The sequence below is a fragment of the Mytilus galloprovincialis genome, chromosome 6 (assembly GCF_965363235.1).
Source record: "Mytilus galloprovincialis chromosome 6, xbMytGall1.hap1.1, whole genome shotgun sequence".
NCBI lineage: Eukaryota > Metazoa > Mollusca > Bivalvia > Mytilida > Mytilidae > Mytilus > Mytilus galloprovincialis.
The window spans coordinates 70,794,001-70,866,089 of NC_134843.1; the positions used below are offsets into that span (position 1 = coordinate 70,794,001).

The window sequence follows — 72,089 nt, forward strand, 5'->3', positions numbered from 1 at the left end:
CTTTTGCAGATACACATTTATCGTTATTGGAACGCATTATAATAATAAATGTGAATAGAAAGCTGATTAGGATTCGGAATAATTGCAGTTATTTTTTTTTAATCATTTCAACGTGAAATGTCATACAGATAGAGAAATATATATTTTTTATATATATAGAAGAGACCTCTACTGTAAACCCACATATAGACATCAGTACCTTTCTCCCCAAAGCTGTCACCCCAAACACTGTACAAAAAGTATCCCGTACAGTCAAGCTCTCAGAGTAAAGCGGATTTGCTTCTCTGAGGAGGCTGTCACGAAACGGTTACAGGAACTTCGCGGATTTTTGATAAAACGGGTCTATAAGAAATTGGACATCGATATGAGGTTTTCGCGCTAACAATAACAGCCGTAATGACCTCTTACAGTACAAACGGAAGAGGCGCAGCAAAATAGTCCCGTTTGTCCTAACATACAATCCAGCCTTTACTAACCTTTCACGTTTGATCCGTGCCAATGGGCAAAATATAGGCAACAGTAGTATACCGCTGTTCAAAACTCATAAATCCAGGGACAAAAAACAAAATCGGGGTAACAAACTAAAACCGAGGGAAACGCATTAAATATAAGAGGAGAACAACGACATAACACCGAAACGTAACACACACAGAAACGGACCAAGCATCAGACAAAACACCACGAGAATAACAAATATAACAAGAAAACCAAATACATGAATTTGGGATAGACAAGTACCGTGCCACGTCTGATCTCAATATCTCAAAAAAAGAGAAAACACAAACGACTCAACGTTAAAATGCAACACACACAGAAACGAACAATAATATAACAATGGCCATCTTCCTGACTTGGTACAGGACACTTTTAAAGGGGAATAAAAGTGGTGGATTGAACCTGGTTTTGTGGCATGCCAAACCTCGCACTTTAATGGCAAAGTTAAATATAACATTGAAATGACAACATAATATTACAGGACTACAATACAAATAAATAGGAGAACATATTAGACAAAGAAAAACATGATTAATAGATAACAAAAAGCATCAGGTTTAAAATTCAATACGCCAAAAACGCGCCTTGTCCACACAGGACTTACAAGTGACGCCCAGATATAAAAGATCGAAAGTGAAAAAAGTACAAAGTTGTACAGCACTGGAGATAAAAAGTTGAAAAGGTTTCGCCAAATACGGCATTGTTTTTATGCCCGGGATAAGAACATTCTTATTATATAGAACAATTCATGCTATTGCAAACAGTAAATTTTATCAAATGAATATGAAAGAGATATACATAAAGAAACTGAATTTTTACAGAACTAAACCCGAATACAAACTATTGCCAAGCACCCTAAATTATCCAAGATCTTTCCCAATCCTCCTGTCTTAGCTTTTCGGCGACCAGCAAGTCTAAAAGACGTATTTGTTAGAGCTGACGTCTCCTCAAATAAAAGCTGTTCAATTGCAGGATGGTCCAAGTCATGTGGTAACAGACGTTGTCTGACTTGTCAACAAATACTAAATACTCAAAAATGTATTTGCCACTCGACTGGGTCTGTGTACACTATATTTTGCAATGTAACTTGCAAAACCCAGCATGTTGTATACCTCCTTTAGTGTCGATGTAGCATGCAGTATGTTGGCGAGACCATGGAAGTATTATATTGACAGGAACTCCAACGAAAAATTAGCACATTCGCACCCCACTGATTTCTTTAGGAAAATAAAAGGTTCCGACTCAGTATGTCAAGTATGTGATAACTCCTTTGTGGGGTATCTGCGATGCCGCCCTCGCGTGTGTAGTTTACAGAAACTGATCTTATCACGTGATCTGTTATCGAGGGTCTAATCTACCTACCAATGTAAATAAACACGGAAACTCCCGTGGCTAATTGCGAATCGCTACATGAATAACGACACCTGTTTCTATTCAATAATTAAAGACTACAGCTGAAACAATCTTAAAAATCGGTCCATATTTAACAGAATGACAAAAGAAAAATAACTGTATTTGGAAAGAAGTTAGATTATTTTTAGTTTTGTCTAATATGTTTTTATCACTAGAACTAGGAAATCGGGAAATATCGGATTATGCAGATTACATGACTCTGAAGTAGAGTGTTTGCAGAAAATAATTTGATGTCCGTGTAGTGTGCCTGATGGCGCCTGATAACTCAAATTTTAAGTTAAAGATTGTAAATTTTAATCGAGTGTAACACAAATATTAATAGTTTTCTCGATCGTAAAATGTAACTTAACATATTTATAGAAATTGTTTTAAGCACTAAGAGGTGGATAATTATACGCCCGTGATTGTCTCTCCATATAGTATGTATCAAGTTAAAACACAGATTACATGTACACCTTCTTTTTTTTTAAAATTCAACCTGGTCCGAGATTGCTCTGGCGTCTGACGGATTTGTTTTGGGAAATTTATAAAAAAAAAAATTTGTTGAAATGAATGAAACATTTGACACCGCACTTTCAGTAAACAATTCAACAAGTGATTTGTTAGCAGCAAACCTCAATTATACATGCAGATTACAACTATTTGTTTCCTTACACAAGACATTTATTATAATTCAATATAAAAATAAGAAGATATGATTGCCAATAAGACTACTCTCCACCAGAGATCAAATGAAACAGAAGTTTTCAACTATAGGTCACCTTACAGCCTTAAACATATTTTAGCAAATCCATTTCATATATGAAAAAAATTCTATTGGCCTGATTATGCACAAAACAAATAACAGAGAAACAAATAAGCGAATATAAAGAATAAATAGATATTTGCGATTGAAAATGATGTCCATGCAAACAATTATGTTTTTTTTCAGTTTTTTTTTTTTTTGGGGGGGGGGGGGGGGGGTCATATGGCATCTGTTTGAAATTAATCAGTTAGTTGTCAGTAATGATTTTGTTTCACATTGGTAGCGCAAAAGGGGGATGGTTAATTTTTTACTACAACTGAATCAAATGAAGAATAGCATTACTTTTTTTTTCAGTAAACTGATATGGCGGAACTTTGCCGTTTATGTAGTTCTACTATTCCACACACTAAGAATCATTTGCCATATGATAAATCAAGATTTTCAAGGGATATAAAACTTGCCTTAAAAGTTGATATAGAACAAGACACAACTAGTCATCCACAGTATATTTGTGAGTCATGCAGAATGAAATTAAGGCGCTGGAGAAAGAACTTAAATAATCGGAAAGTAAATTTAAAGCCGATTAATATCAATGTAAACTATCAAATATCTAACACTGCTGAAATTAATTGGAAACAAATTCAGCAACACGCAGTCAACCTTGGATTCCCTCTTTGTAATGAAAGCAGTCGTAGATATTTTATGAAAATTAATAATGGGGAGGTGCAGTTTTCACTTCAGTTTGAAAACAACGGAGAACACACGTTGAAGGTTTTGGGTCATGTTGTGAATGTTTCAGATTTACAAATTTTCTTTTTTAAAAATGACGTTTTTTCCTCTATTCATGAACATTTGATAAATATAGAGTTATTTCGGAATAAAAATTGCAGAAATTACCGATTATTTAACAAAAACCATTTTGTGTTTATCTTTTAAAACAAAAAAGTTATGTCTTTCTTTCGAAAAAGAAAATACGGACACAAATCTGAATTTTGAGCAAATATACAAAATTTTGACCTTATTTTACTCAAAAAGTAGCACATGAAGTATATTTTTTTATTACATATTTGATTTAATCAGGTAAAAAATAGCCTATATGCAAATTTTCATCAACTTCTAAATACAGGTTCAAAACTGTATCGTATGCCCTTAAATGTCATATCCTTGACATGTATGTATACATCCGGTTACTTCGGTAAATTCCGTAATTACGAGTATCCCGAAAACGTCGTTGAACCCATGCATCGATACAACTAATTGAAAGATGTCAAATTAATTAACAGATACTTAACGATTTTGCGGCATCGCACTATAAACGTTTGAAGTCGGTTTGTTGGAGTTCCTGTCAATATAATACTTCCATGGCGAGACAGAGCAGCCATTCAACAAACACATGAATGGTCATCGAAGTGACCACACTTGCAAGCCCGACCTACCCGTAAGTCGTCATTTGAGATCACCTGGGCACGCACAAGCTGATCTCATAAACCTTACCATCACAATCATAGACCACAACGAGGGTTGGTTGAAGGTCGAAAGAGTCTCTTGGGAAAGATTTTGGATAAGAAAGTTAAGGACAGTTTCCCCAGAGGGCATAAATGAAAAAAATATAGAATGAGTCACTCATTTTCCTGTCATCACTCGTTTCCAGTTACTCCGGCTTCCGTACTGGCTTTACAGTTCGAAGATTTTTTTAAAATACCAGTTTAAATTACAGGGCTCCATCCATTTGGGATGGATGTATAAGTACGGAGCCACGTTCATTTATTTGGATAAAACTTATTTTTCTAATCATTATTAAACTACTATTCGTTTGGGAGGCTTAAATATGTAGTTTCTGTTGCAATTGCCCTACCGTTGTCAAATTTGAATATTATACCAACTTGGATCGGTTAGGGCATTTTTGATTTTTTTTTGTTTGAGGACTGCCCTCCATGCAGTTATAACATCTAAACTGTCACAACCTTTGGAAATTTAGAGTTATGCCTGTTCACATCGCAAATAACTACTAGTATTTTTATTTGGCATATCTTGGTAATCTGGAAATTTTAAAATTGTACCTGTGGTGTTCGCCTAAATTGTATAAACTTCAAGATTTTGATAGTTTCTCAGTTTGAATATATTGACATGATTCATTTGACATCGTGCTTTTATTGAAGAAGGATATCTGTTATCCGAAATATATAATATTTGTTCATTTTATAGTTTTTAATGGTGATGTTGTACCCTTTTTGACTTGGTATATATATATATATGTTCCAGACCGTATGAGTATTTGGACCGTACGCGTACGGTCTGGACCGTATGCGTACTTTTTCAAAATACGCATACGGTCGGACCGTACGCGTACGGTCTGATTAACATTAAGAAGTTAGTCACGTTTATTAGATACAAATGTATATAACAGATCAACAGAACTTATGTCTCAAATTAATATAAAAAGTTCAATAGTTATGGAAATAAAAACTTAATATTTTAACTATTTAAAATAATCACGCTTATTTAATCTGTTAATCTCCTGCATTTAGCATGTCAGTAATTCGTTAACTGCATGCAGCCCATTGTGCTCATTGAAATTGAAGTTCTCGGAAGTAAACATAATGTGGGGAGACAATTGTTATAGAATATTTAGAAATTTTACAAAAAAAGACAAAGGAACATGCATGAACAAATCATATTAATGTAAAAGAAAATATGACGTTCCTTGTGTTGTGGTACATTTGTAGCAAGTGTCACCTTGGTCCAGAGTAACAAAATAGAATTCAGATATACAATTAAACAAATATTTAATGTCAATTGTTCGCTTATTCACTCTATTCATCTATTTGTAATAATAACAATTTGTATAACTAACAATAAAGATTTTGATAAATGTTTGTTTAAATTTAACCCATATGATCCCATGCAAAACATGCTCAGCTGGACCGTACGCGTATACTCATACGGTCCGACCGTACGCGTATGGTCGGACCGTACGAGTATACGTATACGGTCCGGACCGTACGCGTACGGTCCAAATACTCATATGGTCTGGAACATATATATATATCTATCTTTGGTAGCTATATACATGTATAATCGCCAAATCGAATTTGTATACGTTTTAATAGTCAGACGTTTGTCTTTGAGACGACGACCCCTCCATTCTACCTGTAAAGTGTAGGTGTCATTAGTCGGTGTCGAGAGTTTTTGAAAAGGTATAATAAGACAACTACCACTGGAGATGTTAACAACTATTAATGAGTAGCGCCTTCAACAATGAGTGAAACCCATACCGTACAGTAAGTTATACAATTTCCTGCTATGATGAATATCAAATAAATAACAAAAAAAAATAACCAACGAACTAGCTTATACTTAAACAAATCAATAATTATTTGTTTTTATTGCAGTAAACAACCAACAACAATCACTGGAATACAGGCTCCTAAGGTTCATTTTCAACGCATTTAGTGTTAAGACATCAGATGCTTTTGGTTCGGATATACATTTGTAATCTGTTTTTTTTTTTAAATTTCGTCAATTGTTGCGGTTTGTCTCCTAACTATGCAATTACCAACAATCGAGTGATTACTTATTGTAATTTTGCAGTTTTCCATACAAACCGCGCTAATCTAAGGTAACAACTATCAAATAAAGTGTTAAAGTCTCCTTCATGTAATGCATCACCAGATTAACCCTAGCTCCAACCGGAATAATATATTTTACACAATTAAACCAACCCCCTCAACATATGTTGGACTAATTATATATCTGATGAAACACTTCTGTGTTAAATCAAGAAACTAAAATAATAATTGATTTCTTGAATGTGCTTCAGACTGGACCACCAAAAACCAAAATCGAAGAGGAAAATGAAAACTTAACTTTATAAAGAAAACATACGCGTGCGGATACGTTTGATAACAGATGTTCCAGACCGTATGAGTATTTGGACCGTACGCGTACGGTCTGACTGATATTAAGAAGTTGGTCAAGCTTATTAAATACAAATGTATATAACAGATCAACATGACTTATATCTCCAATCAATATAAAAAGTTCAACAGCATTTGACATAAAAACTTAATATTTTAACTATTTCAAAAGATCACGCTTATTTAATCTGTTAATCTCCTGTATTTTGCAGGCCGGTAATTCATTAATTGCAGCTCAGTATTCTCATTGAATTGAAGTTATTGGAAGTAAACATAATGTGGGAGGACAATTGTTTTAGAATATTTATGAACTTTACAAAAGAAATGCATACGCCAAGGAACATGCATTAACAAAACATGTAAATGTAAAAAATACAACGTTCTTATTAGAAGCAAGTGTCACCTTCGGCCAGAGTAACAAAATAGAATTAACGGATATACAATTAAGCAAATATTTAATTTCAATTGTTCGCTTATTCACTTTATCATCGGCCATCTATTTTGTAATAATAACAATTTGTATAACTAAAAATAAAGATTTTGATAAATGTTTGTTTAAATTTAACCCATATGATCCCAAAACGTATGATCAGCTGGACCGTACGCGTATACTCATACGGTCTGACCGTACGTGTATGGTCGGACCGTACGAGTATACGTATACGGTCCGGACCGTACGCGTACGGTCCAAATACTCATATGGTCTTGAACAACAGATATTAGTGTGCATAAAAAATGAAATTGTAGTAAGACGAGATATAGTAAAACAAAATCTCATTTTTTTTTTTAACTTTAATTCATATTTTTTAAAACGACTGCTTATTGTTACTTTCCACTGGCAGCACTCTTTAACAGTCTTGAGTATGGGAGACAGCTAGATCCCTACAATAAGATGCAAAATGAAAATAATGATATCAAACAAAAAGAAGCAATTTATTTAATTCCGTTCAGGAAAAAAACATGCTTTTCATTCAGACATTTGCATAATTCATATTTTCACTATAAATTAGTGTATTAACGTAAAGATTGAGTATCACAAGGTATTAAATAAATGGTTTAAATAAAGAAGAAAGTTTAAATAAAATTTATATAACGTCATTAAGAATTGGTAGGCTATTATAGATAAGCATTGCCAAAGACAAGAGACATGTTCCACATGTGGAGCAGGATCTGCTTACCATTCCGGAGCACCTGAGATCACAATAGTTTTGGTGGGGTTCGTGTTGCTTATGTTTTAGTTTTCTATATGTTGTGTCGTGTGTACTATTGTTTGTATGTTTGTAATTTTGATTTTTAGCCATGGCGTTGTCAGTTTATTTTCGATTTATGAGTTTGACTGTCACTCTGGTCCCTCTTCCATTTGTCCTAGTCGTTCTCTTTTCCTGTCTTTTCCTGATGCGACTGTCATGCAAGTTGGAGGTTTAGCTAGCTACAAACTAGATTCAATCCACAATTTAATACATAAGGAAATGTCTGTACCAAGTAATGAATATGACAGTTGTTATTTATTCGTTTGATGTGTTTAAGATTTTGATTTCGCCATTTGATTATGGCCTTTTTTGTGAATTTTCCTCGGAGTTCTGTATTTTTGTGATTTGACTTTTTCCTCGTTTAAAAAAAACAACTAATGCGACATATATCCAAACTTACACTTGTGAGATCCTCAAACTTTGCCACAAGAAGAGCATTACCTGCTGATTATTTCGTATTTTGGTTCAAACCGTCAAATCGATTTTGTTTTTTTGTGTAAAAGAGTGGTATGATTGCTCATGAGACAACTCTTCACAGGAGACCAAATGACACAGAAATTAACAACTATATGTCATCGTACGACCTTCAGTCATGATCAAAACCCATACCGCATATTCAGCTATAAAAGGTCTCGAAATAACAAAATTAAAGTAAAACAATTCAAAGGAAAATACTAACGGTCTAGTTAATGTACAAAAAATGAACGAAAAACAAATCTGTAACACATCAACCAACGACAACCACTGAATACAGGCTCCTGACTTGGGACAGGCACATACATATCGAATTTGGCGGGTAAAACATGTGAGCGGGATCCCAATTATCTCCCTGTCCAGGGACAGTGGTGTAACAGTACAATATAAGAACGAACTATCTCACAAACAAAAAAGCCTAACTGGAAAAACATAAGGGCATATATATACTACAGACAAGGGGACACATTCTACTGCATCCACACAGCAGAAATAAAAAAAACCTGCAGTTAATATAAAAAAGATTGGTTTAGTAAATAAATACCTGCGGACTTTCACAAATATACCCTAGTGAATTTGAGCACACTGCGTCATTCCATGTATAGCTTTTATTATGCCAGATGTGAGCACAGTCCTCAATGCCACTTCCATTATCAGGTTGACGCGAGCTCCAACTTGTAAAATGTACTTTAGACAGGTCATTTACCCATCTCCATTCACCCTCTTTAAAATCCGTTGCACCAATCCAGTAGAACTGCTGAATCACTTCTGTTGAATTAGATATAATAAAATGGTTTCAGTTAAAGGGCGAATCCCTGCGATTTTGACAAAAACATTTATAAAAGTAGAATATTGAAATAATATTTTGCATTTGGCAGTTAATTCGGTCTAATTTATTTAAATTTGCAAAAAACATCAAGAATGAATTATTGGTTTGTAATCCATAATCCAAAGCAATAAAAATGGTATGCATTCAAAATAAAATTTCAACCGTTTGGCTAGAGATGGGTTGTGAAAGCTTATTTATTGAAAAAAAAAAATGTTAATGCCCGAAATAGAGCTACCAGACAGAACCACTTCATTGAATAATTCAATCAATAAAAAGTCATACTGGGCTGACAAAACGCTACTTTATACTAATTTTTAACAATCTAGAACACAGTTTAATGAAACAGAAATAAAACCATCGTAATTATATGATGTTATTGAACGTGCATGTTTGTTTGTTCATTAATATATTTATGTTTACATTAGGTTATATGACGGTCGGCAATCTTTGTGGGTCATTTATAAGATTAACATACAGTACTGATACATAATAACGAGACTAAGCATTTTGAATTGTTTCATTTGGTCTTTTTGTAATTTTGATATTCGTTTATTATCTTAATATTGGCATTTGACAGCTAATGCCATTTCAGTTCTCTGCCAAAATTTATGAAACATATTTTGTACAAAATTAATGCATTAAAAGTATACGGTAATGTTATTACATTCGTTCAGTGAATGCTAAGTAATTTGTTAACACTTTATTATTAATTTTGATAAATACAAAGATAGTGCTTTAATGTATAACTTGTAATGCTGTTTGCATGTGCTATTGTTTAATTGTGAGATCAATATTTGACTCATTTTAGAGAAGAAATTCGATAAAGCTGGGTTTTATAGTTGAATACTTTCGGAATCAAAATTAAACATAACTTTCTGAAGATTATATTTAATTTTAAATGTTATTTCGAAGGAGTTGATATAACCTCATTTACAAATTGAATGAGGTTGTTCGACAGGGCGAATTTCCAGAACAATTTATTAAAACAAAACTGTATTACTTGTAATTCCAATAACATCGACTACCATTATTTACAAAACAAAAGTGTCCTCAACAGTTACATAACTATATCGCCTGTGTATTAATTTGTTCTCGTCACATCTTGAAAGGTGTCCATTCACGTACTTAATACTTATTGGTTGCTATGGCTTTTGTCAGTAAAAAAAGACATCGAATGTTTGACGCTGTATTAATTTATTAACAATTCTGTATTGTAACTACTCTTGATGAATAAATGATTACAGCAGGCTGATTATTATAAATACCACATTAACTATAACTTTATCGGGTATAAATTAAATATGAATACTATTGCTTCTGCACCGACTGTACAAGACCCTCATGTGGAGTCAATGTTTTAAACAACCCCGAAGTAGTAAATATTCTCTCCGCACTTATAACATATAAGTCATAATCTGTTCTTCTTTTGCCGCTAGGCAAGGCTTGCACCATACAAATATGAGAAAATGTTTTATCTATTGTTGACAATGTAATTAATTAAATTTAATTGTATTACAAATATCGCTAAACATCTATACGTCACTATAGAAACAAATAATAAAATGCAAATCTTACTTTTATTTTTAATCATGTCATATAGCCAGGTATTTTCTGAGGAATCGGTGATTTGTGCAAGGTAACCTCCTGTACTCCTACACTCTCTCTTCAAACACAAAATACAAATGCAAAAAGATATTCAACAGATGCAAATTGGGATAACAAAAAGTTCTGTTTAAAAATTGTTCTATATATTGTCAATAAGGTATTTTTTTGGTGTAAGGATGTCCTTCGGCAGACACTTCTTAAACAACAATAAAGACAAAAAGTTATAGACTTTGTTTTATTGTATAAAATTTTCCTCTAACAGCATTGTGTAGTTGTGGAACATTTTGATTCAATGGGAATATGTAAATTTCATAAACATGTTTTGAATTGATTATGCAGACACTTTCAAATTGTAGCAAGTTTCGACAACTTTCCCATTTCGAACACGATAACAAATGAACAAATTAAACAGGGGAATCTTGCTCTCTCCCGTTCATTATATTAGTAAAATCCAGTTAACTTATGGAAAAGAAAACATGTATTCCATCAAAAGTCCTTTTCAAAGTCCTATGTAATTTTATGATTTTTTTAGCCATTGTTTGCCGTTATTGTGTGCCTTGTCTGATTTGTTGGGTTGCTGACTAACTTGACTTTTCGAGAGTCTAACACCCGTTTCTAAAAAAAAGAATGAACAACATGGATACCAGTATTTTGTCTTAGGGAGGGATAAATCCTATTTTGTAAAGGATCACTTTATTTCAAACAAATATACTCTGAAATTAACATTACAAATTGATGGTATATGTCCATTGGTCAATGTAATGAGCCTAACTTATCTTATACCATCCACGTATTCAAACTTAAATAAGCAGATCAAAATAATGTTGTGATTTAAATTAAGCATGCAACACGTATTCAGACTACAGACGAAATTGTATAGACTAAATTACAAGAGATATGCTAGAACAACAGAGTCACACGTTTTTATTTTGTGCCGTTTAAAAGCACACAGTTTTTTTTTAACCTAAAACAATAGAACAGATTAGACAAAACTCCTGCCAGACTAGCTGCTTGAAATAAAGACAAGACTGTGGACCTATATAGACTACAGAATTTGTTGTTTTGGTATTTTGATTTGGTATAAATAAAGGCCTTTATTTTATATCAACAAGTGACTGCTTTCTGGTCAATTGCAGAATAGCTTTTATAAACCTCCAATATTGATTTCAGTGGGCACACTTTCTGAAACTTTAATCGTTTGATCAGTGAGCAATTATTGAAGAAACAAATTTAAAAAAATTGAAACCTAGCAACTATCCACATTTACAAAACAATAATTATATAAAAATAATTCAATCTTAATTTTTCAGTATTTAACTGACAGATGTACTTAGTATTTTACAGATGCCATTTTACATACAGTATGAAAAATAAAATTTGTAAGACTACACGACTAAACGTTCAAGGAATGATATTAAAGTGAACAAACGCTATTTTAAAAGTAAGTTCAAAATTTGCATGTTTAGCGTTTTTCACTGACAATGAACACTTTTATTCTGATAAAAGCCATCGCAGGTGAGACACTCGGTTCCGAGTGACTCTTTCAGATACAATATGTAAGACATTCCTTATAAGAAATTCCGGTAAAACAACAGAATAAAACTTAAATTAAAGAAACATTTGTATTCTAAATTTGCTAGACTCCATAAATGTTGGTGACTTAGTATTCTTTCCTTAGTATCTTTGACTGTTAAGTCCTTAAGTCTTTGCGATTTTCATTCACATAAAATTCCATTATATTAACAACAATGTGTGAAAAAAAATTAGGTAAAAAGTCAAACATAGGGGTACAGCAGTCACCTTTGTGTATATTTTCAATCACTTTAAAAAAAAGAATTGTGTAAAGAAAAAGAACACAAAAGGCATATAGACAAAGCAAAATCGAAAGTCAAATTTACCATAGCACAAAAACACGATGCCAGGATGATATCATACAGAGTCACGCCCAATGGATAATACAAAAAATAAACTAACATTAAAAGTAATAATTGCAACATTCCAGCAGCACCTGCATACGGGGTATATATCTCCCAATTGATACGATATTCCCGTGCTTGCATTTCCTATCATGATTTTCTTGATAGAGGTTTGCTGCTCACAAGGAAGCTATTAAACCAAGAGTTCCAAATGGTGAAGTTGAAATCATCCCTTCGTAAATTTTACGGACGCCATCACGAGTTGGTTGACCGTTATGGAATAACCGTTTCACAAATGATATCGAATATGTTCCTTACGTCGTAACTACAATCCCCTTCCCTTTCATGAATATGACCTACCGAATTAGACTATTTACCGGATTTGTAATCACTTAAGCAACACGACGGGTGCCACATGTGGAGCAGGATCTGCCTACCCTTCCGGAGCACCTGAGATCACCCCTAGTTTTTGGTGGGGTTCGTGTTGTTTATTCTTTAGTTTTCTATGTTGTGTCGTGTGTACTATTGTTTTTCTGTTTGTCTTTTTTATTTTTAGCCATGGCGTTGTCAGTTTGTTTTAGATTTATGAGTTTGACTGTCCCTTTGGTATCTTTCGTCCCTCTTTTACAAAGACTAATGAAAGAACACTATAACAAGCAATTCAGATGATAATCAACGCCAGTACCTAGAATCAATATGTTAAGACCATCGTATATTAATTGTGAAATTGAAACGGAATATTTACCAACAAGGTATTGGTAGCTTAAGATGAACTTTTTTTTTTTAGAAAAAAGGACCAGACGTTATTTGACAAAACCTTGCTTCATTAATTTACTGCTCAGACACTTGGGACGTTTTACAAAGTATAAGTAGGAGCTGCAATCTCTTGAATACCGAATGAGTTGGCAAATGTATATCCCATAAGCAGGTGATGTTAATATATAACAACTCAGGTGGGAGAAATAATTTTTTTTAATTCTAATCATCTCGTTTTGTCATAGATTCTGGTACGGAGATAACCGCTTATGTATATTTGTTGTAAAAGTCGATATATGAGTCAGAGGAATCCATATCTGTTGCTCCTTTTATTACGGGTGATATACTTATGGAACCTAATCAGAAAAGTTTGAATTGTTGTCCATATCTATTATCATTATCTTTTTGTAAGTAGCTATAAGCTGTCACATTATTAAAAGTATAATCAGTGTAGGCACGTTGGGGGAGTCTATGGGGTAAAATACAACTTGATCAACCTAATTCCATGAACAGGACACTTAAGTGAAATATTGATATGACTGAAAGAGGGTACAGCAATCCTACGATCATATATATATATATATATATATATATATATATATATATATATATATATATACAACTCGTCTAAACATCAACCCAACAATTTCTGTAAATTTGCTTTCGCAAATTTTTGGTTCTTCCCTCGCCGGGATTCGAACCCATGCTACTGTGATATCGTGACACCAAATCGCCTGCACTGCAGCCGTCCCGCTAGACCACACGACCACCTGGGCTCTCAAAAAAATTAGCTTTCGCTGGCCGTGTGTTACCTTTCCACGTCAGTTTTAATCTAGCGGCGTACTACAGTACATGATATATAAGGCATGAAGATGTTATTGTTACAGATCAGCTAAATTATCTATAGTAAAGGATCCTACAAATTAATGTAATATACAGTCACAGAAAATAATTATATTTATAAGTACGTCTGAGTCAGTGACAACTCTACAACAGATGTATCCATCGGATCGCCATCAATGATGGTGATACATGGCTGTGTACATAATGTATATACAACTCGTCTAAACATCAACCCAACAATGTTAGTTCTGTAAATTTGCTTTCGCAAATTTTTGGTTCTTCCCTCGCCGGGATTCGAACCCATGCTACTGTGATATCGTGACACTAAATCGCCTGCACTTCAGCCGTCCCGCTAGACACGTGGTTTACAGAACTAGAAAATACTATAATCCTCCCTTTGTAAAGATATGCCAGAGTATGCATGCATTTGTAGAATAAAGGATTATGCATATATAGTCCCTGAAATTATGAGGAATTGTGTATTGTCACTGGTAACTTTAGCGATTATATTTAAACACAAAACATAGCCTTCACATATTGAATCTTATTTTACTGCACATTGAAGAGAAATAAAGTGATCATAAGAAACATATGTAAGTGCTATAAAGGTCAAATAGAGATTTCATATTGTGTTCAATCTGGCAAACGTGAGTTTTGTTTCTTTTTCTGTAATTAAGGTGGTACCCAACACTTTTTAATTTGGCTCGTTTAATTTTCTTAAAATTTTGACAAAGTATTTACTTTGACCCTTTTACAAAAATATAAAAATTTCAAAAATTTTGAACCAACCGTTTTGTCAGAAATATTACACTGGTTATATAGCAATTTGACAACCACCAATTTTGATCATTGAGAAGCTTAATATTCCTTTTACAACACAACGTAATTAAAGCGTTTAGCTGACTTTACAGAGTTATCTCCCTGTAGTGTTAGGTACCACCTTAAGTTGTATTGCTTTGTTAGTTTTAAATCCTTGTTCGTTGGAACGTAAAAAAACATAAAACAGATTTTCCATAATTGTAGTTCCATTTATTTTAAAGCAAATTACATGATTCATGTGAACATTTATTTTCGTATTAACAATTTCCATTTTTGAATTATGTTTTGTTTGTTTAGAGTCAATGCGGTTCTGCATAGTTGAGTAGAATATCACTCAAAAACTGTTCACGTAAGATTTGACAAATGAACAGGAAATAAATCGTCTACTTAAACCATAAAGTAGTGATACAGATGACTTATTTGTCTACATTTCACTTTGTTCTCGATCTTTGTTATATTGATAATAAGGGAATTTGTAAAATAATTTTAAAACATTTCCGTGATTTTTTAAATCACTGTTTTTCTCAGTGAGTATAGATCATCCTTAATGGTTCCTGTAGTCAAAAAATTTAAAAGAAACATATATACAAGCAGTGCTATCGTGGGCCCTTAAAAATGAACCAGATACAAAAAAAAGCAATGATTAAAAGAAAACACGGTCTCATTAGGTTATATAGATCAATTATGTTGACAAGTTGGAAATACATACTTCCTATCTTCTTTTGTTGATATGACTTTGTCCTAATTTAGATTTATATTGAATTAAATTAACAGATTAATACAAATTACATGACTCATCTGAGCATTTATTCGTACGAATAATTATAACTATTTGTTTTACGTGTTAATGTGGTTCGACACAGTTGAGTATAATATTACTGTAAAAACTGTTCACTTAAGATTTGATAAATGAACAGGGAATAAATCGTATACTTAAATCATAAAGTATTGAAACAGATTATATATTTGTCATAATAGAGGTATATTGAACAATGCCATAAAGCGCGGAGGTAAGGCTAGCCGAAACAAGGTTCAACCCACCATTTTTTCTTAAAGTCATGTCCCGTACCAAGTCAGGATTATGACAGTAGTAATCTAGTAGTACGTTTCTATGAATCTTGCAATGATGTTTGTAGTTTGTTGCCTTTCTGTGTTCTGTTATTTCGTTGTTTTCCTCTTAAAGTTGATGTGTCTCCCTCGGTTTTAGTTTGTAACCCAGATTTGTTCCTCTCAATCGATTTAAAACTTTTGAGCAGCGTTATACTACTGTTGCCTTTATTTATCTACATTTGACTTTTGTTCTCAAACAAAGGATCTATATATTATTGATAATGTTTAAACAATTCTGAATATTTTCAGTGATTATGTTTAATCCTTATAGTACGGTGACCAGACCTAATATTTTTTAGATTTAATCGTCAAATATACTATATGGCTAAATTATTTATCATTGGATTCGGAAAAATGAGTACTATTGAAATATCGATGTCGTCAAAAAGAAATATGGTAACATTTTTGCATAAAATGAGGTCAAAGATCAAATTCTGTTTTTATTTTTTCTTCTTCTATACTTTCAAAATTTGAAGAAATATACAACAATTTAGGTTAAATTCTAGATAAATACATTTTCTTATATCAATTTTCAATGAATCATCTCGAAAATGCTTTTTAAAAAAATTAAAAAGAAATCGATTTATTCTGAAAATTGGCGTTTTTCAAATATTTGTTCAATTACACAAGATGAACACATATTCTGTTAAGTTTACTGTAGTTACCTTGCCGGCTAACATCCAACCTCATTAATAAATGATGAATATTATTTTTACCTGCATCCTTCTGTCATGAAGGCATATTTTGCATAAGACCATTCATGAAATTCATTAAAACTAAAATGCACTCAATTATTCGAAAATAGCTACAATTCAACATTCCAATCAAAGAGATCCACACAACAGAATTATATCTTCTGATTAATTGTCAAGGAACATGATTTGAAATTTCTACATAATTCTGACCCTTTACAGGACCAAAGCCCCGGACATGTAAGGTTTTGTAGTGAACAAACACATAACTCTTTCACATGCAGATTTTCCTTCAATGAAGACACAAGATCCTGCAAGAATTCTGCTGAAATATGCCTTTTAAAATACACGGGGTGTAATGAATCATTTTACTCTCGCCAACCGTATTCTAAAGGTGACCGGATAGGGGTTTAGCAATGTGTAATGCGTTTCAAATTTTTAGTTTGAAACGAAGTACGTAAAACATACTGTTTCAGTGCCGTCTCGCAGGAAGGTAACCTGACTAAACTTACATCTTACTTATGGTAAACTTGAATTATTATTATGATGGAGTGATTTTAAAGAGATAGTTCTGATCATAAACCTTTGAAATTATCTTTCATACCAAAACAAGAGCTTCATCATTGTCAATATTACCGAAACTCTAAACACAACTGAAATAGTCGTGCGTGTCCTTCGAAGTCATGTAGACAGTTTGTATACCTACTCCAAACAGAGACGAAGTTGTGTCGAATCCGGTAAGTACATGTGCAGCAGGCAATAGTTTACAAATTGTTGGGGAATTACAGACACATAGTTATTGAATTGGTGAAAATCTCCGCCCATCATTTACACTGCTAATGTTCCACATCTGCAACCACAACTCGCTTGTATGTGTCCTATTTTTATAGTAGCGAACACACAAAACAATTACAATTGTATAAGAGGTCTGTATGATTGTTCTTCCACTCTTTCACATTTCCCTTAACTCCATGTCAAAGTTTAAGGCATGGGGTATAGGCCTTCTCTTGAGTGCTGAACAAGTTACGACAGCCATGAACAGTGTTGGTATAAATAACTAAGTTTCAAACGTTCTGACTATGTAAAGCTCACATCAGGTGGAATCTTATCGGATTTGTCAAGGTTTTCCAGTCAGGAATACTTCTCCGCTCTATAATCTGAAACACTTTGATGGAAGCTGTAGTCTCTGTGCGGCGTTCCCTTTCGGCAGACTTTATAGAGTTGTTCGTGTCGTAGCGGTCAAAAACATGTGCTACTATGTGCGCCATATAAATTCATTGGGACATATTTTTTTAATAGTAAGCTGCAAGGTCGCCGCATGTTTTACCTTTCTTAGCATTAATAAATTGAACCAATGCCATACCATCTCTTATGTAAGTTGTGAGCGATGATATAAAGGAAGGTAGGGAAAGTGCACAAGAGACTAAGATTCGAATTGCTTCACAAAATCCGACTTGCATGATTTTCTCATGGTGCCGTCATTTTGAAAAGGGGATAATGGAATGGGTGCGACAACACATGTTCTATGATAACATCATCTCTACATTTTGCCGAAATTAGTGCACGTCTAATTACAAGTTATGGATTTATGCGACCTGAAAGTATTTCCCCCGATTTATTTTTCAGGTTTGTGTTTGACTTTGATATTGGACTATAAAAACTCCTTGTGATCTTAAGAAAGAGCACTAATGATAAAATGTTTAGACATTTTCAAGCCTTCCTCGACAACTGTGAGCAAAGAACCTCGAATATGTCTTGAAGCATGCATTTAAAGTCATGTCCCGTACCAAGTCAGGATTATGACAGTAGTAATCTAGTAGTACGTTTCTATGAATCTTGCAATGATGTTTGTAGTTTGTTGCCTTTCTGTGTTCTGTTATTTCGTTGTTTTCCTCTTAAAGTTGATGTGTCTCCCTCGGTTTTAGTTTGTAACCCAGATTTGTTCCTCTCAATCGATTTAAAACTTTTGAGCAGCGTTATACTACTGTTGCCTTTATTTATCTACATTTGACTTTTGTTCTCAAACAAAGGATCTATATATTATTGATAATGTTTAAACAATTCTGAATATTTTCAGTGATTATGTTTAATCCTTATAGTACGGTGACCAGACCTAATATTTTTTAGATTTAATCGTCAAATATACTATATGGCTAAATTATTTATCATTGGATTCGGAAAAATGAGTACTATTGAAATATCGATGTCGTCAAAAAGAAATATGGTAACATTTTTGCATAAAATGAGGTCAAAGATCAAATTCTGTTTTTATTTTTTCTTCTTCTATACTTTCAAAATTTGAAGAAATATACAACAATTTAGGTTAAATTCTAGATAAATACATTTTCTTATATCAATTTTCAATGAATCATCTCGAAAATGCTTTTTAAAAAAATTAAAAAGAAATCGATTTATTCTGAAAATTGGCGTTTTTCAAATATTTGTTCAATTACACAAGATGAACACATATTCTGTTAAGTTTACTGTAGTTACCTTGCCGGCTAACATCCAACCTCATTAATAAATGATGAATATTATTTTTACCTGCATCCTTCTGTCATGAAGGCATATTTTGCATAAGACCATTCATGAAATTCATTAAAACTAAAAAGCACTCAATTATTCGAAAATAGTTACAATTCAACATTCCAATCAAAGAGATCCACACAACAGAATTATATCTTCTGATTAATTGTCAAGGAACATGATTTGAAATTTCTACATAATTCTGACCCTTTACAGGACCAAAGCCCCGGACATGTAAGGTTTTGTAGTGAACAAACACATAACTCTTTCACATGCAGATTTTCCTTCAATGAAGACACAAGATCCTGCAAGAATTCTGCTGAAATATGCCTTTTAAAATACACGGGGTGTAATGAATCATTTTACTCTCGCCAACCGTATTCTAAAGGTGACCGGATAGGGGTTTAGCAATGTGTAATGCGTTTCAAATTTTTAGTTTGAAACGAAGTACGTAAAACATACTGTTTCAGTGCCGTCTCGCAGGAAGGTAACCTGACTAAACTTACATCTTACTTATGGTAAACTTGAATTATTATTATGATGGAGTGATTTTAAAGAGATAGTTCTGATCATAAACCTTTGAAATTATCTTTCATACCAAAACAAGAGCTTCATCATTGTCAATATTACCGAAACTCTAAACACAACTGAAATAGTCGTGCGTGTCCTTCGAAGTCATGTAGACAGTTTGTATACCTACTCCAAACAGAGACGAAGTTGTGTCGAATCCGGTAAGTACATGTGCAGCAGGCAATAGTTTACAAATTGTTGGGGAATTACAGACACATAGTTATTGAATTGGTGAAAATCTCCGCCCATCATTTACACTGCTAATGTTCCACATCTGCAACCACAACTCGCTTGTATGTGTCCTATTTTTATAGTAGCGAACACACAAAACAATTACAATTGTATAAGAGGTCTGTATGATTGTTCTTCCACTCTTTCACATTTCCCTTAACTCCATGTCAAAGTTTAAGGCATGGGGTATAGGCCTTCTCTTGAGTGCTGAACAAGTTACGACAGCCATGAACAGTGTTGGTATAAATAACTAAGTTTCAAACGTTCTGACTATGTAAAGCTCACATCAGGTGGAATCTTATCGGATTTGTCAAGGTTTTCCAGTCAGGAATACTTCTCCGCTCTATAATCTGAAACACTTTGATGGAAGCTGTAGTCTCTGTGCGGCGTTCCCTTTCGGCAGACTTTATAGAGTTGTTCGTGTCGTAGCGGTCAAAAACATGTGCTACTATGTGCGCCATATAAATTCATTGGGACATATTTTTTTAATAGTAAGCTGCAAGGTCGCCGCATGTTTTACCTTTCTTAGCATTAATAAATTGAACCAATGCCATACCATCTCTTATGTAAGTTGTGAGCGATGATATAAAGGAAGGTAGGGAAAGTGCACAAGAGACTAAGATTCGAATTGCTTCACAAAATCCGACTTGCATGATTTTCTCATGGTGCCGTCATTTTGAAAAGGGGATAATAGAATGGGTGCGACAACACATGTTCTATGATAACATCATCTCTACATTTTGCCGAAATTAGTGCACGTCTAATTACAAGTTATGGATTTATGCGACCTGAAAGTATTTCCCCCGATTTATTTTTCAGGTTTGTGTTTGACTTTGATATTGGACTATAAAAACTCCTTGTGATCTTAAGAAAGAGCACTAATGATAAAATGTTTAGACATTTTCAAGCCTTCCTCGACAACTGTGAGCAAAGAACCTCGAATATGTCTTGAAGCATGCATTTAAGAAGAGATATTGATAAGACATTGAGGGTGGTATTCCACACCAAAGGGATCAGTCATGGATCATTTAAATGGTTCACAATGGCAATAACATGTTCTTCATCTCTGTTCATTGCTGTTGGCTTTGTTTCTTACTGTGAATTTGCATAATTTTCAGCAATTCCATCCCTTTTCAGTATTACACGACTAATGGATTCTATGAAATGTCTAGTAAGGGCCCATCTAACAAGCGCAGACTTTGAATTGTTATGCCTACAGTGCCACCTAATCCCCTTGAGGCTTTTATAACGGTCTTTTCTGTTGCCATGTCATAGTACTTTTAAAATGTCCAGGAATCTGTCTAAAAAGCAAAGTAGCCATCTATAAAAGGTGATCAAATGTTCACAGAAAATTGAAGCATATCGAGTATGTAAAATGGCATCCACCTTCGTGGAGTACGGTTGGTTACAAAAATATAATTTTACATTTGAGATGACGATCTCAGGGGAAGAGACCAATTTCCCTCTCGTTCTGCTCTAACATTTGACAGCTAAATGTCTACTGCTTCCGAGAACATATCCCAGTATGTAAATATAAGTAATACATTACATCCCAATAGCGTATATGTATCTATAAGAGTCTGTATATGAGCTTCGAATAGTTCCGTCATATGAGCGTTATGAATTTTGTCTGGCTTGAATTGCTGAAATAGTGCTTCTGAGACAAATGAATTTGATATTATTAATTAATAATGGTACAAATGTATGAAATAATACCCCAGTCCCACTAGGCCACGATCGCACTACGATCTGTGAAAAAAATGCAAATTTTTATGATCGTAGTATGATCGTGTAGATCGCAGTAAGGTCGTATAACGGTCGTGATGAGGTCTTCAAGATCGTGACGAGCGTGGCTAACTTTGAACATGTTCAAAACAATCGTGGTGCGGTCGTGGCGAAAACAGGTCGTAGCAGAAGCGTAGTGAGAGCGCACTTAGATCGTAGTAAGATCGCAAAGGTCGCTGTACCATCGTAGCGAGAGCGTAGCGAAAGCGTGATTCTATTCGGAGAAACTGCGCTACGATCTCATTGCGACGTTATTACGACCTCACTACGACCATCACGTTCTCACTGCGACCCAACTACGCTTCCACTACGACTATACCACGCTATTTACGACCATAGTACGATTCTAGCACGCCCTTGCCGTCCTCATCACGCTCTTCTTACGACCTGACTACGTTCATACTACGATCATCATTCTCATTGTCATTTTCACATTAAATATATTAAATCTCTCAAGGTTTTGTTTGTCTGTATGTAATTGGGACCTCTTGTTCATTTTCTCTTACGGCTCAACCATGCTTCTCGTTTTCACATAGATTAACCCGTTGATTTTCCCGTTTGTATGGTTTTACACTAGCAATTTTGGAGACCCTTTATAGCTTGCTGTTCGGTGTGAGCCAAGACTCCGTGTTGAAGGCCGTTCCTTGGCCTATAATGGTTTACTTTTAAAAATAGTTACTTGGCGATGAAGAGTTGTCTCATTGGCAAACATACCAAATCTTCCTATATCTACTGACACATCTGTGTAATCTCTGCTATCGTTCACTAAAGTATCGTCATTTCAGCTTTATGGACCAGGTTTTAATTTAGGTCGGATTGGTCGGTCCGACATAACTACTTGATCAAGATTCGTTACTATCAGAGCCCCCTCTGCCTCTACATCACCTTCTAACACCACGCCATCGTGTTCTAGTAGATTTTGGTGACATGACTATTGTTTTCGAGAAATCTACGTAATCAGAAAAAGAAGGAATGGAACTGTATTCATATGGAACACGATGTTGACGTGATTGCTGAGAGCGTAGTAAGATCGCGGTATAATCGTGGTAAGAACGTGCTTTAATCGCAGAAGAAGCGTGGTAAGATCGTGTTGCAATCGGATAACTCGTGGTACGGTCGTAGTGAGAACGTGTTGAGCGTAGACAGATCTTGATAAGCGTAGTGAGGTCGCAGAATAAGCGCGGTGAGAACGTGGTATTATCGTAGCGGGATCGTTGTAGAAGCGTAATGAGGACGTAGAAGCATCGTGAAAGCAACGAAAATTTATATGTTCATGCCGCTCATACCGCGACCTCACCACGATCTTTATTTATTTCAGATCGTGGTGAGCGTGGTGCGATCGTGGTCTAGTGGGACTGGGGCTTAACATAAAAATGTTAATTATTTTACATTTTGCGTTAAAAAATCATGAAATTAAATTGGAACGTACTCTATTAAATGCAAAGTATTCGTAGTGTTAAACTTTTACAAAAACTCTTTAATAACGAATTAATTTTACTAAACTTTCTTTGAAATCGTTGAAATAATATGAATAAGGTGTAACAACAATGTAAATAATAACAGAAATCATATCACGGATGTTATTTTACAATGTTGACCTCAAAACGTTTCTTAGTCGATTTTTCGTTCAAGTTAATTAACGTACTTCAAAGCCCATTTTACGAAAATTGCATCGTACGATTTTTTGACGACAAGTCAAAATGTTAAGTTTAACCTTTGAACTACCAATACTGTGATTTATAGCCGTATAGTCCGAATGACAATTAAACTCCTTAAATAAGCGACTTTTCCTTACTCGGTCACCGTACTATTAATTATTCTAGTGGTTTTAAAAATTCACTGTAGCATATATGCTAGCAGTGTAATGATCAGCCCTAAATATGAGTACGCTTAAAAAGCTAAAAACAGTACAAAACATGGTCTTTCTTTGGTTATAAAAATCGATGCTTTTGACAAGTGGGAAAATCATACTATCTTTTGTAGATATGACTCTGTACTAAATCAATTGGAAAAAAATAAAGATTGAAATCATTTACAAAATAATACAACTTGGTAATGCTAATGAAATAAAGGCACTTAAAGTACATATTAAACTAAATTAACTAATTGAAATAAAATGGGTTTAAGAACTCAACAAACCTTGCACAAGTATCAATCAGAGTTTTTCAGTATCTATGATTTTGGGTTATGGATTTTGGAGAAATATGAGATTTATTACCTTTTCGTGTTAACTTGCAACCAGTCATTTTATACATCTTATCGTATAACAGAGAGAGAGAGAGAGAGAGCAATAAAACGGTTCAGAGATCTTTCATGTAACGAGTTATTTTGAATCAATATTTTCAAATGCATTGTTTTGCTTTTTTGAAATATTCGTCGGAAACGTGGATTCGAATTACCTTTCAGCGGTAACGTAGGCATCCATAGAATGTAGAGGTAATGATACATAAGTGCGTTTTACATGAAGGCTTATTTGTAACCAAAAAAGACTTAAAACGCTTTCACAAATCTAGCAACGTTCAACTTTGCCCTAGGGAACTTCAACCTCTGTTTTTCCTAATTTATTTGAAATCTTTCAAAGTATATTTTGAAGAGAGTTGTCATATTAATAACACAACTAGCGAAGCATTGACTTCTTAGCCGATGCTGTCCTTATAGTAATCCAGCAGTGGTATAAACAAATTGCTAACACACAGAATTAAAGTAACGCTATAATTTTGTGTGTCCAAAGCGCTTTTGTACATTAACTTGCATAATGAACTCTCAAACCAAACTTTAAAAAGGCTCTGATATAGTTAAGCACTTGAATATACGAAGAGCTTTATAATGAAATAGGTACATATATAGAGTAACCAAAATGTACTTACGGTCAAATGTGCCTGATTAAATCGGACGTATGTTTTTTATTATTACAAAATTTATCAACAAAAATTTAAAAATAACTACGTTATAAATCATGCCAGTACCGAAACACTTTACTGATGACCTGATGATACCACAAGGAATTACACCATCAGCAGCAGAGGCCGATTCTGTGGTAGAAAAAAAAAAACTCGATATGAATTTGGTGCGTCAGAAGCGTTTTCTTTGCCTTTATGAGAAAAAAAACTCAAATCCTAAACGTTGAATGCCATGGATGTATATTCACTGAAAAACGTAAAGAGACATAGAACCAAACAAATCCCGGGAGTTACAAAGAGGAAATTAACGAGTTGGCTGGTATTTTTATGTATGTTCTGCATTGCTTTATCTGAAACGATATCATTACATGCAAAAGGAACATAAAAAAATAGACAAAACTAATTCAGGTCAACATTGCTTGATAGATTTGTAACTCTTATCTAACACTTAATTTATTACCTGAGAATTTGATAAAAGTACCGTATATTACCGAAACACAACTCAAAATCTTACAAGTATGCACAATAAGAAAATGCTCATACAAAATATTTCATAGAATAGATAAGCTTTTCATTTTTAAATAGAAATATTATATATAAGTATACTTTCTACGGATTAAGTGTAAAAACGTCATCATGGTCATAAGCTAGTTGTTTGAGTAACATATGGATTTTTTTTTATAATTTTGTTTCTTGTTTTGGTTTGTTTTCCGAAATAGCGGGTGATTCGTCATCACATAATGATTTTTTTTTCAAACTACATAGTAAAAGCAATTTGACAGTCTTACAAAAATGTAACAGGTTTTACAAGCGCTAGTGATCAATTTCGTAACAGCTCTCTATATATAAACAACACTAAGAATATAAATGATAAACAAATATCAAATTAAGGGGCAAGGGTCGTCTTCGACTCGCGAAATAACAGATTGATAAATAAGTTTCAACTGGAATAGTGTAGGTAGTTTTACTGTAGTGTGTTGTTCTTTTTACATACATAGATTTGTATTGTTATATCATGTCTATATTATTTTGTATAATGTTCAAATCTGATAGCAATAAACAAAAACCGATCTTATCGAATCAAATTCAAAGGTGCGTCGATAGGATAGGCAGTCATCGCCCGTAATTCGAACCAACACTCAGTCAAAATGTCACCAGCGGGATAAGGACACAATCGGTAAGGGAACTAATTGGCTAATAAATCTTGTATATTAAGATCTGAAACTGCAAAACTATGTCGCTAACAAATGAACATATATAATCGATTTTCAAATTCGTGTTAACAATCGATGATTATCGTAACTTTTGTGTATTGGAGATTGGCTCTAGCGGTTATGCATCCGTCCAATCAGAATCACCTAATGTTTGTTTGTGAGCGACCTTCCATGCATCGATTCTGCTATGTTTGCTAAAATTGATTAATTCCTTTATAACAAAATGTTAATTATTTTGCGTATGGAGTGAAAGGGGATAAAGTGAAACCACATATCAAGGTTGACCTGTTCACTTGTTTGTCAACATCTTATATTAATCAGTTGTAAAGGGTTTTCCAATTTTCAATCCCCTAAAGTTTCAAAATGTTTCGCTAGTTTATGAGCTTAGTCTTAAAAATTGACAAGACAGAAAAGTATAATTTTCATCGTGGTGATGCGTTTAGTCACACATGTAGAAGCGGGGGGAAATGGGATAATATGAAGATGCCAGACCACTCACTGACGAACACGCCACAAGAGGATAACAACTTACTAGCACCAGGTGAGTTTAAAGTTGGAGATTTTCATTATTAGTTGAATTTGATCAACCAACGGCTTTATGTTAACTATAGTTCACATTCAGTATAAACTGTTGTTCCAGTATCTTATTTTTAAAATCAAGAATATTCTATGCGAATGCTTTTCTGTCGCTTTATCAAACTCTTTAGTACGTTTCGGTTTCCTGTAACTCCCTGTCCTTGTATTATATATTACATATGATTGACATTGGTAGGACCTAATAACCTCCGCAGTGACTTTTAAATACTCCTTTATGTTTGTCTACGTTCTTGTTGATCACGTTGGTGATGGGTGATTGATTGGAAACCAAACGTATGAATGCTTGTAGATGTAAAACGTTATACTTATTCATATAATTTATTCTAATACGGCATATGTCATCGCTAAATGTCTTTATCTGATTCCTATAAATCATAGTAAAACACAATGGATTAACGTTCACATGGAATGCTCAGAATAAAGAACTAAAGATATTTCAATTCAGAATAATGCCATGTACTAGTAGTAGCAAAAGAATAGCCAAATTAAAGTGAAGAGACCGTACTTTAGCATATAGTGGTTTACTTTTACAAATTGTGACATGGATGGAGAGTTGTCTCATTGGCACTCATATCACATCTATAATACTAAAATAAGGAGGTCCAATTTGTCAGCCGTTATCGGATAAAAACGACAAATCAGAGAATTCAACTCTATATATAGCTAATATAGGACTTATAGATTAAAAATTGCACCACTCCAGACCCTTTTGTTTTCCACATAATTAATATTGCCAATAATTAACAAATTCCGGGTCGAATCCGATACCGATACCAATAATATATTCACCTGTTACCTATTACCTTATCTGTACGTTCCGCATTTGACAGGCGCACCACCAAACTGAGTATTTAGGATTTTGCTATATACACGGGTCATAATCAAAGGGTACGTTCCGCATTTGACAGGCGCACCACCAAACGGTGTATTTAGGATTTTGCTATATACACGGGTCATAATCAAAGGGTACGTTCCGCATTTGACAGGCGCACCACTAAACGGTGTATTTATGATTTTGCTGTATATACACAGGTCATAATCAAAGGGCCGACACTACTAAATTCAATCTTTGTCAAATTTTTCCCTATTGTAGTTTTATTCAGCAATCAGCAAGACATTCTAAGATAACTAATATGGGACAATGATGTTGATTAGAAAATACTCCATTCCTGGATAGCCAGGACCTTTTGTTTTCCAAATAATTAATATTACCAATAATTGACAAGTTCCAGGTCGACGGGTTCAAACAGAAAGATTTGAAAGCAGAGAAAACTGTGTATCTTATAATCGACATGATTTTATCAGATGGCAATACCAATAACTAAAACAAGGCTTAGGCATAGTTGTATACTTTAATTCAGTTACGGACCAGCGATATCATGGGTTTGTACTTTTCAATTTACTAAATTCATTAAGAAGATAAAAATAGTATTAAAAAAAAGGTTCGAAATGGACTCAAAAAGGAGCGGGGCATGCAAGTGTGTTGACAGGGTAAGTTTCTCTTGATTTTCACACTCAGCTTGAATATCTTATTCGACAATAGGACACTATACAATTGAATTTACACTTTTAACTGCAGCAAAAAAGTTGAACAGAGATTGGTTTACCCTTCAAAAGTTTTATGGTTACCATCATGAGGTTTGGTTGACCATTAGACATATGAAGTATAACATATGTGGTTAACTTTTTATGCAGTTAAATATATAAAGTAAATTAACATCCATAACAGCTCTTTTATCTGCCATTGGTATATTAATCTTATTTCTTGTTTTAATTCCTCTTCAAAGGCAGAAATAAAAGCAATAGTAGTATATCGCTGTTCAGTAGTCATTAATCGATTTAACTGAAACAAATCTGGGTCATAAACACATGAACTATAAGAGGAAACGAAACGGAAAAACAGAAACATCGAACTGCTACAATAACAAACGCCGTCATACAGAAAATTGTATAAAAGTTCGAAAAGATTAAAAACCTAAGACAAAATAAAAGGAGTTGTTGAAACACTACCGATGCGACAACATTATACGACCTAAGAACAGGGATGTTTGCAACTGAAGGTAACTGTATGGCCTTCAATTATGAAAAAAACCCATATCGTATAATAGCAAGGCACCAGCATAACACAATGTGAAATGATTCAAAAAAAGTGATTGAATACAATTCATTTAATTATGACCGACAGTAAACACCAACAAGTCAATTGACTTAATTATAATGACAAAGACATTAATGATACGAGAAAAAATAATAATTTGCATGTGTGTTGGATATAATATTTAAAATAAAATGCATTTCATAAAAACAATTTCAGAATTTTATTCCAAAACATACATGTATAAACATAAGAAAGGGCTCAATAAAATAAAAATAACAACACTCTTTCTTATAAAATATAAGAACACAATGGTTTATCAGCCAAGTTGTTCTTTTTTTGTGCACATGTTCTCTTCTGAAAAGGAGTAAAGTATATTCTACCTGTGTAACTATGTAAAAGTTTCAAATCCTATAAATATATGCGGTTCTGTTTCTGATAATTTCATATGCACCAATTTCTATCGTTTTCAATATTTTACTAATAAAACTTTTAACCAAGACTTTTTCTAAAGAGAAACCGGTATACGCTTGTAAAGGATTTGATAAATTACTTCATTAAGGATACTTTAAAATCCTAATTTAAATTATAGAAATGAAATATTTAATGTGAATGCTGTGTCAATTGTAACAAATGTGTACAACGTTAACAAAATAACGTAATGCCAAAAACATATTGTCCGCTACATAACTACGTCGAAACCTCAGTTTAACGTCTTCATCTTAGTTCTTATGATTTTCATTGTTCCATTGTGTTAATAAGCTTACAAATCGTCCCTGTGTGTATCCATAAAAGTGACTATGAAGATCATTACAAACTATAAAATGTTTTTAAAATTAATCGCTATCATAGTAATCTGATATGTTACATTATACATGTGCCTGTAACAGAATCAAAACGACTATTGGATAGACAGCGTCTGATGAGTAATGAATTAACATTTCTTTTAAACAAAACGCTCTCATAGCAATCTTATAATCTTATTCCATTTACACTAATTACATTATACATGTGCCTGTAACAGAATCAAAACGACTATTGGATAAACAGCGTCTGATGAGCAATGAAGTGCCTTGACAATGTGCAAACAATGTTGAAGATTTGATGCATGCTATTTTCTGACCATGTGTACACGTTCTGCATGAGCCTGCAACAATACAGCCATGTCCAAGTAAACAGCCTGTAAAGAAATGTATAAAATTATGAAGATAATATTATACCGAATGACTTCTTTATATGTCAACATAAAAGTTGTGGGAAGTTTTGCTGAAAACAAGACACTAGGTATTATTGTCCGGATGGTTTAGAAGGGGTCCTTCATATTAATGTTCTTTCAGTTTTAAAACAATCTTTTTTTCTAAATCCTTTTTGTCCATTATTTGAAAGCTATGCTTTTATTTGTTTATTTACTCTTTTCCTAAAATTTCCTTCTTCATTCAGTACTGTTTGCCCTTTCTTCATTCTATTCTGTAAACCGCCCCCAGATTGCCCTCCGGTTTTTTAATTTAATAAGAATAGATTTTATGTTTGTGTTCTATCTACAGTTAAGAAATTCAACGAATAAGGGAGATAATATATCTTCTTACGATTTGTTGAAGATCAATCCACAGTTGTACATGAATAGCTTCATACAATTCTACATTAACATTGCCACGGTTAAAAATCATTGTTACAGTGTTAATATGCTGAATGTAAATAAAAAGTTTAATGCATACCTGGATTTCGTATTCCTCCTTGACCTGCATTGTGTGTGGATCCTGAATTAGATTGCATTTGATTTTGGCTGTGATGTGCGTTTGCTCCCATATTTGAAGATGGTGAATTCATTTGAGTCATCCTTTGCTGAGGTGCAGTATTGGTTCGTTGTTGGGGTGCAGTATTGGTTCTTTGCTGGGGTGCAGTATTGATTCTTTGCTGGGATGCAGCATTGATTCTTTGCTGGGGTGCAGTATTAGTCCTTTGCTGGGGTGCAGTATTAGTCATTTTCTGAGGTGCATTATTTGTCCTTTGCTGGGGTGCAGTATTGGTTCTTTGTTGGGGTGCAGTATTTGTCATTTGCTGAGGTGCAGAATTGGTTCTCTGCTGGGGTGCAGTGTTGGTCCTCTGTTGAGGTGCAGTATTGGTTCTTTGTGGCAATGATACAGTATTTGTGTTCTTTGGCTGTACACCAGTATTAAGTCGAATGGATGGTTTAACTTCATTAAAAGTCTTTTTAACTGCTCCTTGAACTCCGGAACTCTTTAGTTGATGCATCTTCTGATTACTGGTTTTCGTGGATGACATGACGGTTGGTGATTTTTCTATTTTCTTTGGCCAGTATTCATTATAACTACAGAAAAACTTAATAAAAACATTGTCTTCTTTCACTTTTGGAAAATACCTGTTTTTGTAAAATTCCCAAGTATCCTCAATTACTTCACCGAAATTCACACTGTACTGTTTCGGTGTTGCAGAAGTCATCTGCAATGCTCCATGGCATGGTTGGTATTCACTTCGACCTTTTATTTTACAGTAAGCAGAACACATCCTACCACATGAGTCATGCGCGGTAATGAGGGTTTGTGTCATTCCTAGCTCTGGGGACCTAACCGCCACATACGCTGTTGAAGACGACAGGGCCAGTCTGTTGTCAACGATTGCATATTCCTGGTAAGAACCATAATAATTAAGTCCCTCAGATTTGATGAATATTTTGCCAGCATTTGACGACGTGTCTTTACAGTAGTCATATTTTCCCAATCGCACAGTGTGTAAAGTGTTTCTTAATACTCGATAGGCATCCGGTGAATAGACATCGCCGTCGTAAATAACGTTACTATGGAAAACTGGATAGGAATCATAAATCGCTTTTTCAGGGGGTCTTCTACTGAGGATCTCTACTGGAATATACACCCATTCTCTTATATCCGTCATATCATCCACTCTGTATCTATTCTGTATACCTCTATCGGACGATGGACACTGCTTATTATCTGACTGCACTGGAAGGGCGCTCTGACCAAAGCTGAATCCTCCCAAACTAGGACTAGTACCTAGTTGACCAGTTGCCTTTAGATGTAAGTTCCATTCATGTCGAGTGAGGGAAACACATCGAGGAACATGTACAGTGGTATCACACCTAAGATAGACTGATCCACAATCTGTATGGTCAATAGAACATTCTGGTAAGTATTCATATGTGTAAACTGACTCAGTAAAGTAACTACTGTAACCGTCTATATTTTGAAGAGTTCCAAAGCCAATTGGTTCAGTAGTACTTGGTATTCCCCGACCAACAGGGTAATCCTTGGCAGGATTGATACCTTGTTGACGTTGTAACATTCGAAACTGTTCCCAAATATAGTCAACATAAGCAAGATGGTTAAAATAGGCTGGATCGTGTGCAGCGGAATTCAGGTCTGACATTTGTCCACCCCCTCCACCAATCCATCGATTCACCAAATACTGCTGTCGTTCAAGATTTGTGTCGTAAGGAGCTGTTGGTTCAGATATATCTTCTGTTCGGTTTTTACTCAATATACGTCCAATTCTGCTACTTGATAAAAGCTGACCCATGCTACCAATGTTTCTGACCAGAGGTCCGGACGGTGTTTTCCAGTTCCCATACGGACCAGTTCGGACAACACCATCACCGTTCCCCAAAAATATGTCTGACCAGATGACACTGTGGGTTGGGTCCTCTAACGGATCGTCCAAGTCTGACGCAAAGTATGGTACAGTTACGGTAGGGTCTATTTGGCGCAGAGCATTCTCGTATCTGTAAAAGCAAAACAATATTCAAAACATAAATTACAAGATAGTTAAGCTAAGTAGATGCTCAAATGCGCATTTTGAAAGACATAAATAAAATTGGCCCGGTCCCAAATAACACAAAAAAATGGGTATTAAAGGCACAAAGAAAAATGACCCAGTCATATCTTTTAAGAAAATAGCCACAGAAATAATCTTTCAATATTATCAGAAAATTTCTATACAAAAGACAGCATTAAACACACAGGTAGGGGGAACCACAAAGACTAATGCGGAAGTCAAACTTGTGTCTACGGAAATAATCTTTATGATCTGCTATCTAGTTAAACACGTCAATTACGCGGTTTCAAAACTTTAAAAAGGGGCACATCAAACTTCCATATACTGCTACATAACACAAAATGAAAACGATGATATAGGAATGTTAATTAACCCATATGTGATAGTAAACCGATGATGAATGAATAAAAAAAAAAGCCTAACCTATTGCAAGAATATATGAAATATGGTTACAGCAATGTATGTAGAGTATCAGACTCAACAAAGAAGTTTGAGACACCAAACGCATGGACTAAATAAAATATTACTGAAATTTGGTTAGACATCAATAGTCCTTATGTTAGCATAGCGAGACATGCTTCTGCGGCAATAAAAACCCCAACATAATGATAAATGAATTCTCAATACTGGTTTGTTTATTATATCATAATGTTCATCGGTAATTAATGTTACATTAATTGTTCGTTTGGTATCTGTTCCCTCTTTTTGACTAAAAATTTGGGTTCAATAACATTAACGACACTAATGTAACTGCACTAGATGCTTAGGGCAAAACTGTTTGAAAATCCAAAACTTAAAAAAAAAATCGAAAAAAAATCTTAAATAAGACAATTTCAAATTGTTCATCAGACGAGAATTCGGTTGTTTTCATGACTTTAGTTTACCCAAATATGGCAATATTTTTTCTCGGTTAAAAAATTGTTTTTTGAGATGTCAGAAAATTAAAGTTAAAAGAATTTCAATACTTTAAAAAAAAAATGCAATAGAAACTTTAGCTCCAAAGAAATTAATGCATATGATGCCTTTCCTTTTTTGTTTAGTAATATAGTGTACTCGATCAGTGTTTTATCAACTTCTTATAATACATACGGGTTTGACATTGTAGATAATTCTTATATTGGAAACTGTACACTTTTATTCGTATAATTTAATTCTTCACCCCAAAATGATGATTAAAAACAGAAAAATCTAATATATAATATAACACCCACCTACCAACAACACAAATAAAAAATAAATAAAAAATAAGCAATAACGCAAAAACAAAAACAAAAACAAACAATAAACTGAAAACTGTAAAAAACAACCACTATAATAAAGCAATAAGAAAAACACACTCTTTTTTTTAGGCACAACAAAAACATTATAATAAAGCAATAAGAAAAACAAACACTTTTTTTTAGGCACAACAAAAACAAACAATATGCAAAACAAAAAACAAACAACCCCTGTAAAATTAAGTTAGTATGTTACCAACTTGAGGCAAGCATATGAATATGTGATTGCGTTAAACTAGTCTTTTTAACATTGTTTTTCATGAAAGGGGAACCCTGGTTTATCAAATGATTAGATTGTAATTGGAATAGCCATCACCGATACAGTAAAACAAGACTAAATTTCTATCATCAATGTCATTTAATTTCTGGTTGATAAATGCCTTAATTGCAATCATACAACATCTTTTTATTGCCAAAACAATATTTGTAACCTTAAACGACTTGCTCTGATGTGTCATCTTTCTAAGTAATAAAAATAAAACCACATCGTCATCAGAATATGTGTGTGTCAAAACAAAGTAGTATTTAAAATTGAATATAACTTACATCAAAAGGTAAACTCTGTTCCATCCTAGAAAGTTAGGACTGAAATGAGCCACTGGAATGGCGTCTCCACGGTGGATGTTGGCTATAAAGTCATATCGTGATACATTTCCTATCTGAATAATATAATGAAAAATAGTTTTATATTTCTGTAAAATGATTACTTTTTTTACTAAAAAATAGTTCGTTATGAGAGGTAAATGTTTAGTGTAAATTCGATGTGTCCCATATTACAACAAGAGAAACGTTTTAGTGCTGCTTAAAAAAGAAGTGCTTTGAAGATTCACTAAAGAATTATTTGTAAAGAAAGAGATCTACATGAATATTTATAAAATCATACGTATTTTCATATGTTTTGTAAACTCTTAAATTATACATACAGGGAGCTGCTTCAGTGTAGTAACAGCACGGTGATATTGATCCCTCTCAAGGTCATTCAACATTCGATACTCTGTTCGAATGCGCAGTGAAGCTGCAGCTTGGCGCCTTTTTCTACCACTTCCAGTTGCAGTTGCCGTTGCAGTTCCGGTTCCTGTTGTGGAGGCAGCAGCAGCAGCAGCACTCGTAGCACTTCTAAAATCTGGAATTTGAAGTATGGCATCTATCCATTTTCTGTCAGCATCGGATATATTCATAATGCTGTGATCGACAAGTCTCCATAGACTTTTCTGCATACAGAGCCATTGGATTTCTGTGCAAGGTACTTTCGTCATGTCATTTTTCCGACTTAAGGATTCAAAACAAATGCTGAGCTCATTTGGAAGTGGTATTTCCTCTATCAAAGCTCTTGTGGTCCCAATTAATAATGTTAGAAATATAAATGCATGCATTATATTTGCCTAATAATGGTTCCTGGAATATAATTTAAAGTTAGGTCAAAGACGTTTTTATATTTACAAAAAAAAAAAGATCGATCCATCAAAACTATGGACATTGCCACTGTTTACTTGAATTCTTAATGTTCATGATATACTACAGAACTTATCTTTCAGTTATCAATACAACTTTATATTAATTTTCAAATAAACAGATTCAAAAAGCTTTCCCTTGATAAATTTATATGCATATTCTTAAAATGGTTTTATATCATGCTAACTTGAAAAAAGAGTGGTTCCCTGATATTTTTTGTATGAGCGTCTGTTAATTTGCATTGTGCATAACTTGCAACTATTTAAATTCGCGAGAATTGAATGTTTCTCTAAATAAGTAACAAATCTGATGTTTTGTGAGAATATTGTATTGCATGCTATTTTTTACAAGACAAAATTAAAAGAAATTGTCTTACCTCGATAGAAAACTCGCATTCCGTCAATATGTTTTGTCTTATCACAATGGTCAATCAATAAAAACAATGACAGTTGTGTAGACATTAAATAAAAACTATTGACACATCTAGAATACCATTGGTAATAAATATGTCCATAATCTTAACGTCTGGAACAAACTTGATTTTCTGACGTACGATAAAGAAATAAAATACAAAATTAAAATGTCAATTGTTCTTGAACAATTGAGAGGTCTTTCCTTTTGTAATGTAAAATACATGTTCCAATAGACGTAGAATGTATTGAAAAGCTTTAAAACACACTGAAAATCCTTTAAATAAGGTCAAAAGCACATAATTCGCTATATGGGACATGACCTTGACCTTTGACCTTTTGACCTTTGTCAAGGTCATTAGTCCCCAATGTCATTGCTGAAGACCCCATGGGTCTAGGACCTTTGGTTATATAGTAAAAGCTGATTTTCTCTTTTCAGAAACCTAAAACAAGGGTTATGCCCCTTACAGAAAGGTCAAATCTCTTCGGTCAAAATGTAACAAAGTTGCGCATAAATGACCCAAACATTTTCCACTATTCAACACTTCTGAAAGTATTAAGGTTGCTGAGTTGTTCTGATAACAAGGTGTTAGGTCAAAGGTCAAGGTCAACATACACATTTGACCTTGAGATATTTTTCAAAGTCACATGAATTGATGATGAATGGTGAAGATCCTAGGTGTCTACGACTTACGGTTTCTGAGTTTTGGTGGTCAACCGACACCGGTTAATTTTAATAGGGGCATAACCCTACCAATGAGTCGTTGAATCTTTTCGATCCAAATGTAACGAAGAACCGGGGTCTGGTCCTGAACAAATTTCACCCTTTGTTTTTTTTCTACCTATTATGGTTACGGTGTTGGAACGATAACAAGGTTTTTTGGTTTCGGAGGGATTACTCCGAACCGACAAAATATTTCGACTAACAGGGTGAGTTCCAGATAGGTATTCATGACACCGATACAAAGTGTGAACATGAAAGCGACACGTCTTACGGTTTAGGCTGCTAACTTCGTCAAAGTTTGGCGGAAGAATAATAATAATAATTAAACTGTCAATTGTTCTTGAACAATTGAGAGGTCTTTCCTTTTTTAATGTAAAGTACATGTTCCAACAGACGTAGAATGTATTGAAAAGGTCAAGGTCAACCTTAAAAAGCTCGAAAACACACTAAAAATCCTTTAAATAAGGTTAAAAACACTAAATTCGCTATCTGGGACATGACCTTGACCTTTGACCTTTTGACCTTTGTCAAGGTCATTGGTCCCCAATGCCATTACTGAAGACCTTAAGGGTCTAGGACCTTTGGTTATATAGTAAAAGCTGATTTTGTCTTTTCAAAAACCTAAAACAGGGGTTATGCCCCTTATAGAAAGGTCAAATCTCTTTGGTCAAAATGTAACAAAGTTGCGCCATAATGACCCAAACATTTTCCACTATTTAAAACTTCTGTAAGTATAATGGTTTCTGAGATTATCTCATAACAAGGTGTTAGGTCAAAGGTCAAGGTCAACATACAAATTTGACCTTGAGGTATTTTTTAAAGATACATGAAATGATGATGATTGGTGAAGATCCTATGTGTCTACGACTTACGGTTTCTGAGTTTTGGTGGCCAACCGACACCGGTTAATTTTCAAAGGGGCATAACCCTACCAATGAGTCGTTGAATCTTTTCGATCCAAATGTAACGAAGAACCGGGGTCTGGTCCTGAACAAATTTCACCCTTCATTTTTTTTCTACCTATTACGGTTACGGTGTTGGAACGATAACAAGGTTTTTGGGTTTCGGAGGGATTACTCCAAACCGACAAAATATTTCGACTCACAGGGTGAGTTCCGGATAGGTATTCATGACACCGATACAAAGTGTGAACATGAAAGCGACACGTCTTACGGTTACGGAGGGAAATTTTGTCAAAGTTTGGCGGAACAAGAAGAATAATAATTAAAATGTCAATTGTTCTTGAACAATTGAGAGGTCTTTCCTTTTCGAAATGTAAAGTACATGTTTCAATAGGTGTAGAATGCATTGAAAAGCTCTCAAACACACACAAAACCGTTAAAAAATGACAAAAAAAACAAATTCGATAATTTGGACATGACCTTGACTTTTGACCTTGTAACTTTTGTGAAGGTCATTGTTCCACAATGTCATTGTAAAAGACCCCGTGGATCTAGGACTTTTCGTTCAAGAGTTAAAGCTAATTTTACCTTTTCAGAAACCGTTAATGCGGGTTATGCCCCTTAAGAATATGTCAAATCCTTTCGGTCAAATGTAGAAAAGTTGTGCCTCAGTCACCCAAACATTTTTCACTGTTTACTATTTCTGTAAGAGTAACCGTTTTTGAGATATCGACTAAAAAGTTGAAAGGTCAAAGGTCAAGGTCAACCTTAAAAAGCTTTAAAACACACTAAAAATCCTTAAAATAAGGTCAAAAACACATAATTCGCTATCTGGGACTTGACCTTGACCTTTGACCTTGTGACCTTTGTCAAGGTCATTAGTCCCCAATGTCATTGCTGAAGACCCCATGGGTCTAGGTCCTTTGGTTATATAGTAAAAGCTGATTTTGTCTTTTCAGAAACCTAAATCAGGGGTTATGCCCCTTACAGAAAGGTCAAATCTCTTCGGTCAAAATGTAACAAAGTTGCGCCTTAATGACCCAAACCTTTTCCACTATTCAAAACTTCTGTAAGTATAATGGTTTCTGAGATCATCCCATAACAAGGTGTTAGGTCAAAGGTCAAGGTCATCATACACATTTGACCTTGAGATATTTTTCAAAGTCACATGAATTGATGATGAATGGGCAAGATCCTAGGTGTCTACGACTTACGGTTTATGAGTTTTGGTGGTCAACCGACACCGGTTAATTTTCAGAGGGGCATAACCCTACCAATGAGTCGTTGAATCCTTTCGATCCAAATGTAACAAAGAACTGGGGTCTGGTCCTGAACAAATTTCACCCTTCGCTTTTTTTCTACCTCTTCCGGTTACGGTGTTTGAACGATAACAAGGTTTTTTGGTTTCGGAGGGATTACTCCGAACCGACATAATATTTCGACTCACAGGGTGAGTTCCGGATAGGTATTCATGACACCGATACAAAGTGTGAACATGAAAGCGACACGTCTTACGGTTAACGCGGATAAATTTGTCAAAGTTTGGCGGAAGAATAATAATAATAATAAACAGAAGAAATACAGTAAGGTCTTTCCCTTTAGTAAAAGGAAAGACCTTAATTAAACTGTCAATTGTTCTTGAACAATTGAGAGGTCTTTCCTTTTGTAACGTAAAAGACATGTTCCAATAGACTTATAATGTATTAAAAAGCTTTATTACACACTAAAAACCCTTTAAATAAGGTCAAAAACACATAATCCGCTATTTGGGACATGACCTTGACCTTTGACCTTTTGACCTTTATCAAAGTCAAAAGTCCCCAATGTCCTGAACATTTTGCACTAATTACTATTTCTGTAAGTATAATAGTTTTTGAGATATCCAATAAAAAGTGAAAGGTCAAAGGTCAAGGTCAACCTTAAAAAGCTTGAAAACACACTTAAAATCCTTTAAATAAGGTTAAAAACACTAAATTCGCTATCTGGGACATGACCTTGACATTTGACCTTATGACCTTTGTCAAGGTCATTAGTCCCCAATGTCATTGCTGAAGACCCCATGGGTCTAGGACCTTTGGTTATATAGAAAAAGCTGATTTTGGATATTCAAAAACCTAAAACAGGCTTTATGCCCCTTAAAAAAAGGTCAAATCTCTTCGGTCAAAATGTTACAAAGTTGCGCTGTAATGACTCAAACATTTTCCACTATTTAAAACTTCTGTAAGTATAATGGTTGCTGAGATTATTCCATAACAAGTTTTAGGTCAAAGGTCAAGGTCAACTTACACATTTGACCTTGAAGTATTTTTCAAAGTCACATGAATTGATGATGAATGGTGAAGATCCTAGGTGTCTACGACTTACGGTTTCGGAGTTTTGGTGGCCAACCGACACCGGTTAATTTTAATAGGGGCATAACCCTACCAATGAGTCGTTGAATCTTTTCGATCCAAATGTAACGAAGAACCGGGGTCTGGTCCTGAACAAATTTCACCCTTCGGTTTTTTTCTACCTATTACGGTTACGGTGTTGGAACGATAACAAGGTTTTTTGGTTTCGGAGGGATTACTCCGAACCGACAAAATATTTCGACTAACAGGGTGAGTTCCAGATAGGTATTTATGACACCGATACAAAGTGTGAATATGAAAGCGACACGTCTTACGGTTTAGGCTGCTAACTTCGTCAAAGTTTGGCGGAAGAATAATAATAATAATAATAATAATAAACAGAAGAAATACAGTAAGGTCTTTCCCTTTTGTAAAAGGAAAGACCTTAATAATAATAATAATAAACAGAAGAAATACAGTAAGGTCTTTCCCTTTAGAAAAAGGAAAGACCTTAACTATGATCTCGTTTATATACCCCTTTTCCGTCCCATCCTATTCGCGTTGATATTTTCAAAAACAGTATATAAAATTCATTTGGGAAAGTTTACTGTAAAATGTTACATCAAACAGTTTTCATTCGAATAAAATAACACAAGTATATGTAAGACCATGTAATAATATTTTTTAAGGATTTACATTTTCTGTTTTCGAATAAGATCTATCGCATTATTGCTTAAGATTTTTTTTTGGTATTTCCTGACTATACTTTCATATCTACTAAGCCTATTCAAAACGGCTTGCTTAATATCGCACAAAAATGTAATTATATTTTGCAAATAAGTTTTGATACTTTTAGTTTTGAAGTACGGTATTGCTGTTCTCTAATTTTCGTGTCGTATGAAATAACTCTAATATCATATCAGCTACATATCTGCATTTAATAGCATGTTAATTATATATATAAATATTACTTTATTTTCATGTGATGAAATTCTTATTTTTAAGAGTTTTTACCATGGCGATGTCAGTTTATTTTCTATCTATGAGTTTGACTCTTCCTCTGGTATCTTTCGTCCCTCTTGTATATAAATAATAAAGTATTGGTATTCTATGTTTTTTTTTAGACAAATACTAAATTGTATTTACTTTCTGACAGAAAACAAAGAATGTGTCCGGTCATATCAGTCAAGCAAAAAAAATATCTAAAGACAATAAATGCTCAAAAAATATTACAACTTCATTTGATTGATCTGTTGATGGTCTGTTTAACATCCAGTGGCAAATATTTACAGGATATTAATGAATATTATCAAGTAGGTAAATTGTACAATACTTAATCTAGTTTGGGACCAACTGGTGTTAAGTTTTATGAACCTGCAATATTATTCAATCACATATGTTCTGATCTGCATGAGTGACGGCAATTTCTTTTTTTTTGTTTGGACTGCCAGCAGGAAAATATGATATTCTGAATAGTAGAAATTGTGGCTGTCGACAGGCCACTTACGGATCCTTCAAAGTTTTTTTTTAAATGATTATTATGCATGCATTATTATGTTTAAATATCGATGATAAACAGTTTGTCAATAATAAATGACCACAGGCTATTCTATCTATATAATATTAAAGACAAGTCGTGTATGCTCCTCAGTATTTATTAATAATCATTTAAAAATTGTATTTACATTTTCAGAGGACATGGTTACACATGAATCGGACGTGACTGCAAATTCATGCATCGCCAAACAAAATAAGACGCCACGACATGATTGGTACTATACTAGTGTAGCGAACGCTGAGGAGAAGATTAAGTGGTAAAATTTCATTCAAATGTCTTGCCTTAGGGTGTGACAATTTTCCCATCTGATGAAATTTTGAAATACGACATATTTTAAAAAGTACATTTCTAAGAATAGACATTATAGATATTATTTTAGAAAAGCTAAATTTTCAGGCTTCCTAAACTCTGTGGAAAGTTTCACGTAAACTAAAAGCCATGGTTTAATAGCCAGATTTCTGATGTAATGAACATCCGGTAAAGACCTGGTAGGCGTAACATATTTTATAATGTGGTTTGGTTTTTATTGTTATTAGTCGCATATATCTGTCAATCAATTTGTTTTATGCGTGCATTATTATGTGTAATTATCGATGATAAACAGTTTGTCAATAATAAATGACCATAGGCTACTCTATCTATATTATATTAAAGACAAGTCGTGTATGCTCCTCAGTATTTATTAATAAATCATTTCATTTTTGTACACTTTTAAAAGTCGTTCTATCTTGTATTAAAGCTGCAAGTTATTATTTCAGCAACAGTTTATAGAAATCAAATATATCAAAAAGAGATAACATTTTTCACGGTGGGTATGGTTGTCCTGCGAGAGAACGTTCTGTGCTGGTGATTCGGTCCTGACGGGTGCTGGTGATCAATGAAAAAATGTAAACAAAGACGAAAATGATGATTTTTGACGTTTTCACTCATAAAAAATGGAAGAAAACAGTTGAGATTTTTCAATTTTGTTTCTTATGGGTTCATATGTAAACCATTAAAAAGTTGACCCTCTAAACTGTTTCAGTAAGCGTAACACAAAAATGCTCATTTTCAGAAAATCTAGAACTGAAAAAATAAAACTAAAATGCTCATAGAGTCCGCTTTCTATACCGCAATCCACACGACAAAACTATTTTGTGAAAAAACATTGCAATTCATTAAAATTTAGCATTTTCTCAATTTATTCATGTCCTGATACTGTGCTGGTGGGTCCTGTCATTGTGTTGGTGGGTCCTGATACGGTGCTGGTGATTTTGGATAAGAAGTTGGTCATATTTGAAACAAATGTTACAAAATCAATAAAATTGGGCAGATAATTGTTGTCAATAGGATCTATGACTCCTATTTTAGCTCTTGTGCATCCATTTGGCTGTTTAATATGTGTTTTCAAATGATCGTAACTTGTATTACATAATTACATAAAAGGGCAACATCTTTCGTCCAATATCAGATAACAATATATAGTATCTAAAATAAGAATAGTTTTATTAAGATATTAAATGCCCCTTACGTTGATGCTTCAACAATGATCAAAGCATATGCATATGCCGCATAGACATGTTTGTTATAGCGCTCCGCATATATTTATAGAAGAGCTGTAAATTCTAAAAAAATTCTTGTTGTCGTAGATGGTTAAAATGAATCCTCAACAAAATCTCAATAACTTTGTTGGAACGAATAAAGGCTTTAAATCAAATTTTCGTGGACTTTTTAGCTTCCACCCTGACGAGGCATGTTAGCTGTTCGTATGCTTGCACCTAACACACGGAAACTTTCACATTTCCATCTTCTTTTCTGAAATATTTTTCCCAGCTCATACTTGACAGGATTGTTATCCTAGTAAAAGGTGTAACCAATGAATTGAACACAAGTTAAAAATTCCACAATACTATATAATTCATTTTATGTGTCAATTTGTTCGAAAAAAGTCGAAAAGAAGAGAGTTTTTTTAATGTCATGATTGTCTGTCGCTTTCTAGATCTATGCTTGGCATTTATTTCAGATGACATGGACTCCTCACCCTAGTGACCCTGTTGCCTTTCATAGCTTTATCCGTATACATATATTAATAGATAAACAAAAGGCTACAACTGGTATTTTTGTATTTAAAATGATTCGTTGTAACGAGAATATTTGTGGTGAATGGAAACTGTGAGGGTCAAAATCTTAAATTGCTTATAAATTTTGCTGGACCCAGTTTCGTTCATCTTCGCTAGCCAATGGTTACGATCCACTCCCGCTCTCTTCACCCTTGGCGGATTGAGATAATATTTCGGAGACACAAGGTAAGGATTTCTATTGGTTGCAGTAGAAACTCGCTGCATCCAATCAAAAAGCGCCTATAACATGATCACGTGTAAATGTAGAAAGTGTTTGTAAACAATTGCCACGTGTTTATTGTGCAACAAGTCCTTACATCACTAAACATACGACTATATTTAGTGACAACTTGAATGTTTTTAATCAACAAATAGAAGTTCCTGTGTATGTTTCATGCACAAATGCATGGATGTTGACTTATATTTTCGTTTCCTGCTTTACCAAGTGGGTAGAATCTAGACACTACCGTGTTTTTACCTCCAAATTGAAGAGTTCAAGTGCTACCACTGGTCAAGAATAATGTATTCGGAATGGGCGTGACTTTAATCTTCCGATAGATGGCGCGACATTGATATCACAAATGTTGGCTCAATCTGCCAAGGGTGAAGAGAGCGGGAGTGGATCGTAACCCTTGGCTAGCGAAGGTGAAGAGAGCGGGAGTGGATCGTAACCATTGGCTAGCGAAGATGAGTTTCGTTATCTGATCTGAATTTTCTGAAATGTGCAAGGTAGATAGACATTGGCTTTTTGATTTTTTTTACTCGGTAGGTTTTGCCCTAATTGCTTGAACTTTTGCAATATTAAAGCCGATTTCAATGAGTGTGTAGACAAAGGGAATATCTTTGGTTATCTTGCTTGCTGAACAGAAAAGTCATTGTTAGGTTATGTAAACTTTACGAGTAGACTAGTCCGACAAAGGACACATCTTTCTGTATGTAGGACCAGGCTACTTCGAAAGGAGGGTAGTATACCTTACCTAACAATGAATTCACGGTTTAGCTAACAAGCAAGCTAACCAAAGATATTACCTTTGCCTACATACTCAATGGAATCGGCTGTAAATAAAAACTCGAATACATTTTAACAGACAGTGGTCATATTTGTTGATGAATATTGTTTTTACTAGATTCACTCTTGAAAAATCATTTGGTAACATTTGGTCAAGTAATTTCAGAAAAGATCTTTTTGTAATTGCGGACGCCAAGACAATACATGAACCTCACACGACCCCTCGACACAGGTGAGCTTATATATGATCTTATAGCGATTCGGGTTGATAACCAGTTGAAAGTAAGCCAGTTTTTTGTGTGTGTAGTTTTGTATTGTTTTAAACTGTTATGACCTTTTAAAGTTAAATGTAGGTGTTTAATCTAAGAATTTCTTTTTTTTAAACTTATATACTTGTTTTATACTCAAATGGTAGTATGAAGCTACGAGATATTTGAAATATTTGAAATTGAAGGCACAATTAACAAAGAAAACGGTAGTTTCAAATACTTTTAAATAGATCTTTATATTAAGGATAATGTACCCTTATGTTGATCCCATGCTAAACATAACAAAAATCTCTGTACAAAGGTTATCTCGTCTTCATTCTCTGACATATTCTAGTCTGCCCTTTCATAAAATAGTGAATTTTTTTTTAGTGTTCTATCGAACTTTCGAAAAAAAAATACCTGATAACCGTTCAGACAAAAACATTATGTTGAAATAATCTTACAGATACAGCAAGTGATTCTTTTAAAATAGCTATAAGATACATTTTTCTTTTAAAATACAACTTTTAAATCTTACGAGAAACTATTCCAAGCTTACAACTTTCACTGTAACCTCGCTCTAACTTATCCCCCATCCCCTCCAAAAAAAACCAACAAACAAACAAACCCGCAATACTATTGTCATTCTTATAGTCAGCACTAAATTGTTCACAAACAAATCTGTTTAAGCTGCTAAAGACATATGATTCAAACGCTCAGAAAGTCCTTTGTTCTATATTTTTGCTCTCCTTTTTCATGCAAAATCTTTTACATTTTTATTTTATGGGTTATTGTTGAAGGTCGTACGATGACGTATGGTTGTTAACACATACTTCCTTTGGTTTATTATGGAAATTTGTCCATTGACAACAAACATACCACATCATCTACTTTATATAAGTATTGTATAAATTACAACGTATTTTGGTGATCTTGCAAAATGATCGTAATCCCGAAAATCGTAAACATATTTTCTTATCTTAAAAGGGGGCAAGAAGGGTTCCATTAACAGGCCAATAAATAAGATTACAGTTAATTTAAAAAAAAAATACAAAAATAAGGCTATTTTTTCTCTCATAATAACAGTAAACAGATTAACAACAATGTCAATTTCAAGAAAGCAGACAACAGTTGATTAGTCAATAACAGTATCAATGATCTTGAATATGTGCCATTTTTAACTAAAATATAAAGGCACAGAACCAGGACATAGGAGCACAGAACCAGGACCGTTTTTCTTATCACCAGCATAGCGTCAGGACAATTCCGTTTAAGGAACTTGCACGACTTTTGCATTATAACATTGTTGTAATATACTTTGCATGGTACTTATGACGAATCAGAGAAAAATTAAGCAACAAAACAGTCGTTTTATTGCCGTCCTGATACAATGTAAACAAACCCACCAGAACAGAATCAGGACCCACCAGCACCTGACAGGACCAAATCACCAGCACAGAACGTTCTCTCGCAGGACAACCATACCCACCGTGTTTTTAGACGCATATATACACCTAATGATTATGGAAATCTTATATTGTTGGTAAAACAAATTCACAAATTTAAAAAATAGTCACAGCAAAAACATTCACATTTTGTACGAGTAGGAAAAACTCCCAATTCTGAATCAAAGTACTGAAGTACTAAAAATCAGAGGACCTCAAGTTATGTTGAATAATTGATAAATGACAGGTGTTTATACTATATACCTGCCAGACAGATATGTTCACCTTACAATATAGTACAAATAAAATAATTTGCTATCATATCTGAGATACTGACTTGAACTAGGAAACTTAACTTTGTGAATTATCAATGATTACGTGGTCAAATGAGAACTGTTAGATTGGCATAATGACCATATAGTTGCACACATACAAAAGTCGTTAGCATATAACTTACAATAGAGAATCGACATAGAAAACATTTCTTCGAGTAGCTATATATGGAAAGCCAACGGGGTCAAAATTCTTAATTCGTAACTTGTTAATTGATTATTCGTAACTTGTAACTGTGTAATTTCTAAATTGTTAATTCGTATGGAAAGCCAACGGGGTCAAAATTCTTAATTCGTAACTTGTAACTGTGTAATTTCTAAATTATTAATTCGTAAATTGTTAATTGTTAATTTGTAATTTGTTACTGTGAAATTCATAATGCTTAAATCGTAAATTGTCAATTTGTAACTTGCACCTTTGTAGTTTCAACATTCTTAATCGGTTAATTGTCAGTTTGTTACTTGTAACTGCGCAATTTCATAATGCTTCATTCGTAAATTGTCGATTTGTAACTTGTATCTTTGTATCAAAATTCAACATTCTTCATTTGTTAATTGTCAATTTGTAACTTGTAGATTTCAAAATTCTTTATTGGTTAATTGTCTTTTTGTATATTGATGTTTTGTAACTTGTAACATGTGACTTGTCGATTCGTGAATTGTCGATGTGTGAAATATCGAAGTGTTAAATGTCATCGTTGTATTATGCTAACGATCATTATGACGACAGATGACGCTAGGCTTCTTCTTCTGTGTATAAGCCTCCTGTAAGTAGGATCACCGCCATATGGAATTTATTCCAAAGGAGTTTAAATCAATTATGTACAGCGCATACATATAAAAGATAACAAATTGATAAATAAATTGTTTGTTTTATATGGTGGGTATGTATAAAAGGGACTCGGTTTTATATTGATGTAACCTCATATAAACATGTTTGTTTACTGTACTGGTCACCAAACCTGCAATGAGGTGTGTCACTTCCTTTATTAAGGTATATAGATGTGTCGCTGGGACGGGCTTCCTTATCAACTTCGCAAATATATTACTGTCACTTGGAAAGAAATTTCTACTTAATATTTAACCGGGTCAAAACAAGACTAAAAACATGAAATATAAGACGGTGCTGGAAAAATACTAATATTGTCCTGGGCCCGCAAATTTTGGACTCAATGTATAATGGCAGAAATGGTTTGACAACCATCATTCATTAATATTATAATCTCAACATTAAAATTTCAGAAAAGAATGTAATTATCTAATGATATGTTTAAATACAAGAAACAAATGGGCTTTATTTATTTGGCTCCAGGAATCTGATGTACAGTAGTTGTCGTTTGTTTATGTAATTTATACGTGTTTCTCGTTTCTTGTTTTTTTAATTATAGATTAGACTGTTGGTTTTCCCGTTTGAATGGTTTTACACTTACTGTCTAGTAATTTTGGGGCCCTTTATAGCTTGTTGCTCGATGTGAGCCAAGGCTCCGTGTTGAAGGCCGTATCTTGACCTATAATGGGTAACTTTTATAAATTGTTATTTGGATGGAGAGTTGTCTCATTGGCGCTCATACCACATCTTCCTATATCTATAAAAAAAAGTACTTTGCAAAACAAACTGAATGAAAAATTATTTTAAATGAGTCACTTAGTTAATGTATACTATATATCAAAACTGTGTTGAATATGCACTATTTTGTAATAAAATCTAAAGGAACCAGAAAACTAATCGAGGCCCTAAAATTTGAGATATTGTCAACCGGAATGCGAGAAAACCGCATATATTTTAATAGTCAGGTCAATAATGGGATATCATATCGTCAATAGTATGGGACTAGTTCACATCTACCCAGCTAACACATAATATTTTCATGATATTATTGACTGGTTATATGTATGTTTGTCAAAAATATTTACCAACAAATATTTTGTAGACATTTTTTTTTACATCAGAAATTATACATGAAAGATATTTTAACAATAATATTTCATCCCAATGTTTTATTGCTAATATAAAAACATTTTTTGTAAATATTTTTTTATAATAAATAAATAAATATTCTTTGCTGATGTTTTTAAAACGTCAAATATCTGATGGACATTTTTATATATATATATTTAATATATATATATAATTTTTAGATGTGTAAAAGAAATATTTATAAAACATTTTTGATTAATATCTATGTAAAGCATAGGTTTGATGTATAATACAATATCTTTTTGATGTATAATAAAATATCTTTTAGATGTACCATCAATATAATTTTCTTTTCCTAATTAAAAATATAAAAATGGTAATATCTAATGAATATTTCAATAACATCATAACAACATATTTGTTCGATTTTATTTAGAAAACAATAGTTAAAGACTGTTTCATAAACATTTTAAGATAATATGATTAATAGCTATTTGTAAGATGTTTGATAGAAATGTTTTCCAAATGTTTGTTAGTGATATTTGAGCGAAGCACATGTTTGATATGAAAAAAGAAATATTTTATAAACATTTTTACATAATATTTCTAATTGATATTTGTAAGATGTACGACAAATGTTTTTCTAATGTTTGTAAGTGATATTTGTGTGAAGCCCATGTTTGATATGAAAAAGGAAATACTTTTTTATATAATTTTTTAATCAGATTAACATGAATGTCTCCTCATTTTTGGTAGAAAAGTTTTAACAATTTTAATCTAACTTAGATGAAAATTCCAATTAAGTCAAAAGAAAAATTATCTAGCGAATAGCGATTGTATTTGAAGAGCATTGAGGACTCAGTAAAAATTCAATTAATAAAGTCATACCAAATAGGACTACAATAATCTGTGCCTAGAACTAGAAAATTCTTTGTATTTTGCCTAATTCAAAGTTTTTAAAACAGTGTTTATAAAAAAAAATATCATTGATATTTCATGCCAATTAAGAAATATAAGCCAACATTGTGCCAACAATATGCCAACTTATTAGGTACTTATCTCCCACCTTTATACCATATAATTGATGATTTTTTTTTTATATTATTCCAACGTTCTAACAAAAAAATGTGCTCTTCATTCTCTTTATCTAACATTTCCAAATCTGTGTAGTCATTTAAATGTATTTACCTAAATGATTGAATAATTTTATGCACAAACATAAAATATTTAAAACCAGCCCAAAACAACAAATACAATTTGAATATACTTTCATTTCTTATACGCCCGTCAAAAATTTTGTTAGAGCGGGACATGTGAAACCCCCCACCCTGTTTTTTTTTCTCGAAAAACTAAATATCACTAAAATAAGATTTTGAATCAAAACCAAAAAGTATACAGATCTTTAGATTAAGGTAGATGGGGTGTCTTCCTCCATCTTGGATTTTGAAATACCAGAAAACAAGGTCTATATCTTTGAAAAAATGTGCAAATTTTGAGATAAGTAGGTAATTCATGTGTAAGATTTTTCATTATAATATAGAAAATGCAATGTTTTATCATATTTATGGTTGTGTTTTACCATTAACCGAATACTTTTGTTTGATTCAATTTTTTCCAACTTTGCCAAATAAGGGGAGATAACTCAAATGCAAGGGCAGATAATCCAGATTGTTATTTTTACAATAGAATGTGTTAGGAATTTACCAATTTTATTATGTAGCAAGAAAACGAGTTCGGTGACCCTCATTTTTCTTTCTCTTAGAATCATATTCAAAACAGTGTAGCTGTGGCAATTGATTGACAACCTTAAATTGTTCCATTGACTTGGGCAGATTATGTGAACGTTTGTCTGTAACAACCGCTGCTCACTATGTACTTGTTAAAGGCACTTAAACTGTGGGGTCACAAAAGGTTCTCAACACCTAAATAAAGAAATTAGAAAAACTAATCAGGAATAACACGATGTTTTGAATTATATCAATAATACAAATCAAAACATAAAGTTATTCCTGATTAATTTTTCGAACTATTTTAATATTAAAGGCGTTAAGAACCTTTGGTGACCCCACAGTTTAAATTCTATAATAAGTAAGTAGTGATCAGTTGTCATTACAGACACACGTTCACCTAATCTGCCCCAGTCAATGGGATAATTTAAGGTTGTCAATCAATGGCCACAGCTACACTGTTTTGAATATGATTCTATCTGAAAGAATAATATTGCAGCCATCTTCTCATATTTTATCTAAACATTATATGGTGTAGTTTTTGTTTTAATGAGGAAAATTGGGTTTACCATGCATATTCTATACTAAATCTGACAATTTTGCACAACCTGTAGTGTGAAAATAATTCCGGTGACCCATTCTTTTAATTAATGTTTTGAAACAAGCAGGTTATAAACTACATTTTGGCAAATTATCAAAAAATTCTATGGATTATAATTTAGACACCCCATCTACCTTAATATAACAAAGAAGTGTATAAAGTTTTAAGCAATAATCATAAATTATTTTTGAGATATGGCGCGACATGTAAAAAAAACCCTCCCCTTTTTTTACAAAATACTCAATAACTCAAAAATGAAATTTTGAATCATCACCAAAAAGTATACAGATCTATAGATTAATTAAACAAAGACATGTGTAAAGTTTTAAGCAATAATCATAAATTGTTTATGAGATATGGTGCTACATGTAAAAAAAAACCTTCCCCTTTTTTACAAAATACTCAATAACTCAAAAATGAAATTTTGAATCATCACCAAAAAGTATACAGATCTATAGATTAATTAAACAAAGACATGTGTAAAGTTTTAAGCAATAATCATAAATTGTTTTTGAGATACGGCACAACATGTAAAAAAAACCCTCATAAGAAACAACTATGTTAAGTTTCATGAAATTTGGATAAGTCATTCTCAAGTTACGGTGCGACATGTTTACGCCGGACAGACAGACGGACAGACGGACGGACACCGGACATTTGTGTACTATAATACGTCCCGTCAAAACAAAATTTTTAATCTGTCTATAGATCTGTATACTTTTTGGTGATGATTCAAAATTTCATTTTTGAGTTATTGAGCATACAACAACCGAAGGCCACCAATGGGTCTTCAATGCAACGAGAAGCTCCCGCACCCGGAGGAGTCCTTCAGCTGGCCCATAAACAAATATGTATACTAGTTCAGTGATACCGGACGTCAATTATACTGAACTCCGAATTATACACAAGAAACAAAAGTTAAAAATCATACAAGACTAACAAAGGCCAATGTTTTTTTTTTAATCTCAAACCCCCCTTCCTAATGCTTCCACTTTTAAACAAATTGACGCCCTCTCCGTCTGACTTGTCAGAGAAAAGATCTTGCCATATCGCCATTTGCATAAAAGAGGCAATTATCTCTTATATGCTTACACTAATTATACCCAACGCAACGAAGTTGCGGAGGGTGTAATGTTTTGACCCGTCCGTCTGTCTGTCTGTCGTTCCGTCCGTACGTCAGTCCATCGGTCTTGTTTCTTGTCATCGCAACTCCTCTCAAACCACACAACAGAATTTCAAGATAAAAAGGACATACTAAGTAGATTTGCATATCGACAAGAAATTACAATTCAATTTTTTTTCTAGAAGTTACGCCCCTTTGAACTCATTTGCTTCGATATACCTCTGCAACAGTTTATCGTCGCAACTCCTCTGAAACCACACCACAGAATTTCATGAAACCTTGTAGATAAAAAGGACATACTATGTAGATGTATATATCGACAGGAAATTATGATTCATTTTTTTTTTCTTATACAACTTTTTTTTCTCACAGTTATTTTATTTCTCCAGTGACAATGTGGGGACGTAGGGCATGTGAGCGCGCTCCATAGGTTCTTTTATTTTATTTCTCCACGAAAATAGTTGCACATTATTTGGGGTTTGGCCAAAGGAGTATGTATTTTGTCATTTTTAGAGTAAAATGATAGCCTGGGATCCAGGCTGACTGCTCGACAGAAGAGCCAGGCGGAATACAACCTGGTTTGTCAATAGGATATTAGGATTATATTGTTACGAATTCATTGCAAATGATTTTTTATTTTATATTTGACATGCAAATTTAAAAAAAAATAGGTACAAATGTATATTGATTAACAGCGTGAATCATTTCAGTTAATTAACGATTGACAACATGTTAGACTTAGTAAGGTTGCCGGGCTATAAGGAGGTGTGTGTCACCAGGTGGGGTTCATATCGGGAGTACGGGGCATTTAGCAGCTTTTGAGATCGAGGGAGTCGTGAATATTTTGGTCTTTTTGGTTGTACATTTTTATTGTAGGAAATCTGGTAGCGTCAATTTTTAAGCTTCTTGACCAGAAAAATTCAGTATGCATATATATTAATACATAAAATTGAGAATGGAAATGGGGAATGTGTCAAAGAGACAACAACCCGACCATATAACCGACAACAGCAGAATAGAATATATATGTAAGCCCTTTCCTGTCAGAATAAAATGATCCGATAATAGCATTTTATGATGAGTAGAAATCGTTTATTACTAGTACCTGGGGTTTTCAGTAATGATGTAGCCATTCAAAGCCGACAATATGGTATTAGGTTTTGTCATTGATGAAGGCCGTAGGTTGCCTATAGTTGCTTACATTGACTTTATTTGTACTTCGCGTTGGTGGGTAGTTGTCTCATTGGCAATCATACGATTTATTACCACATCTCCTTATTGTATATACCTGAATAATCCAGTCGTAATATTCCACTGACCAACGACTATTTCATTAACCCCGTATTTAGGAGAGATCACTTTACGTTGAGGGACTGAACTAATCGGGATGGTTTTTTTTATATATAGTTTCCGTTCTCGAACGAAAGTCCACGTCAGTAAACAAAATAAAACTGCGATCCTGTAAACATGAAATTTTTGTTTTGCTTTTTTTAGACGCATTTTCTGTAATTAATGGATTCAAATAACTAAGGTATGTATTCCACATGGAGGTACTCCGACTTACAGGAGGATTATACACCGAAGAAGAACCCGAGCGCCATCTGTCGTCGTAATGATCGTTAGCATAATACAACGTTGACATTTAACACTTCGACATTTCACACATCGACAATTCACGAATCGACAAGTCACATGTTACAAGTTACAAAACATCAATATACAAAAAGACAATTTACCAATAAAGAATTTTGAAATCTACAAGTTACAAATTGACAAATAACAAATGAAGAATGTTGAATTTTGATACAAGTTACAAATCGACAATTTACGGAATGAAGCATTATGAAATTGCACAGTTACAAGTATCAAACTGACAATTTACCGATTAAGAATGTTGAAACTACAAAGGTGCAAGTTACAAATTGACAATTTACGAATTAAGCATTATGAATTTGACAGTAACAAGTTACAAATTAATAATTTACGAATTAACAATTTAGAAATTACACAGTTACAAGTTACGAATATACAAGTTACGAATTGAGAATTTTGACCCCATTGGCTTTCCATAGCTATATAGTCACTCACTGAACTATGAAAAAGAGGTTCAAGACAATCACATTAAAGCAGATAAATTGTATTACTAATATTGGGGCTAAAGATACCAGATGAACAACAAACTCATAAATCGAAAATAAACTTACATTCCATGACTAAAACTGAAAAAGACATGCACACCAATAAAAGTACACTAGAAACAACATAGAAAACTTAAGACTGAGCAACACGAACCCCACCAAAGCTTGGGGTGATCTCAGGTGCTCTGGATGGGTACAAGCAGATCCTGCTCTACAAATGGCATTAATTAACAATGTTTGTACATTTAGTATCCAGGTCTTCTATTTTCTGAAACATTTAGCTTTTGGATCAATTGAAAATTAAATGGATGTTAACACAGCAAGATTACTATCCCTTATTCTAGATTTTTGTTGCAGTAAACACAAACTTTTTAAATGTTCATAAATAGCTTCACTGAGTTATCTTGGTTTTATTTTAACACAGTCAATTGCAATCATTTATCCATTATATTTAAAAAAAAAAAAAAAAAAAAAAAAAAAAATAGAAAAAAATCAGCAGCTATACATGTTCATTGTAGGTTCTGTTTTCTAATTATTAAATGGTTCATTGTAAATATTGTAATGTATTATTTTTAAGAAAGGAAATCCTGACGATCCTGGAAACTACAGAGGTATTTCGTTGGTGTCACATTTAGGAAAACTATTTACGTCGTTGATTAATTCAAGACTTATAACATGGTGCAAGATTAACAACACTCTGACAGATGCACAATTTGGATTCCGTCCTGGATACGGCACTTCTGATGCCATCTTCTGTCTTCATTCCCTGATTTCTAAGTCATTAAGAAAAGGTAAACGCTTATATTGCTGTTTTATCGATTACATTAAAGCGTTTGATAGTGTTTTTCATGTAAAATTGTGGTTGAGATTAGTTAGATGTGGCGTTACTGGTAAACTTCTTACTGTAATTAAATCTATGTATTCTAAATTGAAAACTAGTATAAAGTGTAATGGAAAAATTTCAGATTTTTTAATTGTAATACTGGCTTGATGCAAGGGGAATCTTTATCCCCTTTATTATACTCGTTGTATGTCAATGATATGGAAGTAGAGCTAATCAGTAATGACTGTCAGTCATATGAATTGAAATCCTTAAATTTATTTTTACTTATGTATGCAGACGACACTGTTTTATTTAGTGAGAACATAGATGATCTGCAAAATATGATAAATACTGTAAACTCTTCTGCAGAGGAATATGGTTTATATATTAATATGTCTAAACTAAAGTGGTCGTGTTTAGAAATAGAGGTAGTGTAAAAAGTCAAGAACAATGGTTTTTGAATAACAACCAAATAGATATATGTGATAGTTTTGTATCTTTGGGTATTTTTTTTAATTATAATGGCAGTTTTTTACATACACAAAAAATGTTAGCCAATCAAGGAAGAAAAGCTGTTTTTGCTTTATGTAGTAAAATTGTAGATGAATATTATAACTGTGAAACGTTACTGTCCTTATTTGATACTTATGTATCTAGTATACTTAATTATAGCTGTGAAGTGTGGGGTAATCATAAAGCTGATGATATAGAGAAAGTACATTTATATTTTTTAAAAGGTTAGAAAAACTGCTGTAAATAACATGGTTTACTGTGAATTGGGACGTTATCCAATGTATTATGAAAGACAAAGAAGACTGATTCAGTTTTGGTTTAAATTATTAGATACTGATAACTGTATACTTAAAGCATGTTATGAAGATATGTTGGAGAGTTCATTTAAAAAAACCCAATGACAAATCGAATTGGGCATGTTCAGTCAAAGATATTTTATGTAGATATGGTTTTCATGATGTATGGCTAAAACAAAGCGTAAATAATGTTGATATATTCATACATGAGTTAAAACAAAGAATGAAAGATACCTTTATTGCTGATGCTAATGCTTTTTTTTTTAATAATTCATCAAAATGTATACTTTATAGATATATATATGACAAAGATATACTGCAATTTTATTTAGATAGACCTGTCAATCAAATATATAAACCTTTTATATGTAAATATCGTATATCCGCACATAGCCTCAATATAGAAACAGGCAGATATTAAAATGTAGATAGAGAAAATAGATTATGTACTATGTGCAATAACAATATTGTAGAAGATGAATACAATGTTGTTCTAGAATGTAATAGATATAGTGATGTAAGGAAACTATACATTAAGAAATATTATTGGCAATATCCATCCACTTTTAAACTTATACAGTTGTTATCAGTTCACAATGTGAAAGAACTTAATAATTTAGGTAAATTTAAAAAAAATCGTAATATGTAGTTGTATTAATTATCTATCACATGAATTTATTTTCATTTTCCGCCATACATGTATTGTGTATAATTATTGTATTTATATTTCACTGATACAAAATATTGTAAAATTGTATATTCTATAAGCTGTATTGCTTCTGAATAAAGTATTATTATTATTATATGTAGATAGCCTTTCGCTAATGATGGTACATGTATTTTTTCACGACAATTGGATAGTTTTTCAACTGTTAGTCTTTTTTTACTTTGTTCTGGATTTAATACTTTGGATACCACTGGTTTTAGCAATGAGAATATTTTGCACAATACATATAGAAGTTCACAACTACCATATGAATGTGTCGGTCCTTAGTAAGAAGCCTGTAAAACAGGGCTTGTAATTTTTTGGTGTATATCTTGATTTTCCATTTGTTCATTGATGTGGCCATTAGTTTTCTTATATATATTGTTTAACATTTGTCATTTCTAACTGATTTATGTAGTTTTTTTATGAATAATGACAACAGTTTTTAATTTTCATTTATGTATGTACATGTAACAATATAAAACAGTATATATTCATGTATAATATCATTCCATCATTAATATTGGTCATTGTTGGTATACATTTATCTTTAAATTTAACAATGTACTGTGAAAGAGCTATCTTCTAACAGATACTTAGTATTATGGTTATTGGTAAACCACTGATTCAAAGGACAAGCTTCACTAATTGCCCAAAATTACCATAAAACTCCAAAAAAATCACAATTTGGTTCATAAATGGGTCTATTTCAAAAGTCTCAACGCTCAATAAATCAGTTCTATTCATAAAATAGATATAGGAAGATGTGGTGTGAGTGCCAATGAGACAACTTTCCATCCAAATAACAATTTAAAAAAAAAAAGGTAAACCATGATAGGTCAATGTACAGCCTTCAACAAGGAGCCTTGGCTCACACCGAAAAACAAGCACATTTTATGTTCCAAATTTGTCAAAATGTGATGATTTTGAGCAATTTTCAGACCTGAAAGCTTTATGCCTTTAAGAATAAAGATTTGGCCGCCACCTACCATCCAACATGTTTTGTAACCAAAAGAATCCAAATCTGATATATATATATATAATTCATCAATATAAAAAAAAATTGGATCTTGTATGGCAGCCAAGGTTATTTATGCCAAAAACAATTACAGTTTTACCATAGTTATCTGTGGTATAGTTTTCACAATTATTCAATGGTTTTGTTGTGTTTGATTTCGAAAAGAAAAATAAAGATGGCAAGACCTGAATGAGGCCGCCTGATTTTTTAAGTGACATATGAACAACAGAATCAGTGTGGGGCCACTAAGCTAAACTGCCCGCTTTGCACCAGCCAATATAAATGAATGCCTAGGGTGGGAATCGAACCCACATACACCAGCTCTGTTGTCCCTACATTTTTAAATGAACAAAGAATTGTTAAGAACAAATTAAAAACAAGATGCTCCACAGGGCGCAGCTTTTTACGACCGCAGAGGTTGAACCCTGAACGGTTGGGGCAAGTATGGACACAAAATTCAAGCTTGATTCAGCTCTAAATTTGGATTGTGATTAAATAGTTGACACATAATGAATGTGGTCTAATGAACTTAAAAACATTTTTTTGCCTTTGAGCAATTCACTATGCTGTTGAATATTAATCCTCTCAAAAAAATAATTGAAGAAATTTTCTTTTTATTTATGAAATCTGAAATGAGAAAAATTGAACCCCCCCCCCCCCAATTTTTTTTTCACATCCCCCTTTCCCTTATTCCAAAACTGATCTCAATTCAAATTTCTAATGGAGTTTGCAAACAATAACTACTCATTTAAATACATCATGAAATATTGAAATGTAAAAAAAGGGGGTTCAAAATACCATATATGACACCGGCAATGAAAATTTCATGTCAAACTTAGGTGTCAAAGTTCCCCCCTAAAAATTAAAATAGCCTTGCCAGACGTCATAATTATTTGGACTACCAATATATCTTCTGGCTAGTAAGTTAGGTAGGGACTTACAGGCACTTGTTTCTGTCAATGAGGGGTTTATTACCCACAATGGAAGTAGACTTTTAAGACCGATTGAAGATCGATCTTTTCCGTTTTCATTATTCCATCCATCGTTTTGAAAAACGTGTGTTTTTGCCGCCAAACATAGGTAGTAATTTCCATGCAATCGTGAGAGTTATGTACAATAAAAGTGAATTATGTGCTAAAATAGACAATGTGCTTACTTCTTATTTTTATTCCCAAATTGGAGTAAACTAAGGGGATGTTTTGAATCCCAACCTTTTCAAGATTTTTATAAATGAATTTTACCGGATGCATTTAATGAAACCTCAGATGCTGTTGATATCAATGACAGCAGAATTGACTGCCTCATGTATGCAGAGGATCTTGTTATTTTTTGTCTAGTTCCAATCTATCTAAAACCAAAGTTAATATGTTTAACAAACCTGGAAAATTTTTGAAGGAATATTTGTATTGCGAAAAAGATATAAAAGAATGTGTTTACAATTATAAGTATCTAGGTTTAAAATGTATATTGACTTTTAAGCATGGAAAGGGAGAGTTATACAAAAAATCACTATAAGCAATATTCAAATTGCGAACTTCATCATCTTACAATCCAAGTAATTTTACTCTATAACATATAAATATATGACCATACAATAAAACCTGTTTTAATGAATGGCAGTGAAATTACAGGAATGTTCAAAACTATCTCTGCAGCATGCCAGAAAGAACGTGAATATTTATTACAGCACCTTTACATATGAACGATTTTTTAGATGAATCCAATTTAAAATATATGAAATATATTTTAGGTTAAACAAAATATTCACTTTATATTTTTCAGTTGTATTATCAATTATGAAATATCGGTTTAGAATAATAAACAAGAGGCTCTCAAGAGCCTGAATCGCTCACCTTAATTTTTTTGGTTAAATCTCTCATCAATGATTATTTTGGCTTTTCAATTTATTTAAATGTTCTTTGAATCGTCCTATTTTCTTCAAAAGCAAAAAAAAAATCATTTTCTCCTATGTTCTATTTTAGCCATAGGAGCTTATGTTTCTGACATACAAGGAAATGAAATATAAAATTTATACTAGATACTCTGAAACTCATTTAGCCTAAGTTTGGCTGAAATTGATACAGCAGTTTCAAAGGAGAAGATTTTTTAAAGTAAGTCAACATGATGAACAAATTGTGAAAAAAGTCTTTAAAGGGCAATAACTCCTTAAAGGGTCAATTGACAATTTTGGTCAAATTGACTTATTTGTAGATCTTACTTTGCTTAACAATTTTGCTATTAACAGTTTATCTGTATCTATAATAATATTCAAGATAATAACCAAAAACTGCAAAATTTCTTTAAAATCATCAATTCAGGGGCATTATACCTGAAAAACCAGTTACCCAATTCGGCTGAAAATTTCAGGACAGGTAGACCTTGACCTAATAAATACTTTAACTTCTTGTCTTATTTGCTCTAAATGCTGGAGTTTTTGAGATGTAAGCCAAAAACTGCATTTTACCCTGTGTTCTATTTTTAGCCATGACGGCCATGTTTTTTGACAAAATAAAAAATAAAGCACAAACTTTATTTTATACACCCTACTGATCATTCAGTTGAAGTTTGGTTGAATTTGGTTTAGTAGTTTTAGAGGAGAAGATTTTTTAAAGTTAGCAAATATGATGAACAAATTGTGAAAAATTGTCATTAAAGGACAATAACCCCTTAAGGGGTCATTTGACAATTTTGTTCATATTAACTTATTTGTAGATCTTACTTTGCTGATCATTTTTGCTGCTTACAGTTTATCTTTATCTATAATAATATTCAAGATAATGACCAAAAACTGCAAAATTTCCTTAAAATTACCAATTAAGTGGCAGCAACCCAACAATGGTTTGTTTGATTCATCTGAAAATTTCAGGGCTGATAGATCTTGACCTAATGAACATTTTTACCCAATGTCAGATTTGCTCTAAATGCTTTCGTTTTTGAGATATAAGCCAAAAACTGCATTTGACCCCTATGTTCTATTTTAAGTAACGGCGGCCATGTTTTTTGACGGATCAAAAATCGAAGCACACACTTTGTGCAGGATAATCTAAGGAACAATCATGCTAAGTTTCATCCAAATCCATTCAGTACTTTCAGAGGAGAAGATTTTTTAAAGTTAGCAAATGTGATGAACAAATTGTGAAAAATTGTCATTAAAGGACAATAACCCCTTAAGGGGTCAATTGACAATTTTGGTCATATTAACTTATTTGTAGATCTTACTTTGCTGATCATTTTTGCTGTTTACAGTTTATCTTTATCTATAATAATATTCAAGATAATGACCAAAAACTGCAAAATTTCCTTAAAATTACCAATTAAGTGGCAGCAACCCAACAATGTTTTGTTTGATTCATCTGAAAATTTCAGGGCTGATAGATCTTGACATAATAAACATTTTTACCCCATGTCAGATTTGCTCTAAATGCTTTCGTTTTTGAGATATAAGCCAAAAACTGCATTTTACCCCTATGTTCTATTTTAAGTAACGGCGGCCATGTTTTTTGACGGATCAAAAATCGAAGCACACACTTTGTTCAGGATAATCTAAGGAACAATCATGCTAAGTTTCATTCAAATCCATTCAGTAGTTTCAGAGGAGAAGATGTTTGAAAAATTGTTGACGACGACAGACGACGACGACGACGACGTCGACGACGACGACGACGACGGACGCCAAGTGATGAGAAAAGCTCACATGGCCTTTTAGGCCAGGTGAGCTAAAAAACAATATGAAAGACGGTTTACTATAAGATACCTTTATGTGTAACAAAAACATGTTCACTAATAATATTGAATGCTTTAATTCATCCATACACATACATTATTTTTTTTAAAAAGCTGAAATATTCATAATTTGGAAGTAAAGCTTGACTTTGTTATCAAGTCAGTTAAGCAAAAACCTTTTTATAGTTTGGTTAAATTTTGGAACACAAAAAGAATAGATACAAAGAGTCGTAAATTAAAATTTTATTTTAAATTAAAAACTTGTTTTTCTAAAGAAATGTATCTACATGAATCTTTAAACAATTTTTTGATGAAGTGTCGTCATATTTAAAATCAGAATCAGTGCCCACGATCTCAAAATAGAAAGAGACAAGATATAAAACTTTGTATATAGCAAGAGACCATTTTAAAGGATTTGTAAGAAATGTAGTAGAAGAATAACAACATTTCATTACAAGTTGTCCAGCATGTACAAAGATGATCTGTAGGGAGATGTTTTTCAAGGAGATATTTTTCAGTATTTTGCTAATTTTTCATATCTCTCAAATGAGACAAAATTTGTTTTGTTATGTATATTTGAGAATGTGTCTGTACATAAATATTTAGGGAACTACATTTGTATATTATTACAAGTCTAGATGTTAAACGAAATGTAAATGAATATGTTTCGGACCATATGAGTATTTGGACCATACGCCTATGGTCATGACCATGTCCGTATACTCATATGGTCCGACCATACGCGTATGGTCCGACCGTACGCGTATGGTCGGACCATATAAGTATAATACTCGAATGGTTATTAACGGGCCGGCCCATATGAGTATTTGGACCATATAGGAATTTTTTTTAAAATTATATTATAAAAGTTTCAATAGTACAAAAACTTTATCTAAAAAACAATGATGGTTACATGGCAATGTATTATTTCATATTTCAAATACTACGTAAAAATTAAATATTGATGCCATAGTTAGTTTTCATCGCTAATTACATTCTTGCATGTATGCTTGGGTAACATTTACTTCCACATGGTATCATAGATTTTTTGCATTTGCAAGTCTTGGTTGTGCACGATCCTTTTCATTTACACCTTTTGTTTACGAGTGAAAAATTGGCCTTTTTGTAGCTGCTTACAGTGATACCAAGGTCTTGGGCCATTCCGATATGTCTACGGTGTTTTTAAGAAGCTCTAGATCTCAAATATCGCAACATGATTGTAATACACCATATTCACAAGACAACTTATATAAACTATGTTATTTTCCTGTGATTCTTGTGTGACAGTTCATTAAGACATTTTTGGAATTTATTTTTTTAAGTCGACATATTACCGTTCACTCGTAATAACAAATTGGTAATGCCCATCGGTAATGACCATCGGTATAAAATGTGTTTATTATAGTTTTGACAAGGAAGTCAAATTAACTATATGTGAAACTTCTTATTTTTATTTAGCTAATATTTTTATTATAATATAATAATAAAATTACCTATATGATAGCTAGCGTCTTTTTATAATGAACGGTCATAACGGTTTCTTAACTCGCAACTCGACTTTTGTAACTCGCAACTCGACTTTCTTTACGCGCAACTCGACTTTCTTAACTCGCAACTCGACTTTTGTAACTCGCATTTCGACTTTTGTTACTCGCAACTCGACTTTTGTAACTCGCAACTCGACTTTTGTAACTCGCAACTCGACTTTTGTAACTCACAACTCGACTTTCTTAACTCGCAACTCGACTTTTGTAACTCGCAACTCGGCTTTTGTAACTGGCAACTCGACTTTCGTAACTCGAAACTCGACTTTCTCAACTCGCAACTCGACTTTTGTAACTCGCAACTCAACTTTTGTAACTCGCAACTCGACTTTTGTAACTCGCAACTCGACTTTCGTAACTCGCAACTCGACTTTTGTAACTCGCAACTCGACTTTCGTAACTCGCAACTCGACTTTTTTAAACTCGCAACTCGACTTTCGTAACTTGCAACTCGACTTTCTCAACTTGCAACTCGATTTTCTTAACTCGCAACTCGATACTCGACAACAAGTGAATCTCGGCATTTCAGTGTAAAGTAAGACGAAGATTCTATGAACATGACATAATATAAACAATAAAATCAACCAATAATTAAATATAACTTACATATTCAAAGTCATTATAAATTCCTGTTTTTCATTCCAGTTTTTACAAGGAACATAATTTACATATACTAATGGGGTTACACTAATGTCCTGACAATGTCCTGACAGTGTCCTGACAGAAATGAAAATGCTTAATACCTTTTTTTTATTATTGGAAGGATTTACTTGAAATTTGGAATCAAGCAAGATGAGAAGTTATATTTAATAAATAAAATAAAAAATAAATAAAAAAATATTTATAAGAGTTAGAAAAATTGACCTGACCAACTTGACTTTGAAACTACTAATGTCCTGACAGATATTAAACGGCTAAGAAATGTTTTATTATTGACAGGATAGACTTCAAATTCGATACCAAGGAAAATTAAAACATTGAATACAAACATATAAGAAAAAAAATATGTTCGAGAGTTAGAAAACTTGACCTGACCAACAACATTTTTTTCAATGATAAAAAGTTATTAACATTTTCTGCATTAGTCAGGACATTAGTCAGAGCAGAGTCGACATTGGTCAGGTCAAGTTTTTTAACTCTTTAAATTATTTTTTTTAAATCTTTTTCTTGTATCTATATATTTTGTATTATAATCTTCCTTGACATCAAATTTGAAATCGATCTTTTAAAGAATAAAAAAGTTATAGACATTTTACATCGGTCAGGACATTGTAATTTTGCTTTATAAAATTTCAGATCGATGTCCAAAATCAGTCACTTGACATAAGTTTAAAACTTTTCATTTGAAATTTATGGAAAAGCTATCCTCTCCCTATTATTAACACGTTGAATTGATATTCAAAGCATCGTTACTCTGCAATTGAGAAGAAGTAAAAAAACGCAAAAACGTTTGTGTTTCTCCTCTTAAACATTATAATCAACTAATTCCAGCTATTCCAAAAACTTACTGCATAAAACTTAATTAAAACAGTCTTGAACATCAACACTTACATCATCAAAAGTACAAGGTTTCAGTTCAAACCTTATCATTTTGAAAATAAAAATTGAAAAAAAAAGAAAAAAATCAAAACAAAACTATTCAACCCAAAACCGAGGGATCAGGTATGTCCTGGTCACTGCAACATTTTGTAACATGACGCGGTCAATGACGACCCATCCCGAGACGTATAGTATCCAGTTTTTCGTCACTTTTCGATCGTCGCAAAACTTGATATACGATTTTGTCAAATCCTAGACATATATCCTAAAATAAATTATTCCATTTACAAATGGAAAATAGTAAAATGATATAAAATAGGAATAGTATTTCAAAAGTTTAGTTCAAAAACGAAATGTAATTAAAAAGAAAAAGTTCGCAAACTAAATGACAAAGAAAAGTTTTGCAAGTCAAATGGAATCCAATAGAATTGCAATTTAAAAGCTAATGTCAAAAAGTAAATGTACCTATACATTTCGAGTTGTATTTTAGAATTAAGAAAATCTTATCAAAATATGCCGAAAATAACTTGAGCGGAATCAAAGTCATGAAGGAATTCCTATGAGCTGCAGTTTAATTGAGCCTGATCTTAAATTTACGCGTATAAAAGAAAGAAAATACAACAATGCAGGATGGATCTTTGCCCTATCAGAGCAACTGATAGTGAAAAATTAATGTAAACTTTTCATTTCTACAGACGCATTTAAAATATGGTTTTGAAGAAATATAACGTTACATGAAATCCTAATACATTGTATAGTTAAAGTAATAAACTACTTAATATTTTAGCATATCTAAATCAAGTTAAACGTAAAACACACTTTAACTTAAGAAAATACTAATTTTGAACTTGACTTGGAGACTATCCAATCATATCCAGTACACAGGTTTATCTAGAAAGCACACCAAAAATAAATTTCAGTATCTTTCCGTTGAATCAAAACAGAATGTTTTGGCATTTTTATTAGATACACTATTAGTAAAATATGTTAATATAAGTCATACAGGAATTCACTTACAATCTGTTTATCGCTATTTCACCTTTCACGACGTTGTTAATTTCATTGACAACGGGCACGTGCGTATTTAGTTTTTAAAGCAAAAAAATTCATATCACTATACTGTGCTGAAATATCTCTTACCATTTATAGACAGAAGTATGAGTTATTTCAATCATTCTCCTTTTAACAGTAAAGCCAACAATTTCTTAGTGTTTGGGTGAACAGTTTAATTTACTATTTTGAATAGTTACCTTTACTAATTATTTTTCTCAGTGTATGGTTAAAATAAAATTTTATCCAAAAATAGAAACTCGTTACCCATTAGATATACCTCAAATAGCCCTTATTATATTTTGTTCCCGAAATCTTTTATAAACTTACTATCTGAATATTAAGTTATATTCAGGGAAAAACTTCTCGGTATTTGAGAAATACTGTTTATAATTGATCCTTCACTGCGAGATTAATATTTTCAAAGGGCTTTGAAAAGACGAAATAATTACATTTGACAAGCTCAAAAGGCATATTAAGAATGATTCCGCTAAAAAAAATTAGACGTGTTAGACACCATTCAATAGAAAATTCAATGTTTTAATGGATAAAGAATTCAGTTGAATAGACAACTGCAAATTAACAATTTGTCGCAGCTCGGACATACATGTCAAACATGAATAATACAGTCTCTTGGTATTTTATTACTTCAATTTTTATTAATATCAAAGGCTACCAGCAAATTGTATATTGAAAGATACCTTCATTCAATTTGAATGCTTATTGTATTTCAATACTATTCGAATAAAAGTATTTCATGTGTTCATTAAAATAAAACATTTTGTTTTAATGTGTATAACAGGAGTGCTTTTTATTTAAAATATCGACAGGACACGTGCTTCATCCCTGGACATGATATATAAAACACGTTAGAGTTTTTGATTCAGGATTATAAGTGAAACCCAATCTGCGGTGAGTAAAATACAATAGTAAAAATACGATTATGCTGTATGTTATATAAATATGTATAAAATATAAACTATGAAATTAATTTATTTAAATAATGGCAATTACTGGTAAATGAAGATGTTAACAATACACTATTTGTAAGGTGTACCTTTTGTATATCATCCCGAAAACACTTGCCAATATGTATTTGCGTTGAATCATGGTCATGATTCTTTCCAACATAATATTTTAGACATCAAAGCTAGGCAAAATGTCTATGCAAAGAAATAGTCATCATCTTATTTTATCTATGCACTTTTCTTTATATTCCAAAGAGTAAACGCTCAAAGCAGAATTCGAAAATAGGAACAATAATATCTAAATATCCGTTATAGTGGCAATTGCGGTCAATTTGTTATTCGAAATTGCTCGCAATAGAAACACTTATTATAATTATTATAATTGTAATAATAATTTTATAAAAAAGAAGAACATTAAATAGTTCTCAACTTCCGTAACATGATATAATGTATAAATGACTAAAAATTGCAGGTAAACATTATTGAAAATGTCATAATTCTCATATTTCACTGAAATCTATAAACTTAACCTTAAATTACAGATAACAACAACTCTGGTAGATACTAGTAAAACCACAAGAGTTGACGGTTAACATATTCAAAAAGGTAAATTTGTTACCTTTATCCTTGTAATTTTCATGCTCATTTGTTTACGAAGTAAAATGTACATAAATATTCTTTGTTTCAACAAAACTTTCAGATCCCTCTAGCACTGTTTTCATATTTTGTTTTAAAATACTTTTGGGCTTCCAAAGCAGTAAAGAACTTAGTCATATATATATTAGGGGCTAGGAATTATGCTTCCGCACTTTTTAAAAGAATTGACTAGACTTTTTAACACATCTTTTTTTAACACAATGCCCTATTAACCGTTTATATATTTCAGTTTTAATGTTAACATTTTCCCCCGGATTTAACATAGCAAAATATTAATTTAATTATGTCTTCATGTATACAAGGGAGAGCCTGGTTGAAAATAGTCTGTGCTTATTTGATTTGATAGTATATTTCTTTGAATGGTTATAAGTATCGTTAAAATTAATGTGTTCACTTTTCCTTTTCTATATGCAATGAATCATTAATTCTAATAATTATCATTTAGATGAAGATGATTTCCACATTATTTGTAATAGTTTGCTGTGTTTTGGTTGTGAAATCTGAAGGTAAGGTTCAGCTTCCATTTATATATATATATGTATATACAGCTATATCACACATGTCATAATTGTAATTCTAAATACCTTTTTCCAAATTTGAGAGATTGCTTTAAATACAGCATAAACATCTGTCTTTTGTTGCAGACATTATCCCGACATACGTTCATATTTACACTTTATACATTCGTTCGGGCAGATACGCTGATTCCAATCTTGAATGACTACGTTTGAGAATTTCCCTACCGAAGATCGGTGTTTATTTCCGGGCACTCTGGCTTTCTCCACCATTAAAAACTAACCGTCGCAAAATATCACAATATTGCTGAAAGTAGCCCAAACCAATCAATCATTTTGTATGTCCCAAACACTTTTCTGGATTCAAATCCATTAAGAACGCTCAAACCAAAACATATAAGGCTAACTAATGATGTAGAAATACGTAGAAACGTTAGGAGATAAATGAACAAAAGGTACATAAAATTAATAGCCTAATTCAGTGAACATCAACCTGGTTTGAGGGATTGAGCCACAGGGACAAGGCTTGATAAAACAATTTTTGATACTTCAGTTCATTCATTATAAAATGGGACTACATTGCATTAATGACTATCGACGCCATTTACTCGGTAAACATTTGACCAATTATAATGCATTTATATTCTAAATGGCACAAACTTCGTTATCTATAAGACGAAAAGACATTTTATACATTCTAATAAAAGCTGGACATGTTTGTCCAAACTATCTCGTTTCTTTCCATTGAATTGGTTTGGAAGAATGAAATCAAATATAACCTCATAATTGTGTTCAAAGATTTTTCAAAATGCATCAATCTCAAACTTGAGATCATAAAATCATTTTTTACAAAATACTTAGTTCATTTTAACCATTTTGAATATCAATTTATTAGAAAAAGCTCCGAGATGTGTACCAGGATGTAGACCACCATGTAGACCAGGGTGGAAAGAATACAAGGATAACTGTTATTTCTTTTCTACTGACCAAAAATCCTGGCACGATGCGGAGGTACGCGTCAATTTAAATTTTATTTTTTATTTTAATCACAATAAAATAAAATAGCTAGAACTAAAATTGAGAATGGAAATGGGGAACTGCATGATTTAAAATATACAAATACTTTAGAGGAAATTTTTTCACATTTTGTTACAGTTTTGGGGTAATTGTAATCAATATAAGTTGTTAATTTCTATTTCTCAACTCGAGGCAGTTAAATTTAATATTTAAAAAGCGCGAGGCTTGCCAAGCTTTTTAAATAATCAAAATTGAGCTGTTGAGAGTGGCGAAATATCGTAATATACGAGTTGAAGTGGTGGAATCTGTTTCTTTAATGATTTTTATCCTTCCCTTTTAAAGATTTGTACTTTTTATGTGACGTATTCAGGCATGATCACCTTTTTCATGACGTCACAATAGGACATTTGACAGGATTATCATATGAGTGAGAGGTTTAGCGCTATAAAACCAGGTTCAATTCACCATTTTTTACATTTGAAAATGCCTGTATCAAGTCAGGAATATGAAAGTTGTTGTCCATTCGTTTGATATGTTTTGTCATTGGATTTTGACATTTGATTAGGGACTTTACGATTGAATTTTCCTCGGAGTTCATTTTTTTTTTGGTTATTTTACTTTTTAGAAGTAACAAAGAAAATTAGACGTCATAGCTAAATTGCGACCAATCATTTGCCGAGAACAGATATTTCACAATTGAGGAAAAATATTTTTTCGCACCGTTTAAGAAATGTAAAAAAAGCACAAAGTTGCAGGAATAAAATTATAGAAACATTCTGAGAGGCAATGCTGTAAAATGTGTTTAAAAGTTTGAAGCATGAAGTCGGTAATTCGTTATTACTTCTGACGGAAAATCGACACAACACTCTTTTTATGTTTGAAGGTAGAGTGTCGAAACATGGGAGGTAACCTTACACAAGTCAATGATTTTGCGGAAAATTCCTGGATTGTGACTATGATCACAAGTAAAAGTAAGTATAAGAGAGGCAATCAGTACCAAATGAACGTTCAAACTGATAAGTCAAAAATAAAGTAACAATGCCTTGCCAAAAAAGAAAAATGACCAAAGACAAATACCATTTAAAACATTTTACTTATCACGACTTAGAAAAACTAAGGACTGCAATACGAAGCAACAAAAATACCAGGGTGATCTCATGTGCTCCGGAATGCTAAGCAGATGCTGCTCTACAAATAGGTTGTATATTGTTTTGATACTAAACCATCTCAAAGAATTTAGTGTTACAAGTTATAATAAAAATAAGGGAATAAAAGTCACCTGGTCTCACATTGGTCTTGGCATGATGTAAAATATCGCAACCACGTTTAGTTGGAAAAGTGACGTTAAATCCGATAGTTCGAGCAGGGACAGTGTCACGTTTTATGCACATAAAGAACCAGTTTGACAGCTGCAATTATTCCTTAGTAGTCTTTAACTAATGTAAAGCAAAATATATAACACTATCCAAGGACTATTCAACATTTTTATTTTTCCATCTGTATATCCTATCGACTTTAAACTTTGTCAAACCTACGTTTTTTTCGTTTGGTTTTTTTTAAATAGTTTTTGTCCTGAATATACATGAAATTTATATTACATCATAATATAATAAATAAATAATAAATTTATAATTTAATAGGTTTTATAGGTTTTTTTTAATTGTTATAATTGATATACTTTCAATTATTTAAACTGTCACTACCTTCGTATAATTTTATGAAAAAAACAAACAATTCTTAGTACATAATTGTCTTGCAATTTCATCATTTACAGACGTAACTCAGCAGAATTACTGGATGGGTGGCAATGATTTGAAGGAGGAGGGCGATTGGAGATGGATGAATGATTTGTCTAAAGTAAATTTTACCAGTTGGAGCTTGGGTGAACCTAATGATTACGGAGGAGGAGAGGACTGTGCACATTTTCGACTGACAAAAAACTACCAATGGAATGACATGCCGTGTACCAATGAAGATGGGTATATTTGTGAGAGCCTTTAGGTAAGAATGGTTTGTTAAAATTAAGATATTGTCCTTTGGTATTTGGTGGAAAGTTGTCAATCATCGGCAATCATTCCACATCTTCTTGATTCTAATCCAGAGTAATATTTAAATTTAACATGTTTTTTAAAGAGCATTTAACGGAAGGCAGTTTGTTTTACATTAAAACTACTTTTATGGCAATTGTCTGTACAAACATATGTAACTATAAATTCGATAAACTGACGATTAAGTGAGAGGTTTAACTAACTATAACTACCATTTTCTACATAAGAAAATACCTGTACCACATCAGGAATATGCCAGTTGTTATCCATTCGTTTGAATTGTTTAAGCTTATAATTAAATATTCATTTGATTTAATTTAGCCATTTGATTAGGGACATATTCCGTTTAGAATTTTCTTCGGAGTTATTATTGGTATTATTCTTATTTTACTTTTTCAATGAGAATATACATATCGGATTACATTATAGTAAATCGTGAAGATGCTCACATTTTCAGAGCTTAGAATGAACACCTTGTTTAACTTGATAGTTTTTTTTGTCGTTTGATCAAGCTTTGTTTTTATTTTGACAAGAGGTAATGTACCAATTGTTCATTATTTTGTAGCATCCGAAGTACCTTCCTCTGAAGGACAGTAACAACATGCTGCCTGTCGCAATTGAATGAAATAAAGTATGATTCATATTTTAATTCTATTTTATTAATGAATGTGTATGCTTTATGCAATCCCATCACATAGTTGATGGGTTGTGTGATAAGTTTCCGAAGAATACATTTGGCCATTAATTTTTCGGTTTTCGAGTTCTAAAAGGAATTTGTTTTCAGTATGCTCCACCATAACAAAAATCTATGATTATTTCAAGAAAATTATCAATGCATATGAGCATATAATATAAAAAAAAAGATGTGGTATGATTGCCAATTGCCAAGAGACCATGTGACACAGAAATTAACAACTATAGGTCACCGTACGACCTTCAACAATGAACAAAGCTCATACCGCATAGTTAGCTATAAAAGGTCCTGAAATGACAAATGTAGAACAATTCAAACGAGAAAACTAACGGCCTAATTTATGTATAAAAAAATGAACAAAAAACAAATATGTAACGCAGCAACAAACGACAACCACTGAATTAAAGACTCCTGACTTTGGACAGGCACATACATACAGAATGTGGCGAGGTTAAACATGTTAGCGGAATCCCAACCCTCCCCTTAACCTGGGACAGTGGTGTAACAGTACAAAATAAGAACGAACTATACAAATCAGTTGAAAAAGGCTTAACTCATCAGATGGATACAAATAGAAATACATTTAACAAAAACAGAGAGTGGACGTGACCGAGTACTTGTACATCCCATAAAAAAGACACTCAGTACAGATCTGAGAGTACTCGCAGTTACTGACAGCTAGTTCAAAGCCAATTACAACTAATAAAAAGTAATGCATCTGAGACTAAATTATCAATCATTACACATCCAGCATCCAATGGCACGGTAAACAACATCTCCGTAAAAATGAGGATGTGCTATCCCGTTGGAAATAAGTTTTCTACAGGTAGAACCAAACTTCAAACCAAATCTAGAATTTAGTAAAGATTTTAAGTGATTTGTGGTAACGAAATCCCTGACTTAATAATTTACCAGTAATACATATATTTCGTTCATTAAAATCCAAAACGTTACAACAGACACGGGCAAAGCGGAGGAGTTGTGATATACAAACACTGTAAGATAGTGCCAAAGGAACATCACCATCTAAAAAAGGAAAATTAACAATAAGGAACGAGGTATGGAAAGCAAAACAAATACTTTTAAAATTATC

The 72,089-nt window shown here is 32.9% G+C and overlaps 1 protein-coding gene across 1 annotated transcript; it reads right to left on the bottom strand.

Annotated features, from left to right (window-relative positions):
- Nucleotides 1–29,054: 29,054 nt before the first annotated feature.
- On the bottom strand, nt 29,055–35,811 carry LOC143080223 (uncharacterized). The gene is made up of 5 exons (XM_076255951.1): nt 35,698–35,811; nt 34,793–35,264; nt 34,416–34,528; nt 30,498–32,539; nt 29,055–29,962 (listed from the first exon to the last, which is right to left on the bottom strand). Exons 2-5 carry the CDS (start codon nt 35,240–35,242, stop codon nt 29,781–29,783), a joined length of 2,787 nt encoding a protein of 928 aa, XP_076112066.1. The 5' UTR covers nt 35,243–35,264; nt 35,698–35,811; the 3' UTR covers nt 29,055–29,780.
- Between the last annotated feature and the right edge of the window lie 36,278 nt (nt 35,812–72,089).

Bases quoted from the DNA above. Each gene is read 5' to 3' on its own strand.
- LOC143080223 (XM_076255951.1), bottom strand. From the start codon at position 35,242: ATGCATGCATTTATATTTCTAACATTATTAATTGGGACCACAAGAGCT. The intron at 34,529-34,792 runs GTATGTATAATT...TATATTATTCAG, and splicing joins CTACACTGAAGCAGCTCCCT to ATAGGAAATGTATCACGATA. The intron at 29,963-30,497 runs GTATGCATTAAA...ATTTCTTTACAG, and splicing joins AGGAGGAATACGAAATCCAG to GCTGTTTACTTGGACATGGC.